Raw genomic sequence first — 72,089 nt, 5'->3', positions numbered from 1 at the left:
ATAACTTCTCTTGCAATGTCCAGTGTCTGCAACCACGCATACATCAAGACAGAGGTAACATCTGTGGCGGATGCACACCCATACTCATGCTTAACATTTTTTAGTCTACATGCTAGCATTTCTAAAGTTATAATGATAATTGCTTCTCTTTCACTTTATTATTATTTTCTAAAGTGAGAAGGAAGATGATAATAAAGTGATATACTGAACTTACGATACATGTTAAAGCATTATAATCATCATCATGTTTAAACCCAAGGACAGAAAAAAAAATATCTGTACATTTTCTTTTCCTGCCCTTTGGTTTAAACATCATTATGATGATGATGATCATCATCATAATGATTTTTCTTTATTTTCACAGAATATCCGTATCTACAGTTAGGTCCATAAATATTTGGACAGTGACCGAATCTTCATGATTTGGGCTCTGTGTGCTACTATTTTGGATTTTAACTGAGATGCAATTGAAGTCCAGACTTTTAGGTTTTGGAATTACAACCATTTTTCTACAAAGCCTCCTCATTTCCTGCTCTTAAAAGTAATTGGACAAATTAACTTTATCATACATAAAATGTTAATTTTAATACTTTGTAGAGAATCCTTTGCAGGCAATGACTGTCACCAAATGCTGGGTTTCCTCCTTTGTGATGCTTTGTCAGGACATTTTTTTGCAGCTGACATCAGTTGCTACTTGTTTTTGGGTCTTTCTGCATTACGTTTTGTCTTAAGCATGTGAAAAGCATGCTCAATGGGGTTAAGATCTGGTAATTGACTTGGCCATTGCAGAATATTCCACTTCTTTACCTTAAAAAACTCCTGGGTTGTTTTCTCAGTATGTTTTGGATCATTGTCCATCTATACTGTGAAGCATTGTCCAATCAACATTGCTGCATTTTGTTGAATCTGAGCAGAAAGTATAGCCCTGAATACTTCAGAATTCATCGAGTGCAATTGGCAGCCATGCATACCCATACCATCACACTGTCTTCGCCAAGTTTTACAGAGGATGTGGCGTGCTTTATATAATGCGTAGTGATGAACAAGCACTAAAATGCTTGGGTGCTCGATGCTCGGGTTGAGCACATTGGAATATTCGGGTGCTTGACCCGAGCAACGATCCCAATGTAAGTCTATGGGAAACTTGAGCATTTTTCAGGCGGCTTCCCCCGGCGGTCTGCAGAGGGCCTAAAAATTGCCCAAATCGATGGGAACAGTGCTCAAATGACATGGGGACAGCATGGGGAAGACCCCTGGAAGCATTTCTGACTCCCAGGTCACTTCTATCAACAACGTTGTCAGAGGTATTACGCCACTTTTACGGACTCACAATAAAACATACCAAAACTATACCAAAATGGATTTTCCTGGGGAATATGTTAAGGGACATCCTTTCCAGGGTAATGACTGGTATTTAAGGCAAAATAAATAACCAAAAACAAAAATGGTCCTCCACACCTTGGGCTATGTTCAAACGTAGCGATTTTGATACGTTTTTTCACTTTTGCATTGCTTTCAACCGGGACAAATGCATTCACCATGAAATGTCATTTTAACATTTTACAACCTTATCTTGCCATGTGGTGTGTGAGATATCATCAGACACATCATGTTTCATTTATGAAGGAGGGACTCTGAAAGTCACAAAGCCTATTTTTGTAGGGCCATCAGGTGGCCTTTACCATTTTTAAAGGGCCAGCAGTTGGCCCTCACTATTCTTAGAGAGCCATCAGCCGGCTATGTTTAATTGTTCCCATTACTAAAGAGTGGGTTTCCTATACTGTTATTATGAAGTGAGAGGCAGGGCTGCCCAACATTTGGATGCACCCCAATACCACTTTGAAAATTTGGATGCACCCCAATACCCCTTTGAAGATACTTAGAGGAGGGCCTCCTAAAAACAATGTTCCCATTATTAGGAAGTAGGTCTCCCATTGTGTTTGCCTATGCAGTGAATGTAAGGCTGCCAAAAATTGGGAGGCACTCCAATGCCCCTTGGAAGAGACGTGGAGGAGGGCCTCATAAAAAACGTTCCCATTATTCGGAAGTGGGTCTCATATTGTGTTTGCCTATGCAGTGAATGCAAGGGTTACCAAAAATTTGGAGGCACTCCAATGCCCCTTGGTAGAGACGTGAAGGTCAGAGGGCCTCCTGAAAACAATTTTCCCATTATTAGGAAGTGGGTCTCCCATTGTGTTTGCTTATGCAGTGAATGCAAGGGCTGAAAAAAATTGGGAGGCACTCCAATGCCCTTTGGAAGGGACGTGGAGGAGGACCTCATAAAAAAATGTTCCCATTAGAAAGGAGCGGGCCTCCTATACTTGCAATGCCCATGCACTAAGTGTATGGGCTGACAAACATTTACCCCTGGGGGGATACATTAACATACTGTGTAAAAAAAATTTTTTACAGGCGTCATAAACACCCTTTAGAAAAATTATGTGGGTGTTGCATCACGGACCATGGTCACCCTGGTGATATGGTGGTGGAGGATGAGGAGAAGGATGAGGACAAGAGCAAATAGCCAAAATCAGGAAGTGTATACCCATGTCTGGGTGTGAAACTGTGCATGGGAATACACCTCCCAAGAAAAGACACTGGATTTGAGTTTATGTTACGCTGCTATCTTTCGGTGGTGTTGACAAGTCTGGCCTAATCCAGCCCTTGTTCATTTTTTAAGAGTCATCCTGTCAGCATTTTCAGATGACAGGCAGATGCGCTTATCAGTTATAATTCCACCAGCGGCACTAAAAACCCGCTCTGATAAAATTCTGGCGGCAGGGCAGGCCAGGACCTCCAAGGCATAGAGAGCCAGTTCATTCCACGTATCCAGCTTGGATACCCAATAACTATAAGGCACAGAGGAATCATGGAGGACGTTGGTACGGTCGGCAAGGTAATCCCTCAGCATCTTTACAAACTTTGCACACTTTGTGAGAATACCCCGCGCCCCAGCGCTTGTGCGTTGGGAGGGTGTCTCGCCGGTACTCCTTGGTTGTCCAACGAAGTGTGATCACTGCCGCCTGCATTTTCAGATGGGAATTTTTTTAATAGTTCCGCAACAAGGGCCTTCTGGTACAGCCCCATTTTTGTAGACCTGTCCACCTCAGGAATAAGAGATATAAAGTTCTCCTTGTAGCGTGGATCTAGAAGTGTCACCAACCAGTAATGTCTGTCACCCAAAATTTTGAGAATACGAGTGTCATGGGAAAGGCAGCGTAACATAAACTCAGTCATGCGTGCCAGACTACTAACAGGCAAGACTTCCGTGTCCTCACCAAGAAGATGACTGACCATGCTCTACTCCTCCTCCTCCTCTCTGTCCTCTGGCCATCCACGCTGAACAGATGGTATGACAGCTGTGCAAGTTGTACCGTCTATTGCGTATGAAACTAGCTCCTGTTCTTCCTCCTCCTCCACTTCCTCATTGTCCCCCAATCCACTTTGGGATGAGATGAGGCTGGGCTGTGTGTAATCACCCTGTATGATTCCTTGTTCCATCTCATCATGCTCCGCCTGCAATGCATCCTCTTTGATTGTGAGCAGAGAGCATTTCAGAAGACAGAGAAGCGGGATGGTGACGCTAATTATGGCGTCATCGCCGCTCACCATCTTGGTGGAGTCCTCAAAGTTTTGGAGGAGGGTACATATGTCTGACATCCATGTCCACTCCTGAGGTCTTATGTGTGGAGTCTGAACTGAATACCGACGGCCTTGTTGATGCTGGTACTCAACAACTGCCCTCTTCTGCTCACAAATCCTTCCCAACATCTGCAATGTAGAGTACCAACGCGTGGGAGCATCACACACCAGTCTGTGAGCCGGAAGCTGCAAACACTGCTGAAACACGGAAAGGGGGACGGAATCTGTAGGTGACTTTCTAAAATGGGCACACAGGTGGCGTACTTCAACAAGCAGATACGGCAGCTCCTTGTAAGATTTGAGAAACCGCTGAACTACTAGGTTAAGCACATGGGCCAGGCATGGTACGGCATGGTACGTGTGTGAGCTCGCCTCGGCTCAGAGCCGCCAACAGGTTCCGGCCATTGTCACACATAACCATGCCTGGCTGTAGGTTCAGCGGTGTGAGCCACAGATCTGCCTGGTCTTTCAGAGCAGTCCACAACTGCAATGTGTGGTTTGTCACCTAAGCATATTAGCTTCAGCACAGCCTGTTGCCACTTGGCCGAGACAGTGCTGCAGTGCTTCCAGCTTGTGACTGATGCAGTCATTTCGGAGATGGAGGCTGAGGAGGATGAGGAGGCTGAGGAGGATGAGGTGCAGGAGCTGTAGACCATGGGGGCAACCCTGATTGACCTAGGGCCCTCAATCCTTGGTGTCGGAAGGATGTGTTCTGTCCCAAGGTCCATCTGGGTCCCGGCTTCCACTATGTTAACTCAGTGTGCCGTCAGCGAGATGTACCATCCCTGCCCACAAGCACTTGTCCATGTGTCAGTGGTTAGGTGGACTTTCCCGGTAACTGCGTTGTTGAGGGCATGGCTAATGTTTTGGGACACATGCTTGTGTAATGTGTGGACGGCACACCGGGAAAAATGGTGGCGGCTGGGGACCGAGTACCGAGGGATGGCCGCTGCAATCAGGTTGCGGAATGCTTCCGTCTCCACGAGCCTAAAAGGCAACATTTCGAGCGCAAGCAGTCTTGAAATGTGAGAATTTTGAAGTGTGGCCTGTGGGGCATTGGCTTCGTATTTGCGCTTGCGTTCCAAGGACTGGGGTATGGACAACTGAACGCTGTGCTGGGACAAGGACATGGACATGCTTCCTGATGCTGCTACTTGAGAGTGTGAAACGACAGGTGTAGGGCAGGAGGCATCTTCGCATGCACCATGGACAGGGGATTGGCTTGCATGCACAACAGCGGAAGAAGCAATGGTGCCACCTGCAGACACTGTTCCTGGACCCTGGGGTTAGGCCCACAAACTCGGATGCTTTGCCGCCATGTGCCTGATCATGCTGGTGGTGGTCAGGCTGCTAGTTTTGCCACCCCTGCTGATGCTGGCCTGGCAGGTGGTGCAAATGGCCTTTTTGGGGTTATTGGCAGAGTCTTTAAAAAACAACCAGACTCGGGAAGACCTAACAGTTGTACTGGCAACTTCCTTCGTGTTGGTGTTACGGGGAATGGTTGCCTGCCTTCTGTCTGTGGCCACCACACTGCAACTTCCTGCCTGTTGGGGTGCTTTGCCTCCCTTCCCCTGTGTGCTGCTGTCCTCGCTCTGCGTGTCCTCCTGCCAGGTTGGGACAGTTACTATATCATCCACCACCTCATCTTCCACTTCAGCACCCTGGTCCTCCTACTGACTTTCTGGCAATTATTTCTCATCATCATCCTCCTCTTGTGACAATTTACCACCGTCGCCTTCGCGTGACCGTGGCTGCTCAAATATTTGGGCATCGCTACATGCGATCTCCTCTTGCCTCGCTTCAAGTGGACCGGGCGACAGGCCCGAATCTATAAATGGAAAAGTGAACAGCTCTTTAGAGTGTCCAAGTGTGGGATCATTTGTCTCGGGGCACTCGGCATGGTGGGAGGAAGGTGGATCAGTGTGTGGAATATGCAGTCCAGACTCTTGGCTACTCAGACTTTTCCGTGTGGAAGACAGGGTGGTGGTGGTGGCAAAGCGACTGGAAGCATTATCCGCTATCCAACCAACAACCTTTTGACACCGCTCTGGGTTCAATAGTGGTGTGCTGTGGTCCCCTAGGAATCGGGACAGGAAGGTCGGGCGAGAAGATGTGCATGTTTGTTGTGGCACAATTTCAGCTTGCCCACTGCCTTGGCCTCGGCCTCTGCATGCACCATCATCATCACGTCCAGTTCCCCGACCCTTGCCACGTGCCTTGCCCATTTTAAATTGAGGACAATATCTTCCATGCTCACTACAAATGACGGAATTTGGAGCGAACTTATACGCAGTTTTAAATACCTGGTCTGTTAGTAACTATTTTGAACAGCAATCTGGTGTCAATTGCTTCACTGACACAATTAAACAAATTTTTAATGGAGGCCAAAAATGGCAGTATTTGCTGAAAACATATATGTGACCCGTGTGATGGAGAAAACACAGTTTTAAATTCCTGGCCTGTAGATAACTATTTTGAACAGCAATCTGGTGTCAATTGCTTCAATGACACACTGAAACAAATTTTTAATGGAGGTCAGAAATGGCAGTATTTTTTGAAAATGTATATGTGATCCGTGTGATGGAGAAAACACAGTTTTAAATACCTGGCCTGTAGGTAACTATTTTGAACAGCAATCTGTTGTTAATTGCTTCACTGACACACTGCAACAAATTTTTAATGGAGGCCAAAAATGGCAGTAATTTCAGAAAACGTGTATGTGATCCGTGTGATGGAGAAAACACAGTTTTACATAGCTGGATTTTTAGCGCTGTAATATGAAAAGGACCTGGCTGTATTCTGCAATGCCAACAAGCAAATGGCACAGAAAAATGGTGTTCTATGGATTGCTTTTTAAGCAAATAATGAGTAGTGTTGAGCCACCCCCGTAGTGTTCGGGTTCGGTTCGGTTCGTCGAACACCGGGATGTTCGAGGAACTGTTCGTCGAACTGTTCGTCGAACACCTTAGAACACCGTCGAACACCGTTAAAACCAATGGCAGGCAAACAAAAACACATAGAAACACATAGAAAACACCTGCAAAGGTGTCCAAAAGCTGACAAACTGCTCAGAAGACACTCTCTTTAAAAAAGCCGGCCGGCAAATTCAGCAGCGGCATACACCGGTACCCGACAATTTAGACAAGAAGGAATAGAGCATCACACATAGATTAGATAGATAGAAACATGTCAGTCACACATATAAGAAGCACAGTGACAGTGTTGGTTACTGCACTTGTCATTTAGTGTAAAGGATTTATTAAAAAAAATATTAGTGTTTTCATGCACCGTCTCTTTAAAAAAGCCGGCCGGCAATTCAGCATCTGTACCCGACAATTTAGAACAGAAAGAATAGAGCTTCACACATAGATTAGATAGATAGAAACATGTCAGTCACATATATAATAAGTACAGTGATAGTGTTGCTTACTGTACTTGTCATTTAGTGTAAAGGATTTATTTAAAAAAATAATAGTGTTTTCATGCACTGTCTCTTTAAAAAAGCCGGCCGGCAATTCAGCAGCGGTACCCGACAATTTAGAACAGAAAGATAGAGCATCACACATAGATTAGATAGATAGAAACATGTCAGTCACATATATATGAAGTACAGTGATAGTGTTGGTTACTGTACTTGTCATTTAGTATTAAAATAAAGGATTTATTATTAAAAAAATTGGCGTGGGGTTCCCCTTAATTTTAGGCTCTAGCGGAGGTTAAGCAGACGGCTGGGGCAGATGTTTGAAGCCTGGGAAGGGGGTAATACCCACGGAGCTTCCCAGGCTACTAATATCAGCCCCCAGCTGAATACATAGCCTTTACTAGCTATTAAAATGGGGGACTCCCCAAAAAAAATGACGTGGGGTCCCCCCTAATTTAATAGCTAGCAAAGGCTAGGCAGACAGCTGGGGGCTGATATTAATAGCCCAGGAAGGGAGCCATGAATATTGGCCCCCTCCCAGGCTAGAAACACCAGCCGTCAGCCGCCCCAGAAATGGCGCATTCATAGGATGCGCCAATTCTGGCACTTAGCCTCGCTCTTCCACGCTGCCCTGGTGCGGTGGCAGGGGGTAATAGGGTTGGGGTTGATGTCAGCTTATAATGCCAGCTGACATCAAGCCCAGGTTAGTAATGGAGAGGCGTCTATAAGACACCCCCATTACTAACCCCATAGTCAAAGTTAAAAAAAACACAAACACCCAGAATAAAGTCCTTTAATTGAAATAAAGACACAATCCTTTATTGTTCTAAATTAAACCATACTTACCATCACGCCCATTCCAGCTGAAGCCAACGATCTCCTGCAATAAAAGAAAAATAATAAAGCAACCTCATCCTTACCTTTCCATGGTTCCCACGACAGCTTCAGCTCTGCTACATCGAGATGACAGGCTGGACCGCAGCAGAACGCTGCCATCCAGCCTGTCATCCCGCAGACACTGAGAAGCGCAGGCTTGCTTGCGCTGCTCAGCGTCTCTCTGTGACGACATCCAGATGAGCCGAGTTCATGTCCAATGAACTCGGCTCACCTCATGCACGTCACTGACAGCGTGGGAAAATTCTCACGCTGAAGCGCTGATTGCAGGAGAATTTTCCCACGCTGTCAGTGACGTGCAGGAGGTGAGCTGAGTTCATTGGACATGAGCTCACCTCATGCACATCACTGACCGCGTGGGAGAATTCTCCTGCACTCAGCACTTCAGCATGAGAATTTTCCCACGCTGTCAGTGACGTGCATGAGGTGAGCCGAGTTCATTGGACATGACCTCGGCTCATCTGGATGCAGTCACAGCGAGACAGTGAGGAGCGCAAGCATGCCTGCGCTTCTCAGTGTCTGCGGGATGACAGACTGGATGGCAGCGTTCTGCTGCGGTCCAGCCAGTCATCTCGATGTAGCAGAGCTGAAGCTGTCGTGGGAGCCATGGAAAGGTAAGGATGAGGTTGCTTTATTATTTTACTTTTATTGCAGGAGATCGTTGGCTTCAGCTGGAATGGGTGTGATGGTAAGTATGGTTTAATTTAGAACAATAAAGAATTGTGTCTTTATTTCAATTAAAGGACTTTATTCTGGGTGTTGTGTTTTTTTTAAATACTTTACTAGAAATTCATGGCGGTCATGTCTAATACTGGCGTGACCCCATGAATTTTGGGCTTGGGGCCAGCTGATAATACCAAGCTGGCCCTAACCCCTTTATTACCCAGTGAGCCACCGCACCAGGGCCCTGGATGAGTTGGGTACAGCGCCAGAAGATGGCGCTTCTATGAACGCGCCATTTTCCGGGGTGGCTGCGGACTGCAATTTGTAGCGGGGGGGGCCCAGAAAGCTTGGTTCTCCCTGCGCTGCAGATTCCAGCCCCCAGCTGCCTAGTTGTACCTGGCTGGACACAAAAATAGGGCGAAGCCCCACGTACTTTTTTTTTAATTATTTCATGAAATTCATGAAATAATTAAGAAAAAAAGGCCTTCCCTATATTGTTGTGTCCGGCCAGGTACAAATAGGCAGCTGGTGGTTGGGGGCAGCCCGTTCCTGCCTGCTGTACCTGGCTGGACACAAATATAGTGCGAAGCCCCACTTCAATTTTTTTTAATTATTTCATGAAATTCATGAAATAATTAAGAAAAAAAGGGCTTCCCTATATTGTTGTGTCCGGCCAGGTACAAATAGGCAGCTGGTGGATGGGGGCAGCCCGTTCCTGCCTGCTGTACCTGGCTGGACACAAATATAGTGCGAAGCCCCACTTCAATTTTTTTAAATTATTTCAGGAAATTCATGAAATAATTTTAAAAAAATTGACGTGGGGCTTCGCACTATATTTGTGTCCAGCCAGGTACAGCAGGCAGGAACGGGCTGCCCCCATCCACCAGCTGCCTATTTGTACCTGGCCGGACACAACAATATAGGGAAGCCCTTTTTTTCTTAATTATTTCATGAAATAATTTAAAGAAAATTGACGTGGGGCTTCGCCCTGTTTTTGTGTCCAGCCAGGTACAACTAGGCAGCTGGGGGCTGGAATCCGCAGCGCAGGGAGGCCCAAGCTTTCTGGGCCACCCCCGCTGCAAATTGCAGTCCGCAGCCACCCCGGAAAATGGCGCGTTCATAGAAGCGCCATCTTCTGGCGCTGTACCCAACTCATCCAGGGCCCTGATGCGGTGGCTCACTGGGTAATAAAGGGGTTAGGGCCAGCTTGGCATTATCAGCTGGCCCTAAGCCCGAAATTCATGGGGTCACGCCAATATTAGACATGACCACCATGAATGTCTAGTAAAGTATTTAAAAAAAACACAACACCCAGAAAAAAGTCCTTTAATTGAAATAAACACACAATTCTTTATTGTTCTAAATTAAACCATACTTACCATCACGCCCATTCCAGCTGAAGCCAACGATCTCCTGAAATAAAAGAAAAATAATAAAGCAACATCATCCTTACCTTTCCATGGTTCCCATGACAGCTTCAGCTCTGCTACATCGAGATGACAGGCTGGACCGCAGCAGAACGCTGCCATCCAGCCTCTCATCCCGCAGACACTGAGAAGCGCAGGCTTGCTTGCGCTCCACAGTGTCTCTCTGTGAGGGCATCCAGATGAGCCGAGTTAATGTCCAATGAACTCGGCTCACCTCATGCACGTCACTGACAGCGTGGGAAAATTCTCCTGCACTCAGCGCTTCAGCGTGGGAGAATTCTCACACTGAAGCGCTGAGTGCAGGAGAATTCTCCCACGCTGTCAGTGACGTGGAGGAGGTGAGCTGAGTTCATTGGACATGAGCTCACCTTATGCACGTCACTGACAGCGTGGGAAAATTCTCCTGCACTCAGCGCTTCAGCGTGGGAGAATTCTCACGCTGAAGCGCTGAGTGCAGGAGAATTCTCCCATGCTGTCAGTGACGTGCAGGAGGTGAGCTGAGTTCATTGGACATGAGCTCACCTTATGCACGTCACTGACAGCGTGGGAGAATTCTCCTGCACTCACCGCTTCAGCGTGAGAATTTTCCCACGCTGTCAGTGACGTGCATGAGGTGAGCCGAGTTCATTGGACATGAACTCGGCTCATCTGGATGTCGTCACAGAGAGACGCTGAGCAGCGCAAGCAAGCCTGCGCTTCTCAGTGTCTGCGGGATGAGAGGCTGGATGGCAGCGTTCTGCTGCGGTCCAGCCTGTCATCTCGATGTAGCAGAGCTGAAGCTGTCGTGGGAACCATGGAAAGGTAAGGATGAGGTTGCTTTATTATTTTTCTTTTATTGCAGGAGATCGTTGGCTTCAGCTGGAATGGGCGTGACAGTAAGTATGGTTTAATTTAGAACAATAAAGGATTGTGTCTTTATTTCAATTAAAGGACTTTATTCTGGGTGTTTGTGTTTTTTTTAACTTTGACTATGGGGTTAGTAATGGGGGTGTCTTATAGACTCCTCTCCATTACTAACCTGGGCTTGATGTCAGCTGGCATTATAAGCTGACATCAACCCCAACCCTATTACCCCCTGCCACCGCACCAGGGCAGCGTGGAAGAGCGAGGCTAAGTGCCAGAATTGGCGCATCCTATGAATGCGCCATTTCTGGGGCGGCTGACGGCTGGTGTTTCTAGCCTGGGAGGGGGCCAATATTCATGGCTCCCTTCCTGGGCTATTAATATCAGCCCCCAGCTGTCTGCCTAGCCTTTGCTAGCTATTAAATTAGGGGGGACCCCACGTCATTTTTTTTGGGGTGTCCCCCATTTTATTAGCTAGTAAAGGCTATGTATTCAGCTGGGGGCTGATATTAGTAGTCTGGGAAGCTCCGTGGGTATTACCCCCTTCCCAGGCTTCAAACATCTGCCCCAGCCGTCTGCTTAACCTCCGCTAGAGCCTAAAATTAAGGGAAACCCCACGCCAATTTTTTTAATAATAAATCCTTTATTTTAATACTAAATGACAAGTACAGTAACCAACACTATCACTGTACTTCATATATATGTGACTGACATGTTTCTATCTATCTAATCTATGTGTGAAGCTCTATTCTGTCTGTTATAAATTGTCGGGTACCGCTGCTGAATTGCCGGCCGGCTTTTTTAAAGAGACAGTGCATGAAAACACTATTATTTTTTTTGATAAATCCTTTACGCTAAATGACAAGTACAGTAAGCAACACTGTCACTGTACTTCGTATATATGTGGCTGACATGTTTCTATCTATCTAATCTATGTGTGAAGCTCTATTCTGTCTGTTCTAAATTGTCGGGTACCGCTGCTGAATTGCCGGCCGGCTTTTTTAAAGAGACGGTGCATGAAAACACTATTATTTTTTTTTATAAATCCTTTACGCTAAATGACAAGTACAGTAAGCAGCACTTTCACTGTACTTCGTATATATGTGGCTGACATGTTTATATCTATCTAATCTATGTGTGAAGCTCTATTCTTTCAGTTCTAAATTGTCGGGTACAGGTGTATGCCGCTGCTGAATTGCCGGCTTTTCATGTTTCATTGTTGGCACTGTTCCCATCGATTTGGGCAATCACTGTAATGCCACAACCACCATGGCTGTGGCATTACAGTGAGTGGCAGACAATCCCTGCATGATTGGTGCTCTAAATAGCGCCAGACATGCAGGACACGCTTTTGGTGCACGAACAGTTATCGAACATAACCTCGAACAGCCGAATTTTTTGCAAATCGTTCGGGTTCGTCGAACAACTCGAACACCGCCCAAAACAGCTCGAATTTGAGATTGGCGAACAGTTCTAGTCGAACACCGCTCATCTCTAATAATGAGAATTAAGATCCAAAAAAAATTATTCTTGGCCCCTGAGAGCTGGGCCTTTGTCTAGAAATTACTAACAGCATCAGAAGGCAGAACTGGAATGGAGCCTCATGTGCTATATGCACTGCAGTCTGCTATATACACTGCCTGCCTGCCTATATACACTGCATGCCTGATATCTCTGCAGATGGATTAGTCCTCAGAAGGACTGTTTGTTGAGATGGATATGTGTAATGTACTTGTACTACCTAATACACAACCAAATCTCTCCCTAGCTCAGCAGCACCTCTCCCTACACTGCCTGATTCCGGAGTGACTGTAACGAGCATGGCGGCGCCAGGTCTGATATAGACCTGATGATGCTATGTGGCCAGCCAATCACTGTAATGCCACAACCAACATGGCATTACAATGAGTGGCAGGCAATCCCTGCATGTTGATTGGCGCTCTAAATAGCGCCAAACATGCAGGGAGGGGACCGAAGCTTCCGCCCGAGCATCTCGCAAGTACTCGGCGAGTTCCGAGCATCTCGAATATAGGGATGCTCGGGGGAGTACCGAGTACTTGCGATTATGCTTTCTCATCACTAATCATGAGCCATTTCAAGCCTTCATATTTACTTCTGCCCTTCATTCTGGGACAGGTTGATCTTAATTTTATCTGTCCAAAGAATGATTTTCCAGAACTGGGCTGACTTTTTAGATATTTTTTGGCAAAGTCTAATCTGGCCTTTCTATTTTTAAGGTTGATTAATGGTTTACCCTTTGAGGTGAATGCTCTATATTTGCTCTTATGAAGTTTTCTCTTTATGATAGACTTAGATACTAAAACACCTACTTACTGGAGAGTGTTCTTCACTTGGGTGGACGTTCAGAAGGGGTTTTTCTTCAGCATGAAAAGGATTCTGCACTCATCCACCACTGTTGTTTTCTGTGGACGTCCAGGCATTTTTAAGTTCCAGAGCTCACCACTGCACTCTACTTTTGCAGAATGAACCAAACTGTTGATTTGGCCACTCCTAATATTTCTATTATCTGACTGATAGATTTCTTCTTTTTTTTCAGCCTAATGATGATTTATTTCACTTCCTTTGAGAGTTCCTTTGACGGCATGACATGGGTTCACAGCAACATATTTGAATCAGCTCCAGACCTCTTACCTGCCTAATTGATTAATTTGATTAAAAAAGCAGTAGCCCACTAAAGATCTTTTGAGATAATTGTTCAATTACCTTTGGTCCCTCGAAAATGAGGCAGCTACATTTTAACCCTTTTCCGACCTTGTCAGTAATAGAACGTAGCTGCGCCCTGGGCCTATATGGCCAGCTACGTACTATTACGCGAGCTGCGATCGCACCCACACACAAGCGGTGCAGGGCGATCGTCAGCTGATTGTCACCGTTGACACCTGGTGCTATGTGCAGGGAGCGGTCCTGCACCGCTCCCTGCACAATAACCCCCCGCAATGCTGCGATCAAAGTCGATCGCAGCATTGTGGTGGCAAGGGGGAAGGTGATCATTATACTCACCTCTTCTGCCGGCGTTCTGAGATGTCTGCGGCGACTTCCGGATGTTGCCATGACGACCCGATGTCGTCATGACAACATCCGGGTCACCAGGAGGCAGGACGTTACTTTGATCATGCACAGTGCATGACCAAAGTAATGTCTCCTCTGTGTGCAGAGCTGACAGGCTGCATGGCACAGGGAGCTGCTGCTCTCTATGCCATGCAGCCGATTAGGCTGCAAAAAGTGAAAGTACCATAGTGGGACAATGTGTAAGAGTAAAAAAACAGTAGAAAAGTGAAAAAAAAATTAAAAAAATAGTAAAAATATTTAAAAAAAGAAAGAAAAAAATAATCTCCAAAAAATATAAATATATTGAACTCATAATATTTATTCATTATGAAAAAAAAACAAAACAATAAAAGTACACATATTTGGTATCGCCGCGTCCGGAACAACATGACCTATAAAAGTGGCCCACTAGTTAACCCCTTTCGTGAACACGGTAAAAAAAAAAAAAAAAAAAAAAACCAAGCAAAAAACAATGCTTTATAATCATACAAAAAATGTAATAACACGCGATCAAAAAGACGAATGTAAATAAAAATGATACGGCTGAAAACATCATCTTGTCCCGCAAAAAACAAACCACCATACAGCTCCATCAGCCGAAAAATATAAAAGTTATATCTCTCAGAACAAATCAATACAAAAAAATTCTTTTTTCTAGAAAATAGTTTTTATTGTGTAAGGCTATGTGCCCACGAAGCAGAAATGCTCCGGATTTTTTCCTGAGCGTTTCTGCATCTCCCTGGCAGAAAAAACGCGTGCGGATTGTACATGCATTTTTTCTGCCAGGGACAAGCGGATGTGAAGCGTTCTTCACATGCATTTTCGCATGCGAGTTGTCAAGCGCTTTCAAAGCGATTTTAGCATCACTTGGAAAGTGCTTGACAACTTGGTCACACTATATAAATCCATGCAAACGGCATGGATTTATATAGAGTCCGAAAGAATGTTAAAAAATAAAAAAACAAATATATACTTACCTTCTGATGGCCCCCAGAATCTTGATTCGATGCGTCTTGGCTTGCCGGCAGCTCGCGGTACACTAAAGGACCTGCCAACGTCAGCGTTGCATGACCCGTCACATGACTAAATGAAGTCAGCGCAGGTCCTTCAGTCCACTGCGATCTGCCGGCAAGCGAAGACAAGGAGACCAGGGGCCATCAGAAGGTAAATATAATATTTATTTTTTATTTTATTATTTTTTTTACATGTTCTATGGTACCCAGGTCTGGAGGAGAGTCTCCTCTCCTACATACCCGGGTAACATCCACACATTGAAATGCTTGGATTCCGCATGTACAGATGCAGTGATGCAGAATCCAAGCATTCCAATGCAATTCAATGGTGGCGAAAACGCAGCGCTTCTGCAAAATAATTGGTAGTGCTGCGTTTTTTTCCGAAATGAAAACCCGCAGCGGAAATTTCCGCAGCATGTGCACAGCACATGCGGATTATCATCGGGGAGCATGGCAGGCCTTCTACCAAGCGTTTTCAAAGAATTTCTGCAGCGGAATTGCCGCTGCAAAAGCGCTTAAAAAACACATCGCGGGCACACTGCCTGAAAGCGCCAAAACATAAAAAAGTTATAAATGCGGTACCGCAGTAAACGTACTGACCCAAAGAATAAAGCTGCCCTATCAATTTTACCTCACACGGAACGGCATCAAAGAAAACCCTAAAAAAATTCCTGAATTGCTGGTTTTTGTTTTTTCTGCCTCCCAAAAATCAGAATAGAAAGCGATCAAAAAATGTCACATGCCTGAAAATGGTACCAGTAAAAACGTCAACTTGTCCCACAAAAAACAAGCTGTCACATGACTCTGTCGGCCAAAATATGTAAAAATTATAGCTCTCAAAATATGGTGATGCAAAAACTAGTCTTTGCAAAAAAAGCGTCTTTTAATGTGTGACAGCTGTCAATCATAAAAACCCAATATGAATCTGGCATCGCTGTAATCGCACCGACCCGAAGCATAAAGTCGTCTAATCAATTATACCACACAAGGAATGGTGTAAAAAAATAAACTCTAGAGTGAGGGTTGTGCTAGAGTTAGGGTTGGGGTTAAGGTTGGGCTAGGGTTAGAGTTGGGGTATGGCTAGGGTTAGGGTTAGCATTGGGGCTAGGGCTATGGCTAAGGTTTGGGTTGGGGTAGGGCTAGGGTTAGGGTTGGGGTTGTGTTACAGTGTGGTTAGGATTGGGATTTTTTCAAAAGTAAAGAAAAAAAAATATGATGACAATATGGCGACCAGTGTTGTGTGCAAGTACTCGCTACTTGAGTTTGCATCTGGTGCTCGCTTATGCACTGAGTATCGCGGGTGTTCGAGTGACATGCTCGAGTCTCTGCCCCATATGCTTCGTGGACAAAAAAAACCATTGCTGGAATCGCCTGCCATGCACAAGCAGGGACTCGAGCATGTAACTCGAGCACCCGTGATAAATGGTGCATACCCGAGTACCCGATGCAAACTCAAGTATCGAGCACTTGCGCTCAAGACTAATGAGAACTTATTCAATATGATGACCTAATGTTTTCAAATTCTGTCGTACCTCTGGGTTCAAAATGTTCACTATACCCTTTGATAAAATCCTTGAGGGGTGTAATTTCCAAAATGGAGTAAATTGTGGGTGGTTTCCACTATTTAAGCACATTAGGGGCTCCCGAAATGCGACATGGCATCTGCTCTTGATTCCAGCCAATTTTGCGTTCAAAAAGTCACACGGTGCTCTTTGCCTTCTGAACCATGACGTGCGCCCAAACAGTGTATTTTCCCCACATATGGGGTATTGGCGTACTCAGGAGAAATTGCACAAAAGTTTATGGGGTTCATTTTCTCCTCTTACCCTTGTGAAAATAAAAAAAATTGGGGCTAAAACATCATTTTTGTTGAAAAAGATTGATTCTTTTATTTTCACGGCTCCATGTTATAAACTTCTGTGAAGCACCTGGGGGTTCAAGGTGCTCACCACACATCTAGATAAGTTCCCTGAGGGGTCTAGTTTCTAAAATGGTGTCACTTGTGGGGGGTTTCCACTATTTATGCACATCAGGGGCTCTCCAAACGCAAATGGCATCCGCTAATTATTCAAGCAAATTTTACATTCAAAAAGTCAAATGGCGCTCCTTCCCTTCCAAACCCTGACATGCACCATATGGGGTATCTGCATGCTCAGGGGAAATTGAACAACAAATTTTTGGGTCCATTTTTTCCTGTTACCCCTGCGAAAATAAAAAAAATTGGGTCTAGAATAACATTTTTGTGAAAAAAGTTAAATGTTAATTTTTTTCTTCCACATTCCAAAAATTCCTGTGAAGCACCTGAAGGGTTAATAAGGTTCTTGAATGTGGTTTTGAGCACCTTGAGGGGTGCAGTTTTTAGAATGGTGTCACTTTTGGGTATTTTCTGTCATAAAGACCCCTCAAAGTGACTTCAAATGTGATGTGGTCCCTAAAAAAATGGTTTTGTAAATTTTGTTGGAAAAATGAGAAATTGCTGGTTAAATTTTAACCCTTATTTCTCTCTAATAAAAAAAAAATTTGGTTCCAAAATTGTGCTGATGTAAAGTAGACATGTGGGAAATGTTATTTATTAACTATTTTGTGTGACATATCTCTCTGATTTAAGGGTATAAAAATAAAAATTTTGAAAATTGCAAAATTTCCCCCAAATTTCCATTTTTTTCACAAATAAATGCAAGTCATATCGAAGAAATTTTACCACAATCATGAAGTAAAATATGTCATGAAAAAACATTCTCAGAATCAGGGGGATCCGTTGAATCATTCCAGAGTAATTACCTCATAAATTGACAGTGGTCAGAATTGTAAAAATTGGCCTGGTCATTAACGTGCAAACCACCCTGGGGAGTAAAGGCGTTAAAGAGCTGTAATTCCTAAAGTGTTACTCCAATTAGGATGTGAATATGCTCAAATTAAAGTTAAGAGTCTGCAATTGAAGTCAATAATGATTATATAACTGTATCTTTAATATGTTTTGGGACACAGCTAAAATGCGTTAATGTTCAAATATTTCTGAATCTAACTGTTTCTATAATTTATCATTATTACTGTTATTGTTCTTATTATTTATTTTTAAAGTACCATTGAATCCATGGTACTGCACATGAGAAGGGGTTACATACAAAATAAAAATATAATGTTGTGCACGTAAATTACTCATACATGGGTAACGGGAATAATAAGCCTACAACACAGAGTAGCAACCCCCCCTGCGCCCAACTGGTCCATGTACAGACTAGACAATCCCTAAACGGAAAGCTATGAAAAACAACTCCCCTGACCTGGCTCCCTAAAAGTTCAAGAGGTTTCTCATACCTCCTGAGGAACCAGAGGGGAGGCCACCACGCACAGCTAACCAGGAGAAGGATAGAGTGCAGAGGTATACGAAGTCCCAGAGTGAGGAAACTTAAAGCACATGCACAGAGGGGAAAAAATGGAAATAATAAATTAAACAAGTATAACTTCCCACCAACCTAAGTGAGGAGAAGTAGGTTGGGGGGTTGCAACTAATCTGGTAATAATGAGGTGGCAGTGGGGTCATCACATGCTGTAATCTTTCTTAAAGAAATGGGATTTCAAGTTCCGTCTGAAATTTCCGAAAATGGAGAAGGAGAAGTTTTGAAGATGATTGGGTGAGGAACATAAGTGTGAAGGAGATGAAGAGGTCTTGTGAGGACTGGAGATTACATATGGGAAGGTATCGGAAAATTAGTTCAAAGATATATGGAGGATACAGATTATGGGTGACCTTGTAGGTCAATGTTAGTCAATGTTATGGATGACCTTGTAGATCAACGTTAGTTGTTCGAATTGGATACATTGGGGAATTGGTAACCAATGAAGGGGTTTGTAAAGATAAGGAGTAGCAAGGAGAGATGTCAATTAGTTGGGCAGCAGAGTTGTGAGAGAGGTGTGAGAGTGTAAGCAGGGAGGTCACAGAGGAGGATATTGCAGTTGTCGAGGAGGGAGATTATGAGTGCATGCAATAACATTTTAGTAGATTCATGGTTGAGGAAAGAAAGGATTCTGTAAATATTTTTTTTGGAGGCAGCAGGAGATGGTAAGAGCTTGGATGTGAAGTCTGAATGACAGGGCAGACTTGATGGTTACTCTTCTGAAGAGATGAGAGAGGTCAGACAAGACAGGATTGGTCGAAGGAGGGAGTTTAAAGTGTTGAAAAACTGTTCGAGGTTGGAGGATAAAGAATATATGAGGCTTGTGAAGTAGTCCGGTTTAGCAGAGGTGAGGGCCAACTGGAATGGGAAAGTTGCTTGTTAGAATATGATGAAGTCAACTTGTGAGTGTGTTTTCTTCCAGGCCATTTCCGCAACACTGGACACTTGCCAAAGCATTTTCGTGAATGTTGTTGTGTCAGGGCTGTCTATTGATTTGTGAAACTCTGAAATGCATGAGAGGGGCGTCCGAGTCAATAGCTAATGCAAGTGTGGCACTGTAGTAAAAACGGTGGCACAGTCTGTGTCGTGGAGTTAAGACATGAAGGACAGTGATAGAAGAGAGTCAGAGAGTGTATGAATGTCTAGGTGTGCAAGATTTCTGTGGGGGTGTGCTAGTTGCTGGAAATGGGGGGCAGGTGAGGAGAACAGGGATGAGAAAGTAAGTAAATAGTGATCAGATATGTGGAGACATGAGGATTTGAGGCTAGATAGGGAGTAGATGCGGGTGATGATAAGGTTTAATGTATGTCCATCTGTGTGGGTGTCTGTGGAGGGTCATTGAGTAAGACTCAAGGATGAATCAAGTGAAAAGAGTTTGGAGGCTGCCGACTGACGAGTGTCAGTGAGGATAATGAAGTAACCCTTGATGATGGTTTGAATGTCAGCAAAAAGAAAGTGTAGATGCCAGGTGGAGAAGTGGTCAATAAAGGCAGTGGCCAGGCCCATAGGTTGGTATATAACAGCCTCTTTGAGGTTGGAGGGAGAGTTAATCTGGACAGAGGGCACTTCAAAGAGGGGAGGATAAGGGAGGGTAGAGGTTAGGTTTTATGAAGGTTCAGTTGTTAGGCATGGAGTATTGTTGTCAAGGCAAGGAGTGTGGGTGAAGTGAAAGTCACCGTAACACAGCGCAGCAGGGGAAGCTGTGTCGGAAAGTGTCATCGGTGAGGTCATGTTTCGGTGAGGTCCAAGAAAGATAGGTTGTGAGACTTAAAGAGGTCGTGAATGACATGGAGCTTATTTCAGATGAAACTGGCATTCAAAAGCTCTCAAGAGAAAGGGAGCAGCGGAGTGGGTATCAAGGGAATGGGTCTTATGTTGGGAAGATTGCTGTAGTGTCTAGTAGGTAGGGAGTAATAGGATGAAGAATTAATGGGGAGTATCAGCTGTGGAGGTCCAGGATTGGGAGATACATCGCCAACAGTGAGGAGAAGCAAAGATAGGGCAAACAAGTGGAAGAATGAAAGTGGTCAGCTTGTTTTGTGTTTTATTAGGAGGGATGTAAGATTGAGGAGCAGGTCTGCAGATGACATCAGATGGGGGGTAAGAGGGAAGGTGAGAAAATGATTTGATTGGCAAGGCACTGGGGTTTGGTATGGCAATGGAGAGTAAGGATTAGTGGAGCAAAAACTGTAAGGGCAAATGTAAGCATGATGAAAGTGTTTGTGGTAAATGTAAGAGGTAAGGGTCAGTCAGTAAACATACCATTTAAGGTATATATATATATATATATATATATATATATATATATATATATATATATATATACACTGCTCAAAAAATAAAGGGAACACTCAAATAACACATCCTAGATCTGAATGAATGAAATATTCTCATTGAATACTTTGTTCTGTACAAAGTTGAATGTGCTGACAACAAAATCACACAAAAAGCATCAATGGAAATCAAATTTATTAACCAATGGAGGCCTAGATTTGGAGTCACCCCCAAAATTAAAGTAGAAAAACACACTACAGGATGATCCAACTTTGATGTAATGTCCTTAAAACAAGTCAAAATGAGGCTCAGTATTGTGTGTGGCCTCCACGTGCCTGTATTGTGTGTGGCCTCCACGTGCCTGTATGACCTCCCTACAATGCCTGGGCATGCTCCTGATGAGGTTGCGGATGGTCTCCTGTGGGATCTCCTCCCAGACCTGGACTAAAGCATCCGCCAACTCCTGGACTGTCTGTGGTGCAACGTGACGTTGGTGGATGGAGCGAGACATGATGTCTCAGATTTGCTCAATCGGATTCAGGTCTGGGGAATGGGCGGGCCAGTCCATAGCTTCAATCCCTTCATCTTGTAGGAACTGCTGACACACTCCAGCCAAATGAGGTCTGGCATTGTCCTGCATTAGGAGGAACACACGGCCAACCGCACCAGCATATGGACTCACAAGGGGTCTGAGGATCTCATCTCGGTACCTAATGGCTGTCAGGCTACCTCTGGCGAGCACATGGAGGGCTGTGCGGCCCTCCAAAGAAATGCCACCCCACACTATTATTGACCCACTGCCAAACCGGTCATGCTGAAGGATGTTGCAGGCAGCAGATCGCTCTCCACGGCGTCTCCAGACTCTGTTACATCTGTCTCATGTGCTCAATGTGAACCTGCTTTCATCAGTGAAGAACACAGGGCGCCAGTGGTGACTTTGCCAATCCTGGTGTTCTGTGGCAAATGCAAAGCGTCCTGCATGGTGTTGGTCTGTGAGCATAACCCCCATCTGTGGACGTCGGGCCCTCATATCACCCTCATGGAGTCGGTTTCTTACCGTTTGTCCAGACACATGCACATTTGTGGCTTGCGGAAGGTCATTTTGCAAGGCTCTTGCAGTGCTCCTCCTGTTCCTCCTTGCACAAAGGCGGAGGTAGCGGTCCTGCTGCTGAGTTGTTGCCCACCTACGGCCCCCTGCATGTCTCATGCCTGTCTCCTGGTAGCGCTTCCAGCCTCTGGACACTATACTGACAGACACAGCAAACAGCTCGCATTGATGTACCATCCTGGATGAGCTGCACTACCTAAGCAACTTCTGTGGGTTGTAGAGTCCATCTCATGCTACCACGAGTGTGAAAGCACAACCAACACTCAAAAGTGACCAAACATCAGCCAGAAAGCATTGGTACTGAGATGTGGTCTGTCGTCCCCACCTTTAGAACTACTCCTTTATTGAGTGTGTCTTGATAATTGCCAATAATTTCCATCTATTGTCTATTCCATTTGCACAACAGGATGTGAAATTGCTTGTCAATCAGTGTTGCTTCCTAAGTGGACAGTTTGATCTCACAGAAGTTTGATTTACTTGTAGTTATATTCTGTTTAAGTGTTCCCTTTATTTTTTTGAGCAGTGTATATAATGTGCACTTAATAAGCTGCATTTAAATGGAGCAGCACGCATAGACCACGGTCAGCATAGACCTATGTTTCCAAAATCATACACTCTTCATTGCACATAAATGATACCAGGTGTGAACAGAAGGATGGAGCCATGGGGAGACAAGTCAGAGTATCAAAGTGAGTGTATAAATTAAGAAACAGGAGCTAATATGAAACAGTTAGCTAGTTCCACAGCAGAGAATGGAAACAGGAGACATACCAAAAACAGACAGATAGGGGCAGCATGGTGGCTCAGTAGTTAGCACTGCAGCCTTGCAGCGCTGGGATCCTGGGTTCAAATCCCACCAAAGACACCATCTGCAAGGAGTTTTGTATGTTCTCCCCAAGTTTCCTCCTGGTACTCTGGTTTTTTCCACACTCCAAAAACATACTGATAGGGAATTTAGATTGTGAGCCCCAATGGGGACAGTGGCCTTAATGTCAGTAAAGCACTGTAGAATTAATGGTGCTATGTAAGTGAATAAAATAAATAAAAATAAATAAATATACAGGTATACTCTAATCAATCAGGAAACAGGAGACATACCGAAAATAGACAGATATAGAGGGATGTACTGGAATCAATTAATTTGAGGGGAAATTCTAATCAATCAGGAAACAGGAGACATACCTGTGAATGAGACAGAGCGATAGTCAGATCGAGGGTGGTGGTAACATTGAAGGATATATACCATGGGATCACATTTAATCTCTTTTTGATAAATCATTCACAGTTAGTAAACAACAGCACCTTTGACAAGTGACAGATTCCTGAATTCTGTGCTTCAGCCTCTATCTCCTGCTGTCTTCAGATTAGATAGCAAAAATCTGCTGACAGATTGTGTTTAAATGTAGTTGCACATATAGACCACGGTCAGCATAGACCTATGCTTCCAAATTTTAGATCTATTATATATCCATTTATCTATTTATCTATCTATTTTTCTATGTGTCCGCCACTGCAATCTCCTGAAGCAAATATTTGTAGTACAGTTGGTCATGGTAAAGAGAATAGGGACTTATTATGACTACTGATATAAGATTATCCTTTAAAAAAAAATACCTTGTTTGAATTATAATTTTTTTCAATGATGAGTTTGATAGCTTATCAATTTTTGCTTTTGTTTTTCATCAAGCATCATGATGATTCAGAAACCTGCAGATTGTACTAGCAACAGAATTAGGCAGTATACATGTTCCTTAAATTTGAAATAAAGACCAACATAGATAATAATTGCAAATTATAGTACCTTGACCAAAACTAGGGTAAAGCTGTTCAAAAAAAAAGTTTAAGCTAAGATTTCAATAAATCCAATAAATAAAATTTACTATTTAAAGATTTCTGTTATAAGGGCTGCCTGATTATCCTAAAGGATATGGGCACCTTCAGGGGCAATTTTTCTGTTACTTTAATGCATACATTTATGGCTAAATATTATCATTGCCTTTCAATAAAAGTTTGCACAATTTACTACAGCCGCTGTGTTGCACTGTCTATTTATTGCTGCAGAATGAATCTATATGCTTTATAGTAAAGTAATCTATATTATCCTGTTCATGGCAGTACCAGTTTGTCGCACTGGCAAGGCTTACATGCATCAGTGATGTTAAAAGCTATGGTGTTGGCAGTGTATTTTGCCAGCAAGGACACCCAAGGCGGACTAGTTTCAAATGAGATGCCAGAGTAAGCGTACTGCCCAGCATTGGCAGCAGGACGTTGAGTGATGAGGCGGATTGTATTGACAACATACAGCACAAATTCAGTGTAGCTCCTTCACTGTGCCACTTTACTATATGAAATAAATGCCTGGAAATCTACTTCTGTATTATGCAAAGAAAACTTAATGAAGAGTAAAACTAAAGGAATTCAGTATAATGCTGGAAAATGTGCCCCTCAAGATTCTAAGTCATTCTTACAGGACAATGAACGTCATAAAAGCAAAACCTAAAAACAATTGTGGAATGTCATTTTTTACGCAATTTCAACCATGTTGTCTGGTTTTCCATTATATTGAATGGTAAAATTAAGAGTTCCATTCAACATTATAACTTGTCCCACAGAAAAAACACAAGAATTCATATGTAGCTATGGGCGAGCACTAAAATGATCGGGTGCTCGATGCTCGGGTCGAGCACACTGGAATACTCGGGTGCTCGACCCAAGCAACGAGCCCAATGTAAGTCTATGGGAAACTCGAGCATTTTCCCAGCGGCTCCCCCCGGCGGTCTGCAGAGGGCTTAAAAATTGCCCAAATCGATGGGAACAGTGCTCTAATGACATGGAAACAGCATGGGGAAGACCCCTGGAAGCATTTCTGTCTCCCAGGTCACTGCTGTCAACAACGTTGTCAGAGGTATTACGCCACTTTTACGGACTCACAATAAAACATTCAAAAATGAAAATAAAATGGATTTTCCAGGGAAATATGTAAAGGAACATCCTTTCCAGGGTAATGACTTGTATATAAGGCAAAATAAAAAAACAAAAACAAAAATACTCCTCCACACCTTGGACTATGTTCACACATAGCGTTTTGATGCGTTTTTGCACTTTTGCATTGCTTTCAACCAAGACATATGCATTCACTGGGAAATGTCATTTTAACATTTTACAACCTTATCTGGCCATGTGGTGTGTGACACATCATCAGACACATGCATACAGTGCTGAAGTGACATGGGAACAGCATGGGGAAGACCCCTGGAAGCATCTTTGACTCCCAGGTCACTGCCTAAAAGTGTGCCCATTATAAGTAATACTTGGCGCATGCAAAGATGCATCTCGCCATGCACCTGTCTTTGCAGACTTGCAACAATCACCGTCCACATCCTTGTCCCAGTGCAGCGTTCAGTTGTCCCTACCCCATTCCTTGGAATGCAAGCGCAAGTCTGCAGCCAGCCACGCACCCACCCAAAGGCTACAATACTATACTGCCAAATTTTTGACATCTGCTTGCACTTGAAATGTCGCCTTTTAGGCTCCTGGAAGCGGAAGCTGTCCACAACCTTATGGCGGCAGTGACTGGGTATCCATACTCAGTCCCCAGCCGCCACAATTTGTCCCAATGTCGTCTCCGCCTTCCACAAGCACGGGTCCTACAACATTACCCATGCCCTCCCCAGGGCACTTACTGGGAAGGACCACCTAACCACAAACACGTGGTCAAGTGAATGTGGGCTGGGATGGTACGGAGCCAGTCCACTGCTTTTTTTGCTGAGAGTTGTTTTTCATCACAGCCATATTCTTTAGCTTAGTGAAAGGACTTGGGAAACCATAACTACCCAGCTGTCATTTTTCCCAGGAAGTCCTCTAAAGCTGCTTGCACTTGAAATGTCGCCTTTTAGGCTCATGGAGGTGGAAGCTTTTCACAACCTCATGTCGGCAGCGGCCGGGTGTACATGCTCGGTCCCCAGCAGCCACTATTTCTCCCGGTATTGTCTCTGCCTTCCACAAGCATGGGTTCCACAACATTACCTGTGCCCTCCCCAGTGCACTTACTGGAAAGGACCGCCTAACCACAAACATGTGGACAGGTGAATGTGGCCAGGGATGGTACGGAGCCAGTACACATTAAAAATGCAGCTATAGAGTGTCCAGGAACCTTCCCATACACTTTTCTTAGCCAGGGCTGCTTCTCACCAGGGTTGGACGGCCCACCATAGAATCCTCAGGTGGGCCCTGGCTTTTCCATCAAGAGAGTTCATGATAGGCGCAATCTTTGGAGCTGCTATGGGGCTCTTGAGTGGGGGAGAAAGGTGGGCCCTGAGAATCAAATCATCTGGTGGGCCCAATGTTTTCCAGTCTGACACTGCTTCTCAGAGAGAGTTGTATTTCACCACAGCCATATTCTTTAGCTTGGTGAAAGGACTGGCATAGAGGGAAACCATATCTACTGTGACATTTCTCCCAGGAAGTCCTCTAATGCAGCTTGTTGCAAAAGCAATGGCAGAACGTCCAACATCAGCTCGCACATGGTGGTGCATCGACACACAAACATCTTTCTTTGCGCCTGTAATTTCATGACTACAGAGTTGGGCAATGGCCTGATCTGCAATGCAGTTTGAGAACTAACATGCATAAGCATGTCCCATGCACATTTAAAAAGAAGCCATAGAGTGTCCGGGAACCTTCACACACACTTTTCTTAGCCAGGACTGCTTCTCGGCAGGGTTGGACGGGCCCACCAGAGAACCGGAGACACCTCCGGTGGGCCCTGGCTTCTCCTTCAGGAGAGTTCATATTGCCGAGGTGAGGCCATGATGAAGATAGAGGCCACCATCTGCTTAGTTTTCTGTTACTTGGAATGCAAGAGCAAGTATGCAGCCAGCCACCCACCCACCCACAAGCCGCAAAACTAAACTGCCAGATTTCTGGTCAGCTGCTTGCACTTGAAATGTGGCCTTTTAGGCTCATGGAGGTGGAAGCTGTCCACAACCTCATGGTGGCAGCGGCCGGGTGTCCATACTGGGTCCCTAGCCGCCAATATTTCTCCCGGTGTTGTCTCCACCTTCTACAATTGCGGGATCCTGAACATTACTGCTGGTACTTTTCTGTTGGAATCTGCTTACCTCCAACTAGCCTGGAATATTTCCAGCAAACGATGGTACAATGCCATGGTATTAGCACTGCCTCCAGTACCAGTAGCAAAGCCATCCCCAATTTCCTTCTCAGGAATTTTATTTGGTAGACTACAACAGGAGAGTTCATGATAGTGCTAACTTTGCAGCTGCTATGGGGCTCTTGAGCGGGGGAGAAAGGTGAGCCCTCAGAATCAATTCCTCTGGTGGGTCCAATGTTTTTCAATCTGAAACAGCTTCTCAGTGGGAGTTGCATTTCACCACAGCCATATTCTTTAGCTCGGTGAAAGGACTGGCATAGAGGGAAACCGTATCTACTCCAGCTGTCATTTTTCCATCACCAGGTTCCCCCCATTGTCACACACGACCATGCCTAGCTGTATGTTCAGCGGTGAGAGCCACAGATCAGCTGTGTTACAGCTTTCAACAACTCTGCAGTGCTGTGTGGTTTGTCACCTAAGCATTAAGCAGGTTATCTTCAGCACAGCCTGTTCCCGCTTGGCCAAGGCATTGCTGCAGTGCTTTCAGCTTGTGACTGATGTGGTCATTTCGAAGATGGAGGAGGAGGTGCAGGAACCGAATAATGTGATTACATAGAGGTTACATTGGCGACTTTATTTTTTATACTAAAGAAAGATCCTGTTTTTTTTTTTATATGTTATTTTTTAAGACAAATGCATTCACCGGGAAATGTAATTTTAACATTTTACAACCTTATCTGGCCTTGTGGGATGTGACACATCATCAGACACATCCTGTTTCTTTTATGATGGAAGGACTCTGAAAGTCATAAAGCCTATTTTTATAGGGCTATCAGGCTGCCCTTACTATTCTTAAAAGGCCATCAGTTGGCCCTCGCTATTGTTAGAGAGCCATCAGCTGGCTATGCTTTGTTGTTCCCATTATTAACAAGTGGGTTTCCTATACTGTTATTGCGTATGCAGTGACTGCAAGGGCTTCCAAAAATTTGGACACAACCCAACACCCCTTTGAAGATACATAGAGGAGGGTCTCAGTAAAAAGAATGTTCCCAATATAAAGGCGCGGGTCTCCTATAGTGATAAGGCCCATGGTGTGACTGCAAGGACTGCCAAAATTTGGGAAAAACAATTTAAAGACACACAGAGCAGAGCCACAGTAATGACATGTTTCCATTACAAAGGAACGGGTGTGCTATACAGCTATAGGGTATGCAGTGAGTCCAATGGCTGACAAAATTTAGGAAAAAACACACTAACAATGTAAAGACACATAGAGCAGGGCCACAGTAACGACAAATTCCCATTAGAAAAGAGAGGGTCTCCTATAGTGGTAATGCCCATGCTGTGACTGCAAGGGTTGCCAAAATTTGGGAAAAACCCCACTAACAATTTACAGACACACAGAGCAGGGCCTCAGTATTGACATGTTTCCATTACAAAGGAACGGGTGTGCTATACAGTTATAGGGTATGCAGTGAGTCCAATGGCTGACAAAATTTAGGAAAAACCACACTAACAATTTAAAGACAAATAGAGCAGGGCCACAGTAACGACAAATTCCCATTAGAAAAAAGAGGGTCTCCTATAGTGGTAATGCCCATGCTGTGACTGCAAGGGTTGCCAAAATTTGGGAAAAACCCCACTAACAATTTAAAGACACATAGAGCAGGGCCACAGTAACGACAAATTCCCATTAGAAAGGAGAGGATCTCACATACTGTTTGCCTATGCAGTGAAGCAACGGCTGCCAAAAATTTGGAGGAACTCCAATGCCGCTTGCAAGAGATGTAAAGGATGGAGAGCCTCCTAAACACAATGTTCCCATTATTAGGAAGTGAGTCTCCCATAGTGTTTGCCTATGGAGTGAATTCAAAACCTGTCAAAAATTGGGAGGTACCCCAATGTCCTTTGAAAGAGATGTAGAGGGCCTCATGAAAATATGTTCCCATTAATAGGAAGTGGGTCTCCCATATTGTTGGCCTATGAAGTGAATGCAAGGGCTGCCAAAAATTCTGAGGCACTCCAATGTCCCTTGGAAGAGACGTGGAGGCGGGCCCCATAAAAAATGTTCCCATTAGAAAGTAGCGAGTACCCTATACTTGTAATGCCAATGCACTAAGTGTTTGGGCTGACAAACATTTAACCCTGGTGGGTATACATGAACATACTGTATAATTTTTTTTTTTACGGGCATCATAAAGGCCCTTTAAAAAATTATGTGGGTGTTGCATCACGGACCATGGTCATCCTGGTGATATGGTGGTGGAGGATGATGGCGAGGAGAAGGAGGAGGACAAGATCAAATAGCCAAAATCAGGAAGCATATACCCATGTGTGGTTGTGAAAAGGTGCATGGGAATACACCTCCCAAAAAAAGACACTGGATTTGAGTTTATGTTACGCTGCTAGTTCATTCCACATATCCAGCTTGGATACGCAATTATTATAAGGAATCACGGAGGATGTTGGTACGATAGGCAAGGTACTCTCTCAGCAACTTCCCAAACGTTGCACTCCTTGTGAGAGTACCCAGCGCCTCAGGGCCTGTGCGATGGGAAGGGATGAGAAAATTCTCCCAGAACATTGACAGTGCTCCCCTGCCTCTGCTGGATCGGAGTTGTGTCTTTCTCGCTTGTAGACCTTGGTTGTCCAACGAACTATGACCTCTGCTACCAGCGGTTTCAGATGGGAATTTTTTTAATAGTTCCGCAACAAGGGCCTTCAGGTACAGCCCCATTTTTGTCGACCTGTCCGCCTCAGGAATAAGAGATATAAAATTCTCCTTGTAGCGTGCATTTGGAAGTGTCACCAACCAGTAATGACTGTCACCCAAAATTTTGAGAACGCGAGTGTCATGGGAAAGGCAGCGTAACAAACTCAGCCATACGTGCCAGACTGCTACCAGGCAAGACTTCCATGTCCTCACCAAGAGGATGACTGACCATGCTCTCCTCCTCCTCCTCCTCTCTGTCCTCAGACCATCCACACTGAACAGATGGGGTGACAGTTGTGCACGTAGTACCGTCTATAGCGCATGACAATAGCTCCTGTACTTCCTCCTTCTCCCCTTCCTCATTTTCACCCAATCCACATTGGGATGAGATGAGGCTGGGTTGTGTGTAATCACCCTATATGGTTCCTTGTTCCATCTCATCGTGCTTTGCCTGCAATGCATCCTCTTTGATTGAGAGCACAGAGCGTTTCAGAAGACAGAAAAGCGGGATGGTGATGCTAATTATGGCATCCTCACCGCACACCATCTTCATGGAGATCTCAAAGTTTTGGAGGATGGTATATATGTCTGACATCCATGTCCACTCCTGAGGTCTTATGTGTGGAGTCTGAACTGAATACCGACGGCCTTGTTGATGCTGGTACTCAACAACTGCCCTCTTCTGCTGACAAATCCTTCCCAACATCTGCAGAGTAGAGTTCCAACGTGTGGGGACATCAAACACCAGTCTGTGAGCTGGAAGCTGCAAATGCTGTTGAAGCACAGCAAGTGCAGCGGAAGCTGTAGCTGACTTTCTAAAAAGGGCACACAGGTGGCATACTTTGACAAGCAGATCCGGCAGCTCCGGGTAGGATTTGAGAAATTTCTGAACCACGAGGTTAAGAACATATGCAAGGCATGGTATGTGTGTGAGCCACAAATCTGCCTGCTCTGTCAGAGCTGTCCACAACTCTTCAGCATTGTGCGGTTTGTCACCTAAGCATATTAGCTTCAGCACAGCCTGTTGCCACTTGGCCGAGTCAGTGCTGCAGTGCTTCCAGCTTGTGACTGATGTGGCCATTTTGTAGATGGATGCTGAAGAGGAGGAGGAGGCTGAGGAGGATGAGGTGCAGGAGCTGTAGACTGTGGGGGCAATCCTGATTTACCTAGGGCCTGCAATCCTTGGCTTTGGGAGGATGTGTTCCGTCCCAAGGTCGGTCTGGATCCCGGCTTCCAATATGTTAACCCAGTGTGCCATCAGCGAGATGTACCGTCCCTGCTCACAAGCACTTGTCCACGTGTCCATGGTTAGGTGGACTTTCCTGGTAACTGCGTTGTTGAGGGCACGGTTAATGTTATGGGACACCTGCTTGTGTAATGCGGGGACGGCACACAGGGAGAAATAGTTGTGGCTTGGGACTGATTACCAAGAAACGGCTGCCACCATCAGGTTTCCGAATGCTTCCATCTCCACGAGCCTAAAAGGCAACATTTCGAGCACAAGCAGTCGCGAAATGTGGGAATTTAGTAGTGTGGCCTGTGGGGCGTTGGCTGCGTATTTGCACTTGCGTTCCAAGGACTGGGGTATGGACAACTGAACGCTGCTCTAGGACAAGGACATGAATGTGCTTGCTGATTGTGCTAGTTGAGATTGTGTAACGAAAGGTGCAGGGCGGGAGACATCTTTGCATGCTCCATGGTAAGGGGATTAGCTTGCATGCACAACAGCGGAAGAAGCAGTGGTGCCACCCGCAAACACTGTTCCTGGACCCTGGGGTTCGTCCCACAAAGTCGGATGCTTTGCTGCTATGTGCCTGATCATGCTGGTGGTGGTCAGGCTGGTCGTTTTAACTCCCTTGCTGATGCTGGCCAGGCAGGTGGTGCAAATGGGGCTTTCAGCTGAGTCTTTAAAAAACAACCAAAGTGAAGAAATCCCAGCACTCACATGTATTCGATCAATTCATTTATTCCACATGTAGGAAAACTACAACAAGACGTTTCAGCCCCTTGCAGGCTTTTTTCAATTGAAACGTCTTGTTGTAGTTTTCCTACATGTGGAATAAATGAATTGATCGAATACACGTGAGTGCCGGGATTTCTTCACTTTGCTTGTAATCTCTCCACGTGCACCACTATTACTAACGAGGACTACGGAGTGCCGACTATTTCTTTGTATTTAAAAAACAACCAGACTCGGGAAGACCTAACAGTTATACTGGCAACTTCCTTTGTGTTGGTGTTACGGGAAACGGTTGCCTTCCTTCTGTCTGCAGCCATCACACTGCTTCTTTTTGCCTTTTGGGAAGCTCTGCCTCCCTTTCTCTGTGTGCTGCTCTCCTCGCTCTGCATGTCATCCTGCCAGTTTGAGTCAGTTACTATTAGAGTTGAGCGTTGTTCTACTCGAACTGTTCGCCAATCTCAAATTCGAGCTGTTTTGGGCGGTGTTCGAGCCGTTCGGCGAACACGAACGATTTGAGAAAAATTCGGCTGTTCGAGGTTATGTTCGATAACTGTTCGTGCACCAAAATCATAACTGGATTTTTTCTCAGTAATGATGAAAATTAATGTTAATACGCAGTTTGAGTGTACAGCGGGGTGGGGGGAGGGGCAGGAGATGGATCTCTGCAGGAATAATGAAGATCTCCATTTTTTTTTCTCTTTCCCGCATTTGCAGTGGGGAGGTGCAGTCTGTCAGCCTATCAGCAGCGCACACACGGAGCGAACTGCTGTTTTTCACACAAGCAAGGGCATGTGTCATTGGCAGTGTATGTCACATGTCCTTGCCCTATAAGACCAAGCCATTTTCCCCGTCGCCACCATTTTCTCACTGCTGCAGCTGCATGTTAGACGGCACCGCTGTTGCTGTGTGCGCTATACCTTGTTAATTTCAAGCCAATTTTCGCACAAATCTACAGATAGCTTGGGAGTAGGGAATAGTTGTGATTGCAGTCCTTTTAAGGACTAGGTTACAGCATTTCCTACGACTTTTATCAGGCAGGTCTGTGCTCTTAAATAGATAGATTGTGGGAGTAAAGACTAATTGTAATTGCAGTCCTTTTCAGGACTAGGTTACATCAGTTCCTATCAGTTTTTGCCAGGCAGGTCTGTGCCAGTGCTATGCAAGTTTTTTTCACAGCATTTGGCTGAATCTAGCAAAGCTAATCCTTTTTGGCCTATTGCAGAGTGTGTTAGTCAGTGGAGTAGCCTATCTGTGTTGCAAGATATACCACCTGTGTATAGAATACCAATTTTTTTACTGCACCTAGTGAAGTAAAATCTTTTGGGCATAGCATCATTCTATTAGTCCATCTATACTGACCTCCATCAGGTTGCAAACTGAATATATTTTTTTTCTGCATCTACCTCTGAAAAAATATTGGGCTTCTAGCTGTGTGTGGGACTTGTTCTATTCATCCATCTATACAGACCTCCATCAGGTTGCAAACTGAATATAATTTTTTTCTGCATCTAGCTCTGAAAAAATAGTTGGCCTTCTAGCAGTGTGTGGGACTTTCTCTATTAGTCCATCTATACTGACCTCCATCAGGTTGCAAATTAAAAATAATTTTTATCTGCATCTAGCTCTGAAAAAATATTTGGCCTTCTAGCAGTGTGTGGGACTTTCTCTATTAGTCCATCTATACTGACCTCCATCAGGTTGCAAATTAAAAATATTTTTTATCTGCATCTAGCTCTGAAAAAATATTTGGCCTTCTAGCAGTGTGTGGGACTTTCTCTATTAGTCCATCTATACTGACCTCCATCAGGTTGCAAATTAAAAATAATTTTTATCTGAATCTAGCTCTGAAAAAATATTTGGCCTTCTAGCAGTGTGTGGGACTTTCTCTATTAGTCCATCTATACTGACCTCCATCAGGTTGCAAATTAAAAAATTTTTTTATCTGCATCTAGCTCTGAAAAAATATTTGGCCTTCTAGCAGTGTGTGGGACTTTCTCTATTAGTCCATCTATACTGACCTCCATCAGGTTGCAAATTAAAAATAATTTTTATCTGCATCTACCTCTGAAAAAATATTTGGGCTTCTAGCTGTGTGTGAGACTTGTTCTATTAGTCCATCTATACTGACCTCCATCAGGTTGCAAACTGAATATAATTTTTTTCTGCATCTAGCTCTGAAAAAATATTTGGGCTTCTAGCAGTGTGTGGGACTTTCTCTATTAGTCCATCTATACTGACCTCCATCAGGTTGCAAATTAAAAATAATTTTTATCTGCATCTAGCTCTGAAAAAATATTTGGCCTTCTAGCAGTGTGTGGGACTTTCTCTATTAGTCCATCTATACTGACCTCCATCAGGTTGCAAATTAAAAATAATTTTTATCTGCATCTAGCTCTGAAAAAATATTTGGCCTTCTAGCACTGTGTGGGACTTTCTCTATTAGTCCATCTATACTGACCTCCATCACGTTGCAAATTAAAAATAATTTTTATCTGCATCTACCTCTGAAAAAATATTTGGGCTTCTAGCTGTGTGTGGGACTTGTTATATTAGTCAATCTATACTGACCTCCATCAGGTTGCAAATTCAAAATAATTTTTTGTCTGCATCTAGCTCTGAAAAAATATTTGACCTTCTAGCAGTGTGTGGGACTTTCTCTATTAGTCCATCTATACTGACCTCCATCAGGTTGCAAACTGAATATATTTTTTTTCTGCATCTACCTCTGAAAAAATATTTGGGCTTCTAGCTGTGTGTGGGACTTGTTCTATTAGTCCATCTATACTGACCTCCATCAGGTTGCAAATCGAATATAATTTTTTTCTGCATCTAACCCAGCCAATAGTTTTGGCCTAATACCACAGTTTGGCCACTCAGCTCTGCTCGGTTCCCATCCATTGTTTTTTTGTGAAAACAACTCCAGAGTTGTGAATTAGTTAACCACCAAAATGAGTGGAAAAAGGCCTGCTGCTGGTGGAAAGGGGAATAGGCGTGTTGGGAAGGGGAAAAAAGGTTGTGTCCCTGGGGTAGATGTTAAAGCAACAGTAACATCTGCAGAAGAAAGACCATCTTACAGCCAAATTAAAATGTCTACTTCTTTTATCGGACAATGTGATAAGATCCCTTTCTTACGGCCACGCCAATCGCTACAAATTCAAGATGAGGCACAAAAACAGCAGGTGCTTCAACGGATATCAAGTGCTCCTTTAAGTGGGTTCTCCTCCACATCAACTTCAACATCACAAATACTCCAGTCCTCAAAGGTGTCACCCCAATCGCACTTGCTTTCTCACAGCTCCCAAATCTCCAGCTGCCCGTCTGAGTATGAGGTAGAACAGATGGTTGAGTCTGCAGAGCTGTTTACTCATACTATAGCCTGGGAATCAGAGGTCGACTCCAGCGCTTCTGTGAATCCAGACGAGGAAATGATCTGCACTGATGCCCAGAATCTTTATGAGTCAGATCCAGGACCAGACGCAGAAGGTTCTGACCATAATGTAGACCCTCATTCCCAAACTGTAACTCCTGTTGGTGGAGACAATGAGGAAGACGATGATGAGACTCAAATACCTGATTGGAGCGACAACTTTAGTTTTTTGTCAGGGCAGGAACAGGTTGGCTCTGAGGACGATGGGTGTGATAACGCACAGGGTGATGATGATGAGGTTGGAGATCGTACTTACTGTCAACCCACAGTCAGCACAGAGATGAGGTCAGCAGAGGAGGTGGAGGAAGATGCTAGTGACGACGAGGTCAGGTTGCGCCTTCCTGGACAGAGACGTAGTACTGGAAGCACGTCAACAACTGCATCCTCAAACACAACTCTGCCTCTCACCACAAGTCGTGGTGGCTCTTCAGGTCGCATGGGTGCTAAGCCTTGCATAGCCTGGGCATTTTTTCAGATCGATAAAGATGACCCAACTCGTGTTATCTGTAACATTTGTCAGCAAAAGCTAAGTAGAGGCCAAAAAATACGTAGTTTGAGTACTTCATGCATGAACCGGCACATGGACATGAAGCATAAGTTGCAGTGGGAAGCTCAGTGTGCTACAATGCGGCCTAGCCGGCCGGGCCATCCACCGTCTGCCATATCTTGTGCATCCGCGGCCTCTTCATCCTCTGTGACTGGGGGGACAGCAGTCACACCTGTTTTGGGGCGCAGACCTGCCACCTCTTTACCCGCAACAGCCAGCGTGATTGGCAGGTCATCACTTTCTTTGGAGGTGGTAACACCAGCTGGTGTTGAGCGCTGTCCGACATCGATAGCACCACCTTTGGATCAAGGCAACCTAACATGTCCGCCTGCATCTTCCTCACAGACCGGCAGTTTGCCGGGGACACCCTTATCAACCCCGTCTAAGCACAATAGCCAGCCCTCGGTCCCTCAGATGTGGACAAGTAAAAGACCATTTCCTCCTAGCCATGAGAAAGCTAAGAGGTTGAATTTCACCATCTGCAAGCTCTTGGCTACAGAAATGCTGCCTTTCCGCCTGGTGGACACAGAGGATTTTCGAGACCTTATGTCCGTCGCAGTGCCCCAGTACCAGATGCCCAGTCGGCACTACTTCTCAAAGAAAGGTGTGCCTGCGCTCCACCAGGATGTCGCACACAACATCACCGCTTCTTTGAGAAACTCTGTGTGTGACAGGGTGCATTTCACCACAGACACTTGGACGAGTAGGCATGGACAGGGGCGTTACATGTCGCTGACTGGGCACTGGGTAACTATGGTGACAGCAGGACAAGGGGCTGCTGTCCAAGTCTTGCCGTCCCCACGAGTTGTGCGTCAATCCTCTTTATGTCAAAGTTCCTCCACTGCTTCTGCCTCCTCAACCTCCTCTCGGTCTTCCACCTGCACCCAAAGCCTGTCTGGTCATGCTTCAAGCTCTCTAACTGCGCAAAAGGGATCCTGCACACCTCCTTACTATGCTGGCAGTAGGGCTCAACGTCATCAGGCGGTTTTTACTTTGAAATGTCTGGGAAATGTGAGTCACACAGCTGAGTAGTTGTGGTCAGCTCTGGAGAACCAATTTCATGAATGGTTGTCTCCACTGGACCTGAAACCTGGGAAGGCCGTGTGCGACAATGCTGCAAACCTGGGTGCGGCCCTTCACCGGGGCAATGTCGCATACGTGCCTTGTATGGCTCACGTGTTGAACCTGGTTGTCCAGCAATTTTTAGCCCACTATCCCAGACTAGATGGCCTTCTGCAGAGGGCATGGTCGCTGTGTGCTTACTTCAGCCATTCGCATCCCGCTGCTCAGCGACTTACATCTCTACAGAAGTCGTTGGGCCTGCCACTTCACCGGCTAAAATGCGATGTGCCTACCCGGTGAAATTCAACTCTGCACTTGTTGCAGCGACTGTGGCAGCACCGACAAGCCCTGGTGCAATACGATCTGACGTATAGCCTGGGCCAACGAGATCCAGAGGTGGGGCAAATCATGCTGGAGGAGTGGTCTCAGATCAGGGACCTATGCACCCTTCTGCACAGTTTTGAAATGGCGACGAAGATGTTTAGTGCTGACGATGCCATTATCAGCATGACTATTCCGGTGATTTACATGCTGGAGCACATGTTAAACAGAATTCGGAGTCAGGTGGTGGCACAAGAGGAGGTGGAGGAAGTAGAGGAGGAGGAGTTGTATGCGGAAGGGCTAACATCTGCAAGGTCCAGACGGTCGGCAGCACCAAGGCGGCAGGCATGTGAGGGTGGGGGAGATGGTTTTACCAGGGCGCATGGTAGCAGCCAAACTAGTGAGGAAGGTGCAGGAGCCCAGGAAGAAGTGGAGGACGAACTGATGGAAGACTCATCAGATGAGGGAGACCTTGATCACATTTCTGTTGTGCGAGGTTGGGGGGAGAGGACAGAGGAAGGAAGCATGATTGTTACCTCGCCACCAACACAACAGGGACTTGGTGCTCCTGGATGTGCAACACACATGAGTGCCTTCTTGCTGCACTACCTGCAACATGACCCTCGAATTGTGAGAATTAGAAATAATCCTGACTACTGGGTTGCCACACTGTTAGATCCCCGGTACAAAAGTAAATTTGCCGAAATTATTCCTGCCATAGAAAGGGATGCACGCATGCAGGAGTATCAGCAGAGACTGTTGCAGAATCTTACATGTGCTTTTCCACAAAACACCAGTGGTGCACGTAGTGAATCTCACAGTTCCAACTTGCCAACCGTGGGACCGTCAAGTGTTCAGCACTCAAACCGTAACAGAACCACAGTATCTGCTGGTAACATCAATTTTGCGGAATCATTTCACCACTTTTTTAGCCCATCCTTTGCAAGGCCACAGGAGACAAGAAGTCTGACACATAGTCAACGCCTAGAGACGATGGTACAGGAGTATCTCCAAGTAAACATTGAAGCCATGACTATGTCACTGGACCCTTGCTCTTTTTGGGCTTCCAATCTGGATAAATGGCCGGAGCTAGCCACTTACGCCTTGGAGATCTTGTCATGCCCCGCAGCCAGCGTTCTGTCTGAACGTGTGTTCAGCGCTGCTGGTGGTGTGCTGACAGATAAGCGCACGCGGCTCTCCACTGATAATGTAGACAGACTCACGTTCATAAAGATGAACAAATCATGGATCCGAAACGACTTTTCTACCCCTGTGTCATCCTGGGGAGAGTAAAAGCTTGATGATTGGTTAAAATCACCCTACCAACCGTTTTAAGCTTTCAAATAACTAATCATGTTTATCTGTATCTTGGCTGGAAAATAATTTGGGCTTTGTAGCAGTGTGCAGCACTGATTCTATTAGGCCATCTATAATAAGCTCCACCAGAATTAAAATTACTAATCATGTTTATCTGTATCTTGGCTGGAAAATAATTTGGGCTTTGTAGCAGTGTGCAGCACTGATCCTATTAGGCCATCTATACTAAGCTCCACCAGATTTAAAATTAATAATAATTTTTAGCTGCATCTAGCCCGGAAAATAATTTTGGGGCTCCGAGATGCGCAAGACACATAAGTGCCTTCTTGCTGCACTACCTGCAACATGACCCTCATATTGTCAGAATTCGAAGTAATCATGACTACTGGGTTGCCACACTCTTAGTTCCCCCAAACTTTTCGATCAACCTTTTCATTTTAATAAAGACCAAAAAAATGGTCATTTTTGAAATTATAAGCATTAGCAGGTTATTAGAAACTGAAATCAAACAGTTTTCAAATCAAAACTTTATTCTAGGTGATGTTACATTTTCACATAGGACCCCTTGTTCGAAAGGAGCTTCTGAACTCTCTCGTCCATTGAATTTGTCAGGTTTTGGATGGTTTCTGCTTCAATTGTTTTGCATGAGGACAGAATACCCTCCCAGAGGTGTTGCTTAGATGTGAACTGCCTCCCGCCATCATAGACACTACTTTTGAAGATGTTCCAGAGGTTCTGAATGGGGTAGAGGTCAGGGGAGCATGGGGGTCACACCATAAGTTTGTCCCCTTTTATGCCCATATCAGCCAGAGATGCAGATGTTTTATGTGCAGCATGAGATGGTGCATTTTCAAGCAAAAAAATTGATCTTGCTCTGAAATACACGGTTCTTCTTCTTGAACCATGGCAGGAAGTGCTGTTTGAGAAAATCCACATACATTATGGAGTTCATCTTTAGCGCCTTCAGGGATCCTAAAGGGGCCGACAATCTCTCTCCCCATGATTCCAGCCCAAAACATTACTCCACCTCCTCCTTGTTGGCGCTGTAGCCATGTTTGCGTGGGGTGTCCATCAACCAGCCATCCTCCACTCCATCCATCTGGACCATCGAGCGCTGCACGGCACTCAACCGTGAACAAAACAGTTTTGAAATCAGTCTTCATGTAATGTTTAGCCCACTGGAGCCGTTTCTGCTTGTGTGAAGTGGATAGAGGAGGTCGACTGGATGGCGTATGCACAGCTGCAAACCTCTGAAGGACCCTGCATCTTGTTGTTCGGGGGACGTTGGAGGCACCAGCAGCTTCAAAAACTTGTCTGCTGCTATGACAAGGCTTTTTTGCCGATGCTCTTTTAACCTGACGTAATTGCCTGTAGGAAAGAGTCCTCAATTTGCCCTTATCAGCACGCACACGTGTGTACTGTGAATCAGCTACATACTTCTTGATTGCCAAGACACTTCATCCTGATCATCGCACAATGTTGATTGTAGTCATGCCTTGACCTAAACACTCCACAATTTGTTGCTTCTCAGCAGCCGACACATCCTTTTTCTTTCCCATTTTGGCAGAAAATGTAGGCTGCTTAATAATGTGAGACAGCCTTCTTAAGTAGTCTTGCCTTTCATTGGACACACCTTCCAAACTAATTAGCACAGGTGTCTGCAATTGCTTACAGTGATATAAAGAGCCCTGACACACATCACCATCAATGAGTTTAACTGACAAACAAACAAATACTTCCCTTATCACTCCTAAACACTTTTTGCATAGTAATTTGGAACACAGTGTACATGTGCTTTTCCACAAAACACCAGCGGTTCACGTAGTGAATCTTACAGTTCTAACTTGCCAACCGTGGTCTGTATGGAGTTGTTCAATAAAGGGCCCAAAATTAAGATAACATAGATGGGAGAGGTCTCTATGAATAGCAATTCCTAAGTATTTTATACCCTGTGAAGGCCAGGCAAAGGGAAAGTTGGACTGGATGGAATCCTATATGGATTTGGGGAGGGAGACATCGAGGGCCTCAGACTTCGCTGCATTGATTTTAAAATTTGACCATGTAACAAAGTGATCTATTTCAGCCATAACAGCATGGATGGATATATGTGATTGAGTGATATATACTAGGACATCATCAGCAAATAGAGAGCACTTGTACTCGGTGCCTCCCACCTCAATCCACCTAATATTGGGGTTATGGCGAATTGATGAGAGCAGGTGCTCCGTCACTAGGATGTATAAGAGAGGGGACAGAGGACATCCCTGCCTTGTCCCATTGGTGATTGTGAAAGGTGATGAAAATGTTCTGATGGACCCCCTGGGCCTTGGGACACCCGGAGCCGGACCCTTTTTGGTGGATGCTGGTGGTTGTAGTCTTTGTGGCGGCGACCCTGTTCCGTGGCTCAGGGTGGTCAAACCAGTGGCGGAACTATTTATGTGGTTTTGATGTTTAAATGTCCGACTACGCCACCCGTGGATTGCAGTCAGAGTGAACCGCTGCTGCAGGGCAGACCGCTGAGGCTGGTGTTGTGGGTGCAGCAGAGCGTAGCATAACTCCCCACGGGAGGAGTATAGCCTCAGGGCAGTGTATGGGGAGGATGGGGGTGATGGTGCAGGGCAGCAGCAGTAACGACACGGAGTCAGTGATGCAGTCCAGGGCCTTTACTCACAGTTCTTATTATCCAGACCACGTCTGCAGGTAACGGCTGCCCACGTCGTACTGTGCTCACCAGGTGAGGGGCTCAGACAACTCCCAGATAACTTTGGAGCGCTTCACAGGACCCCCTTTGTGTGCCCTTTGTCTGGCCTTTCTTACCAACCCTTCTCTCCGGCTGCCTCGGGCCTCCTCTTGGTAAACTTGGCGCCAGTTTCCCTGACCCTATGTGGTGCCTTCCTAGCGGGTGTAGCGAGGGGCTGCGCCACATAAAATGTCAGAGCCTCCGGTTTCTAGCTGAGGGTCGTTTCCTGCCTCCACTAGTTTCGGGGACCGGTCTCCCCCTTTGGCCTGACCCCTCCACGCAGGTGGATTCGGGCGTGCGGTGGCGACTCGCCCGTCCGCACCCCTGGGATCCCTTCATTCCTCGTTCCTGGAGCCTTCTCCGCTCCTCTTCCTTCCTTCTCCCTCTTCCAGGCCTGGGCCTCTGTTACTAGGCCCGCCTCTGGAGCAGAGCTCATGCAGAGCCCCTGCTCCCTGCCACTTCTGCTCAGACTTCTCTGCACTGAACTAAGATGGTGCCCACCTTTTATACTTCCTTCTCAATGCACCCAGGAACTGCTTCCTCCCTGCTCCTGTACTACAGGGTTCCCCTTCCTCAGTGTTCCCTCCCCCCACTCCAGCCAGGGACAGGGACTGTCGTGCCCATCTCAGAGGCATATTGGTCGCCCTGCCCCACGGCAATGTGGTGTAATGCATGCAGGTGTTGGGTCCTGATCCACACTCCATCCTTACCTGAGAGTGAGATATCACACCTCTGGGTGAGGTGCAATACCTCTGTAGCAACCGAGCCCTCAGGGTGCTACAGTTCCATTTATCTTCAGCCTAGGTGACGTATTGTGATACAGGGCCGTGATTTTGGCTATAAAAGGGTCCCCTAGACACCTACCCCAAGCTTTTTAAGAGAATCATATATGGCGTGCCAGGAGACTCTATGGAATGCTTTCTCAGCATCCAACGAGAGTATCTAATTACAAATTTTTAACTGCATCTAGCCCAGGAAATACTTTGTGCCTAGTAGCAGTGTCTGCTAGTCAGCGGATTATCCTGGCTGTTAAGCAAGCTACACCATCTGTAGTTTGGACACTTAATTTTTTCAAAGGAAATGCTTCGGGACCATGGGATACTCAGTGAAGAGCATCAGGAGGCACCGCAAGGCATAGGGGCTGGGACTGGCAGTAGGATGCCTTGCGGTGGACAGCCGAGCTCGATCCTTATAAAAGCTTTTTAACTGCAGCAGCTTTAGTGGACGCTACTGGAGCTGGAATTATGCGGCAGATGGCATGAGACTTGCCCTCCAATAGATCCTTGTAAATGGATTTAAAGTGTATTCATTCAAATTAGAGAGACAATTTAAATTAAAAAGCTTAGAGCTGCCTCCACCACAGGGGGGCTCGCTCGACCCACCAGCGGACAGGCACCAGTATTGGGAGAGGGGGGCTGGCCGTCAGGGTTCACCGCGGCTCTGGCACAAACCCGGCGACACGGAGGTGGCACGGGCAGGAGCGGACTGAACGTGTCGGCTTCTCACTTTTTGGATTTTAGAAGGGCATGACATGCCTATATTTGTGTCTCCCCCTCATTTTACTCCTCCACCTCTTTTCTTTTCGCATGACTATATGTACTTGTCACTTTTCCATGTGTTAGTTGTGTCTTCTGAGCAGTTTGTCAGCTTTTGGACACCTTTGAAGGTGTTTTCTATGTGTTTCTATGTGTTTTTGTTTGCCTGCCATTGGTTTTAACGGTGTTCGAAGGTGTTCGACGAACAGTTCGACGAACCGTTCGGCGAACACACGGGTGTTCGACGAACCGAACCGAACTCGAACACTACGGGGGTGGCTCAACACTAGTTACTATATCATCCTCCACCTCATCTTCCACATCCGCACCCTGGTCCTCCTCCTGACTTTCTGGCAATTGTGTCTCATCATCGTCCACCTCTTGTGACACTTTCCCAAGGTCACTTTCGTGTGAATGTAGCTGCTCAAATATTTGGACATCGCTACATGCGATCTCCCCTGCCCCGCTTCAAGTGGACCAGGCGAGAGGCCCGAATCTTTAAATGGAAAAGTGAACAGCTCTTCACAGTTTCCAAATGTGGGATCAGTTGTCTCTGGGTTCTTGGCATAGTGGGAGAAAGGAGGTTCAGGGTGAGGAATATGCGGTCCAGACTCACAGCTACTGAGACTTGACCATGTGGAAGAGAAGGTGGTGGTGGTGGTGGCTAAATGACAGAAAGCATTATCTCCTATCCAACCAATAACCTTTTCACACTTTTCTGTGTTCAATATTGGTGTTCTGTGGTCTCCTATAAATTGGGACAGGAAGGTCAAGCGAGAAGATGTGGGTGTTTGTTGTGGCACAATTTCAGCTTGCCCACTGCCTCGGCCTCTGCATGCACCATCACTATCACGTCCAGTTCCCTGTCCCTTGCCACGTACCTTGCCCATTTTAAATGGGGGACAATATCTTCCATGCTCACTACAAATGGCTAAATTTGGAGCGTACTTATATGTGATCCATGTGACGGAAAAACCTCAGTTTTAAATACCTGGCCTGTAGGTAACTATTTTGAACAGCAAACTGGTGTCAATAGCTTCACTGACACACTGAAACAAATGTTTAATGGAGGCCAGAAATGGCAGTATTTTCTGAAAATGTATATGTGATCCGTGTGACGGAGAAAACACAGTTTTAAGTACCAGGCCTGTAGGTAACTCTTTTGAACAGCAAACTGGTGTCAATTGCTTCCCTGACACACTGAAACAAATTTTTAATGGAGGCCAGAAATGGCAGTGTTTCCTGAAAATGTATATGTGATCCGTGTGACAGAGAAAACACAGTTTTACATGCCGGTCCTGAAGGTAACTATTTTGAACCGCAAACTGGTTGACTGACACACTGAAACAAATGTGTAATGGAGGCCAGAAATGGCAGTATTTTCTGAAAACGTATATGTGATCCATGTGACGGAGAAAACACAGTTTGAAATACCTGGCCTGTAGGTATCTATTTTGAACAGCAAACTGTTGTCAATAGCCTCACTGACAAACTGAAACAAATGTTTAAATAAGGCCAGAATTGGCAGTATTTTCTGAAAACGTATACGTGATTCGTGTGATGGAGAAAACACAGTTTTAAATACCAGGCCTGCAGGTAACTATTTTGAACAGCAAACTGGTGTCAATAGCGTCACTGACACACTGAAACAAATGTTTGATGGAGGCCAGAAATGGCAGTATTTTCTGAAAATTTATACGTGATCTGTGTGACGCCGAGAACACAGTTTTAAATACCTAGCCTGTAGGTAACTATTTTGATCAGCAAACTGGTGTCAATAGCTTCACTGACACACTGAAACAAATGTTTAATGGAGGCCAGAAATGGCAGTATTTTCTGAAAACATATATGTGATCCGTGTGATGGAGAAAACACAATTTTAGATACCTGGCCTGTACGTAACTATTTTGAACAACAAACTGGTGTCAATAGCTTCACTGACACACAGAAACACATTTTTAATGGAGTCCAGAAATGGAACTATTTTCAGCGCAATTATATGTGATCTGTGTGACGGAGAAACCAGAGTTTTAAATAGCTGGATTTTAAGCGCAGTAATATGGAAAGGACCTGGCTGTATTCTGCAGTGCCAACAAGCAAATGGTGCAGAAACCAGTGTTCTCTGGATTGCATTCAAGCAAATAATGAAGATTAAGATCCAAAAAAAAGTATTCCTGGCCCCTGAGACCTGGGCCTTTGTATAGCAATATCTAACAGCAGCAGAAGGCAGAATTGGAATGGAGCCTCTTGTGCTATATGCATTGCAGTCTGCTATATACCCTGCCTGCCTATGTACACTGCCTGGATTAGTCCTCAGAAGGAATTTTTGTTGAGATGGATATGTTACTCTAATATAGTTTGGTACACTCACACTAACTATAAACAAGCAAATATCTCCTTAGCTCAGCAGCATCTCTCCCTACATTTTCTGATTCTGGAGTGATTGTGATGAGCATGGCGGCGCCAGGTCTGATATTGACCTGATGATGCTGTGCTGCCAGCCAATCACTGTAATGCCACAACCAACATGGCTGCGTCAGTACAGTGAGTGGCAGACAATCCCTGCATGTTCATTGGCTCTGTAAAGAGCGCCAAACATGCAGGGAGGGGACCCGAGCTCCCGCCGAGCAACCCCGGAAATACTCGGCGAGCGCCGAGCATCTCGAGCAGTGAGATGCTCTGGCGAGCACCGAGCAGTAGCGAGCATGCTCGCTGATCACTTTTTATATGTTTATGTGGATGGAAAAATAAAACAAAAGTTATGCTTCTTGGAAGAAGTGGAGACTTCTTGTGAAAACAAAAAATTAAAAATGGAAAACCGCCATGTCAGGAAGGGGTTAAATATCTTTGCTTTTCCTATTTTTCCACACTAAAATTTCAGATGTTCATCACCAAGTACTAGATACTTAGTACATATCATTTCTTAATCTAATACAAATACAACAATGCGGTCACATACTATATCTTGATGCAGAAATCTGTAATTGTACCCCTAACGACATGTTCAAATCCAGGTCTCAAGTTACAGTTTTCTGTATTAAGATTTTTTTTCTATAATGGTATTTGTGAAGAATATTGAAAACACAATCCCATATCAATCATTGTGTCCTGTTTGGCGGGGGATTCTACAGATCACAGTATTCAGCTGTTACCGGACACTCTGCAAGGGAGGGGGCTGAGAGACACAGTGAGTGACAAAACCCCTCACCAGCAGCTGTGAGCTGCCACAGGAAGACCCCCTGTGGCTTCCAAGCCATGCGGCATGTTCTTTGTATCAGACAATTATAATTAAACTCTGAGTTATGGGAATACGATACATCTCAGTGATATACCAAATAGATTTTTAGAAACACACGAACAGGATGAATGTCACCCTTGCTTTTAGCACAGTCCAGCACGTAGGGAAAGGGAGATACATGGCACAACCTTGCGGAAGCCCCTAGGGGGCCCCTTTGCTTGGTATCTATTCATATCAGGGGCCCGGCTGAATCCAATGACACCAGAACCGGCTCCCTAGGACCGTCCATTAAGAAAGTATAGCCCATTCTAGTTTTTGGAGTTTTTAGCTGAGAGAGGTAAGAGGTGGAGACTTAGGTTCAGCCAGGAGGCAGGAGGGGGGAGTGATCCAGAGGGCTTAAGAGATCCAGAGCCCTAGCTCTACTGTCTTTTTCCCTGGGAGGTCGTGACAACACATTGTGTGGGAGAAGCCGTGCAACAAAGAGAGAGGGCCCCACAAGCCTCCCACGTGGCAGCCCCTCCCCCACAAGCCAGGCCTTTCATCTGACTGGTAAATGACTCTTAAAAACTGCTTTATATATTTTGTACCACTGCTATTATGTTTGTATCTCTGACCATTATATTTTTATAACCCTTGTGTATATAGTGTAATTTCTAGTGTGCCCTTAAGGCGATTAAATATATAATTTAACCTTGAGCTGCTCTTTTAGCCCAATCGACGGACCCACACGTCCGTTGTTCAGCTTAATCCCCATGCTACCGGGGCGGGTTTCTGGCCCGATATAGTTCCCGTTAACAGACCGGGGACTTATATCTAATAGAAATTGGTGGCAGCTCTGCCAGGCCGACAAGGTTTTGCTACACTGGAGCTAGTGAAGGGGCCTCTCAGCCTGTCAGGGGTGTGAGCGAGTGTGGTGCCACGTCAGTGACCGAGTGCGCCACCTCTTCTCACTCCCAGTGCCTTCCTGTACAGGGGGTGTCTGTGTAGAACTGTACCAATCTGACATGTTCCGCAAGTGTGACGTCAGGCAGGTGGCGAGGTGTGGATCCTTCACAAGTGGTGGCAGCGGTAGGAATCTGCGGGATTTCTCTGCTGCCATTTATCACAGTATTGTTTAAAACATTGTATATTAAAATACTCAATCATGAACTTGTAATGTAAGATGTCCAGGGGATTGTGAAATAAGCCATGCCACTGCTTTATCAAGGAATATGTGTTTTTGTTAACTGAAGGCCCAGACATATTTTACTGCCACTTTAGATCCTTGCTCAAAAAACTGTATTAAAAACAGCATGTGCGCAATCAATTGGCATCACCTAGAGATACTACAGACTTTTCATCTGTCTAGTTTACTTTGAAGAATAGATTCAGAAAATATTTGCATTTTTTAAGTTTTTTTTTAATTTATTTCTACTGTAGCTTCAATTTTTAAATCTCATAATAACATTTGTTTCTTCAACTCTATATGTTGGGTAAATCTGTTCAATATCGATTTCTTATTAATGTGTGCCTAGTTCATCTTTTGCCTAGTAGGGCAATTGTTAGGAACAAAAGCACAACAAAAGTCTTTAAATCCTTCATTATTTTGTTCAGTGAGGGGTATAAATTAACTGTGCACTTGTTTAGAACAGTCACTCTTGTTTATCATCCGCATGCTATAGATATGCATTGCTCATAGAAATAATGCAAGAAGCTGAGAATAACTCTGATTTCAACTGTAGTGTGTTTTATCACCTTGAAAGAAATAGGATGGTTAACTCTAAAAACAGATGATTTTCATTAGCTTTCCAGTAATAAATTACACAGATAGTAAATGGGTGAGAATGGCTCTGCATGCAAAATAAAAGAGCTCAAGTCCAAACCATTTTAAGGTAAATTATGTTCACATTAGCTTATTAGGTTATGTATAAAATTGAATCCTGGGACCTTTCTGTAGCTAAAAATCTCTACTTTTGTTTCCTTTCTATGTTATGGTTGATTTTCTATTCCCTTAAGAGATGGAAGTGTTTTTCACATTAACATAAGAAAACCATTTCTCACCACACCTGTAATGCCTTCATCCAGGGTGCTCCACAGCTTGAACAGAGCAGGTCAATACAATACAAGTAAGAGAAAAGCCAGCCCTTTGTCCTTCTTGAGAAGACGTCTTCTTTATTGAAACTTTATACATGCTAAAACCACTGAACATAGATCCTCAAACTAGTGTCATCAGATGTTTGAGGTAGTGTTGAGCAAATTTGTTCGGCATTTCAAATTCGGGTTTGTGTTCGGGGTTTCGGCTTGTTGGCGCCAAAAAATTGTCTCCGCCCATGAACAAGCCGGAACCCCGAACAAAAACCCGAATTTGAAATGCCGAACAAATTCGCTCAACACTACCTCAAACATTTGATGCGTTTAGGAAATAAACATCCTTATTCATTGCTTAATATGAATAAGGAACTTTAAAAACAAATCAGATGTTTCAAGATCTAAGTTCAGTGGTTTTAGAATGTATGGTATAAAGTTACAATAAACAAGGAGTTTTCTCAAGAAGGACAGAGTGCTAGCTGTTCTTTTACTTGTTTTTAACATTATGTTGGGTGGGACAATTAGCATTTTCATATGCTTTTTAATAATATTTAGTTGCCTAGGTCTCTTGGAAAATGTTTAATAGCATTTGGCGGAACAGCTTATACAAATTTCTTAATCTTGGTTTCTTGGTTTATAAAAAGTGTAAAAACAATGCCATTTTACTAGAATATTTTACAGCTTATGTTGATTTCACATTCAAATCTCCAGTGATTCTACAAAACTGAACTTAAATAGGAATTCAGCATTATGGGGTCTCAGCTTTTATCTGCGAAAACACAGGGTTCTATGAGTAATAGTATGAATTATTTTTTTATGTATTTTTGTGCAGAATAAGGTAATAAAAAATATAAAAATTGTAAGTGTTTATTAAAGAGGTTGTTCACTACCTTTTGATTCACAACCTATCCTTAGGATCGTTCAATGTCTGATCGGCCAGGTTTAAACACTTGGCAACCCTGCTGATCAGCTGTTATCAGCGTTGGTGGTGGCCACTGGCCAGAAATGCTTACTTGCAGAGCTAGCCATCTTCTGATAGTGGCTGCTGCAGGGTACTACACATCCATCTCCTATTGATTTGAATAGGAGGTGGATGTGCAGTACCATGTGGCAATCAGACATTGATGACCTATCCTAATTATAGGTCATCAGCCAAAAACTAGTGGACAACCTTTTTAAGCATGCTTGCTTGTTTCTGTAGCTAATGTAGCAGTGAAAAGAAAGGGCTACATACAGTACAGACCAAAACTTTGGACACACCTTCTCATTTATAGATTTTTCTGTATTTTCATGACTATGAAAATTGTGCATTCACATTGAAGGCATCAAAACTATGAACTAACACATGTGGATTTATATACTTAACAAAAAAGTGTGAAACAATGGAAAATATGTCTTATTTTCTAGATTCTTCAAAGTAGCCACCTTTTGCTTTGATGACTGCTTTGCACACTCTTGGCATTCTCTTGATGAGCTTCAAGAGGTAGTCACTAGAGATGAATGGTGTTCGACTAGAACTGTTCGCCAATCTCAAATTCGAGCTGTTTTGGGTGGTGTTCAAGTTGTTCAACGAACCCGAACGATTTGCAAAAAATTTGGCTGTTCGAGGTTATGTTCGATAACTGTTCGTGCACCAAAAGCGTGTCCTGCATGTCTGGCGCTATTTAGAGCACCAATCATGCAGGGATTGTCTGCCACTCACTGTAATGCCACAGCCATGGTGGTTGTGGCATTACAGTGATTGCCCAAATCGATGGGAACAGTGCTCACAGTGAAACATGAAAAGCCGGCAATTCAGCAGCGGCATACACCGGTACCCGACAATTTAGAACAGAAAGAATAGAGAATCACACATAGATTAGATAGATAGAAACATGTCAGTCACATATATATGAAGTACAGTGACAGTGTTACTTACTGTACTTGTCATTTAGTGTAAAGGATTTATTTAAAAAAATAGTAGTGTTTTCATGCACCGTCTCTTTAAAAAAGCCGGCCGGCATTTCAGCAGCGGTACCCGACAATTTAGAATACAAGGAATAGAGAATCACACATAGATTAGATAGATAGAAACATGTCAGTCACATATATATGAAGTACAGTGACAGTGTTGATTACTGTACTTGTCATTTAGTGTTAAAATAAAGGATTTATTTAAAAAAAAATTGGCGTGGGGTTCCCCGTAATTTTAGTCTCTAGCGGAGGTTAAGCAGACGGCTGGGGCAGATGTCTGAAGCCTGGGAAGGGAGTAATACCCACGGAGTTTCCCAGGCTACTAATATCAGCCCTCAGCTGAATACCTAGCCTTTACTAGCTATTAAAATGGGGGACCCCCCCAAAAAAATGACGTGGGGTCCCCCCAATTTTAATACCTAGCAAAGGCTAGGCAGACAGCTGGGGGCTGATATTAATAGCCCAGGAAGGGTGCCATGAATATTGGCCCCCTCCCAGGCTAGAAACACCAGCCGTCAGCCGCCCCAGAAATGACGCATCCATAGGATGCGCCAATTCTGGCACTTAACCTCGCTCTTCCCACTGCCCTGAAATAATTAAAAAAAAATACATGGGGCTTCGCCCTATTTTTGTGTCCGGCCAGGTACAACTAGGCAGCTGGGGGCTGGAATCTGCAGCGCAGGGAGGCCCAAGCTCTCTGGGCCCCACCCGCTGCAAATTGCAGTCCGCAGCCACCCCGGAAAATGGCGCGTTCTTAGAAGCGCCATCTTCTGGCGCTGTACCCAACTCATCCAGGGCCCTGGTGCGGTGGCTCACTGGGTAATAAAGGGGTTATGGCCAGCTTGGCATTATCAGCTGGCCCTAAGCCCGAAATTCATGGGGTCACGCCAATATTAGACATGACCGCCATGAATTTCTAGTAAAGTATTTAAAAAAAAACACAACACCCAGAATAAAGTCCTTTAATTGAAATAAACACACAATTATTTATTGTTCAAAATTAAACCATACTTACCATCACGCCCATTCCAGCTGAAGCCAACGATCTCCTGCAATAAAAGAAAAATAATAAAGCAACATCATCCTTACCTTTCGATGGTTCCCAGGACAGCTCCAGCTCTGCTACATCGAGATGACAGGCTGGACCGCAGCAGAAAGCTGCCATCCAGCCTGTCATCCCGAAGACACTGAGAAGCGCAGGCATGCTTGCGCTCCTCAGTGTCTCGCTGTGACGGCAAACGAACAGTTCCTCGAACATCCCGGTGTTCGACAAACCAAACCGAACCCGAACACTACGGGGGTGGCTCAACACTAGTAGTCACCAGAAATGGTCTTCCAACAATCTTGAAGGAGTTCCCAGAGATGCTTAGCACTTGTTGGCCCTTTTGCCTTCACTCTGCGGTCCAGCTCACCCCAAACCATCTCGATTGGGTTCAGGTCTGGTGACTGTGGAGGCCAGGTCATCTGGTGTAGCACCCCATCACTCTCCCTCTTGGTCAAATAGCCCTTACACAGCCTGGAGGTGTGCTTGGGGTCATTGTGCTGACCAATGATGGTCCAACTAAATGCAAACTGGATGAAATAGCATGCCACTGCAAGATGCTGTGGTAGCCATGATGGTTCAGTATGCCTTCAATTTTGAATAAATCCCCAAAAGTGTCACCAGCAAAGCACCCCCACACCATTATACCTCCTCCTCCATGCTTCACGGTGGGAACCAGGCATGTAGAGTCCATCCGTTCACCTTTTCTGCATCACACAAAGACACGGTGGTTGGAACCAGAGATCTCAAACTTGGACTCATCAGACCAAAGCACAGATTTCCACTGGTCTAATGTCCATTCCTTGTGTTCTTTAGCCCAAACAAGTCTCTTCTGCTTGTTGCCTGTCCTTAGCAGTGGTTTCCTAGCAGCTATTTTACCATGAAGGCCTGCTGCACAAAGTCTGCTCTTAACAGTTGTTGTAGAGATGTGTCTGCTGCTAGAACTCTGTGTGGCATTGACCTGGTCTCTAATCTGAGCTGCTGTTAACCTGCGATTTGTGAGGCTGTTAACTCGCATAAACTTATCCTCAGAAGCAGAGGTGACTCTTGGTCTTCCTTTCCTGGGGCGGTCCTCATGTGAGCCAGTTTCTTTGTAGCGCTTGACGGTTTTTGCAACTGCACTTGGGGACACTTTCAAAGTTTGCCCAATTTATCAGACTGACTGACCTTAATTTCTTAAAGTAATGATGGCCACTCATTTTTATTTATGTAGCTACTTTATTCTTGCCATAATACAAATTCTAACAGTCTATTCAGTAGATTATCCACCTGACTTCTGCACAACACAACTGATGGTCCCAACCCCATTCATAAGGCAAGAAATCCCACTTATTAAACCAGACAGGGCACACTTGTGAAGTGAAAACCATTTCCGGTGACTACCTCTTGAAGCTCATCAAGAGAATGCCAAGAGTGTGCAAAGCAGTCATCAAAGCAAAAGGTGACTACTTTGAAGAACCTAGAATATAAGACATATTTTCAGTTGTTTCACACTTTTTTGTTAAGTATGTAATTCCACATGTGTTAATTCATAGCTTTGATGCCTTCAGTGTGAATGTACAATTTTCATGAAAATACAGAAAAATCTTTAAATGAGAAGGTGTGTCCAAACTTTTGGTCTGTACTGTACATGCACAACAACCTCTCCATCCATACTCTCCTTGGATGCGGCATCCAGTGGTCACCTCAGTGGTCAAGGTTAAGGTTGAGCTACCCTTTTTTGGCACCCAATTCTAACAGTATAGCTGAGTTGAAAATATCCCTTAACATCATGTACGTTTTGAGGTGGGACATCTATAAATCAGACATACTGTATATTTCCAGCATATCCGATGGATGCTTATTCGAAATGGGCTCTTGTGAATTTTTACATAGTTATAAAGGTTGAATAAAGACCTAGGTCCATCAAGTTCAACCTTCCTTCCCCATTTATACATTTTGTCTAATTTAACAATGTTATGTGTATGAAGGAAATCATCCATCCCTTTTATAAAAGTTATTATAGTGTCAGCCATACTACCTCTTGTGGTTCCACAGTCTGACTGCTCTGACTGTAAAGAACCCTTTCCTGTTAAGCTGCCGGAATTGCCTTTCTTGAGTGCCTCCTGGTCTTTTGTATGGTCTTTGGAATGAATAAGTCATGTGCTAGTCCTTTGTATTGACCACACATATACTGTATTTCTAGATGTAAATGAGATCCCCTCTGAGGTGTAGCATCGGTGTCTCTGCCTCCTGCCCCTCACCACCGTGGTCCCGGTCTGGCGTCTTCCTGCTCCCCTCCTGCTGCTGCTGTGGTGCACTCTGCGCCCAGCTTCCCGGGCACTGTGCTTACGGAGTGCGCGCTCCCTCCATCTTAAAGGGGCTGCGCGCGCCGTCCTAAAGAGTCTCCGACCAATGGCCGGAGGACTTCCCCTTTATAAGGCACCTCCTCCAAAATAGAGGTGCCTGTGCAAGGTTGCTGTTCCGTGCTAACACTTTCTTCAGCCCTCAGGTCCCACTACCTGTCAGTCCTGCCTGACAGTCTGTCTACAGTCCAGCCCGCCAGTCTGTCTAATAGTTCTGCCCGCCAGTCTCCCAGTTACCTGCCGTGTCTGACAGCCTGTCAACCCAGAGCACCTGTCATGCCTGCCAGCCTGCCTACCTGGAGCACCTGCCAGTTACCTGCCATGTCTCCCAGCCTGCCAACCCGAAGCACCTGCCAAGTAACCTGTGGTGATCGCCAGCATGCCTACCCGGAGCACCTGCCAAGTTACCTGTCGTGCCCGCCTGCTTGCCTAACCGGAGTGCCTGTCTGGCTATAATCCGTACCTGCCTGCTTATCTGGACCACCCGCCAGCCTGCCTGCCATGCTCCTCCGCTGTACAGGTCATCTCCTGTCATCTGACACGTGGGAGTCGCCTGCTCTCACACAAGGTCTGTCCAGAGTTGCACCTGGTTCACCTGCCCTGTCCCTCCCTGGTTCAGGGAGTTGACTAAGCCTCCGAGTGGCCTGGGTCAGGCCGAGTAGACACTTAGTCACTCCCCTCTGGTCACTACTTGCACTGAAGCACAGAGGTTCCACCACCTGGACCCGTAACAGTTTAAACAGGCCATGGAACCCAGTGGCCCCTAGGCTCCTTTGCTCTCTGACCTGTACCAGGAGATCTCACGTCAGAGATCCCAACAGGAAACTATCCTGTCCTATCTGCGGACTGTCAGCTCCCGCCTGGAAATGCTGTCCACCCCATCTGTGTCTGTCTCTAGCCGAGCGACATCCGCTCCGTCGGCACCTCAACCCAGTGGCAATGTGGCATCCGGCTTTGGACCCCAGCTCTCTGCGCCTCCACATTTTGGTGGTGACCCTGTCTTATGTTGGGGCTTCATAAATCAGTGCACGCTGCACTTTTAACTCCCGGCACACCAGTTCACTTCCGACCGGGCCAAGGTGGCATTCATCATGTCTCACCTTACCGGGAAGGCATTGGCATGGCTAAACCCTCTATGGGAAAGAGAGGATCCCCTGGTGTCCGATCTTCTGGCTTTCCTCGCTGCCTTCTGGAAGGTCTACGATGAGCCGGGACGAAAATCTTCTACTGCCTCCTCACTTCTCCGTCTCCGCCAAGGGAGTCTCACTGTGGGCCAGTATGCCTTACGTTTCCGAACCCTCGCATCTGAACTTGCCTGGAACAACGAGGCTCTGGTGTCTACCTTTTGCGAGGGTCTTTCCGGAGGGATCAAGGATGAGCTAGCCGGTCGTGACATCCCTTCCACCCTGGATGACCTGGTGTTATTAGCTACCCGGATTGACATCCATTTTCTGGTACGTGCTAAGGAGACTACCCGGGAGAGAAGATTTCTGTGTCTCGCTCCAACATCCCAAAGGCAAACCTCTCATCCAGCAATTCCTCGGACGTGTTCGCCTGAGCCTATGAAAATTGACCAAACCAAGATGGTCAAGTCTTGCCTGGAGACGCGTTGAGCCCAGGGGAGTTGCTTCTACTGTGACAGTATAGAGCATCCGATCCGTTACTGCCCGGTGAGGCCGGGAAACTCCAGTGTCTAGGACCACTCGGAGAGGTCGTTCTAGGCAAGAGTAAATCCTCTCCATCCTTGACTCTGTCTGTTCCTATTTCCAGTGGTAAGACCCGCTTCTTTGAGACTGCCCATCTGGATTCCAGAGCCGCTGGAAATCTCATTCAACAGGCTGTTGTGGAGTGGTACCAGATTCCCACCGAATGTCTGGCTGAACCGTTGGCGGTTGCCTCCATGGATGGGAGGCTTCTTCCGAAGACCATCTTGCTCGTCACAGAGCCTGTAACCCTTCAGGTGGGAATGCTGCACTCGGAGAAGATCTCCTTTCATGTGCTCTCCGGTCTCTCTCATCCCATCTTGCTTGGTCTACCCTGGTTACAAAGACATGAGCCCGTACTGAATTTGAGATCTGGTGAAGTGCTCCGTTGGGGTCAGGAATGCCATGAATCCTGTCTGGTTCCGGTTCGTGATGCTTGACCCCCGTCTACTTCAGCTAATCTTCCTGGTCTGCCGACACCCTACTGATCCTATGCGGATGTCTTTGACAAAAAGGAAGCGAAGACACTACAACCTCATAGGCCCTATGCTTGCCCCATCGACCTGGTACCTGGTGCTTCTCTTCCCTGTGGGCGAATCTACCCCTTGTCGCTGGCTGAGACCAGGGCCATGTCTGAGTACATAGAAGAAAATCTTGCTAGGAGATTTATCCAGAAATCCACCTCTCCGGCTGGTGCAGGATTCTTCTACGTCAAGAAGAAAGACGGCTCCCTACGTCCCTGTATTGATTACAGGGGCCTTAACCAGATTACTATCAAAAATAAATACCCCCTGCCTCTCATCTCGGAGCTGTTCAACCGCCTTAAAGGCGTGAAGATCTTCACAAAGCTCGACCTTCGTGGGGCATATAATTTCGTCCGGATCCACCAGGGAGAGAAGTGGAAGACGGCATTCAACACCCGGGACAGTCACTACGAATACTGCGTGATGCCCTTTGGTCTCTGCAATGCTCTAGCCATCTTGCAGGAGCTGGTTAATGACATTTCTGTGATCTCCTGTATTCTTGCGTGGTGGTGTACTTGGACGATATCTTGGTTTTCTCTCCAGATCAGCCCTCACACTGGAGGGATGTTCGTCAGGTTCTGCTAAGACTCCGGAAGAATCGTCTACACGCTAAATTGGAGAAATGCCTCTTTGAGCAGACCTCCCTACCGTTCCTGGGCTATATTATCTCCAAGACTGGTCTGCGGATGGACCCCGAGAAGGTGTCTGCCATCTTAAAGTGGCCCCGACAGGAGGGGTGGAAGGCAATTCAGCGATTCCTGGGCTTCGCAAACTATTAACGCCTCTTCATTCGTCTTTTCTCCTCCCGGACTGCTCCCATCTCCGCGCTCACTCGTAAAAGAGCAAATGCCAGGAAATGGACTTCCGAAGTGGAGAAGGCCTTTGTCTCCCTTAAACAAGACTTCTCTTCCACTTCGGTGCTGCACTGTCCGGATTGCAACAAGCAGTTTTTCCTGGAGGTTGATGCATCCGCCTCCGGAGCTGGAGCAGTGCTCACCCAGAAATCCAGGTCCGGGAGGATGGTAACCTGTGGCTTCTTCTCCAAGCTCTTCTTCTCGTGTGAGCGCAACTACTCCATAGGAGATCGTGAGCTGCTGGCCATCAAATTAGCGCTGGAGGGGTCTCTACTCCCAGTGATCATCTACACTGACCACAAAAACCTCGCTTATTTGCAGAACGCCCAAAGACTAAATCCGCGTCATGCCAGGTGGTCTCTATTCTTTGCACTATTCTGCTTCACTCTGCATTACCACCCAGCGGACAAGAACATTAAAGCTGATGCTCTATCCCGCTCATTCCTGTCTTCCGACCAAGAGGAGGAGCCTCTATATAAAATTGACCCCTCTTCACTGTGTTCCAAATTATTATGCAAATAATATTTTCTCAGATTTTACCAAATTACCTATATGAATTGCAGTCATTGTAATTTTCCAGTCAAATAACTATTAGAGTACAATTGAAAGGTTTTTGTACAAACTGCCTATGATAACAGTATATTTTTAAAAAAATAAAAAACTCAAACTGCACTCAAAATGCATGTTCCAAATTATTATGCACAGCAGAGTTTTCAACCTTTTCATTTTAATAAAGAACAAAAAAATGGTCATTTTTGAAATTATAAGCATTAGCAGGTTATTACAAACTGAAATCAAACAGTTTTCAACTCAAAACTTTATTCTAGGTGATATTACATTTGCACATAGGACCGCTTGTTCGAAAGGAGCTTCTCAACTCTCTCATCCATTGAATTTGTCAGGTTTTGGATGGTTTCTGCTTCAATTGTTTTGCATGAGGACAGAATACCCTCCCAGAGCTGTTGCATAGATGTGAACTGCCTCCCGCCATCATAGACACTTCTTTTGATGATGCTCCAGATGTTCTCAATGGGGTTGAGGTCAGGGGAGCCTGGGTGCCACACCATAAGTTTGTCCCCTTTTATGCCAATAGCAGCCAGAGATGCAGATGTGTTATGTGCAGCATGAGACGGGACATTATCATGCATGAAATGATCTCGATGGTCCAGATGGATGGAGTGGAGGATGTCTGGTTGATGGACACCCCATGCAAACACGGCTACGGCGCTAACAAGGAGGAGGTGGAGTAATGTTTTGGGCTGGAATCATGGGGAGAGAGATTGTCGGCCCTTTTAGGATCCCTGAAGGGGTAAAGATGAACTCCATAATGTATGTTGAGTTTCTCAAACAGCACTTCCTTCCATGGTTCAAGAAGAAGAACCGTGCATTCCGCAGCAAGATCATTTTCATGCATGATAATGCCCCGTCTCATGCTGCACATAACACATCTGCATCTCTGGCTGCTATGGGCATAAAAGGGTACAAACTTATGGTGTGGCACCCATGCTCCCCTGACCTCAACCCCATTGAGAACCTCTGGAGCATCATCAAAAGGAGTGTCTATGATCAATTGTACTCTAATAGTTATTTGACTGGAAAATTACAATGACTGCAATTCATATAGGTAATTTGGGAAAATCTGAGAAAATATTATTTGCATAATAATTTGGAACACAGTGTAAAGTGATGACTGTTGCTCCGTTGGACCTGTCTCATCTTCCACCCGGTAAAACCTTTGTAGCGGTTCCGGATCGAAAGAAGGTTCTACTCTGGGGCCATTCTTCAAAACTAGCCGGTCATGCTGGCCAGAGGAAGACCTTTCTGCTCATCGCCTGACATTACTGGTGGGCTTCTCTGCACACGGATGTTACAAGGTTCCCAGGCACCATCCAGCTGGCCGTCTCTTTCCTCTTCCCGTGCCTTCCGCTCCGTGGCAACACATTGCAATGGACTTCATCACAGACCTCCCTGTTTCTGCCAGTTGTACTGTCATTTGGGTGGTCACTGACCGCTTTTCTAAAATGGCCCACTTCATCCCTTTGCCTGGTCTTCCATCTGCATCTGTGCAGGGGCATTTATGCATATAGCATTTATGCATACTTTATCGAAGTGCCATAATTTATCAAAGTGCCCCGGCAGTTAGAAAATGGCATTGCTAATATTCATCTTTCTTCTCTTCTTACAGGTATATATTTTTCACTCCTTGTGTGATCTATCCTGAAAACTGCCTTGTATTTCCATGCAATGCTCTGCAGCCTATCACTGGTATATATTTTTCACTCCTTGTGTGATCTATCCTGAAAACTGCCTTGTATTTCCATGTAATGCTCTGCTGCATATCACTGGTATATATTTTTCACTCCTTGTGTGATCTATCCTGAAAACTGCCTTGTATTTCCATGCAATGCTCTGCAGCCTATCACTGGTATATATTTTTCACTCCTTGTGTGATCTATCCTGAAAACTGCCTTGTATTTCCATGCAATGCTCTGCAGCCTATCACTGGTATATATTTTTTCACTCCTCTACATTGTTCAATCCATGATACTTTAAGGTCATCACACTTACTTTAAGAGTTTATGATCCATGTTCAGTTGCCAGTCTGTTTTTTTTTTCTGCAGTTTTATTGTCTCCTGTTGTCTTAAGCTAGTGATTGCGAACAAGTTAAATCTGTGTAGATCTAAGCAGATACGTCCCTATATATTGAGACATAGTCAAGGGGCAGCATTTATGCGGGGGCATTTATGCATATAGCATTTATGCATACTTTATCGAAGTGCCATAATTTATCAAAGTGCCCCGGCAGTTAGAAAATGGCAGTTCGACAGGGCAGGAGACAGGTAAGACATGCAAGACAATTAAACAAACTTGCTTCCAAGTCATGTTTTTGCCAAACAGTATTCACCATTTGTATCTGTGCCATTTATATTCTGACTGCTACAATCATCCACATTCACCGTTCTCCCACTGATTCGGCACACTTCATCCATATTAACCCCTCTCTCCTCTCTTCTCCTATGTACAGTTGTCATGCTCTCTTCACAATGTTATACCACGCAGATCCATTCATTCCCACCATACAACACAGGAAACGCTCTCACAAATCACTCAACCATCTGCTCACTCTCTGTATCTTCCTTCTATTAATCGCAGGTGATATTTATCCCAACCCCGGACCCTCCAGTAATAATAACACTAACTGTTTCCCTGTTACATTCAGAAACCCTGCTAATCTCATTAATATTCCCTGCATATCTTCTGTCTCATTCAACTGTGCCATTTGGAATGCGCGCTCAGCATGTAATAAACTCTTTTACATCCATGACTTTTTCCTCTCTAATTTCCTCAACCTTCTGGCTCTCACTGAAATCTGGATCCAGCAGTCGGACACCACTGCCGCTGCAGCTCTCTCCTATGGTGGCCTACATTTCTCTCATACCCCGCGACCTGACAACAGATCAGGTGGAGGTGTTGGTCTGCTTCTTTCAACAAAATGTACTTTTCAGGTTATCCCCCCTGTACCCTCCCTTATCTTCCCGTCTTTTGAGGCCCATACAGTCAGACTCTACCGACCCTTCTCCCTGTGAGTGGCAGTTGTCTATCGCCCTCCAGGTCCCCCCCGTCAATTCCTGGATCACTTTGCTGCCTGGCTTCCAAATTTTCTATCCTGCGACATCCCCACGATAATCATGGGAGATTTTAACATCCCAATTGGCGATCCTCTTTCCCCATCTGCCACGCATCTTTTATCACTAACCTCCTCCTTTGGCCTTTCACAGCTTGCTAATTCTCCTACACATGAGGACGGGAACACATTGCACCTGATCTTCTCCCGGCTTTGCTCAGTACATGACTTTACTAACTCTCCCCTTCCACTCTCTGACCATAATCTTCTTTCATTCTCTGTCAAGAACTGTGGCTCTACTCAAGACACTCCCAATGTCCACACTTATAGAAATTTACGTGCCATTAACACTCAGAAATTTATAAAAAGGTTGCAATCATCATTGGCCCCAATCTCCTCCCTCTCGTGTCCCGACTCTGCATTGAAGCATTATAACGAAATAATGCTATGCGCCCTGGATGAAGCCGTAACTTCTACACAAAGAACAATTCGGCATAGACGGCGACAACCCTGGCACACACCTCAAACACGTTTCCTCCAGCGGTGCTCCAGGTGCGCTGAACGGCTGTGGAGAAAATCAAATCTGCCCGATGATTTCCTCCATTATAAATTTATGCTGAAAACATATAACTCTGCCCTTCACCTCTCCAAACAAACCTACTTTAACAACCTCATCATCTCACTTTCCAATAATCCTAAACGACTCTTTGACACATTTCATTCTCTCCTCAATCAAACAACACAGGCCCCGACCACCGACCTCAGCGCTGACGATCTGGCCAATTATTTAAAAGAAAAAATTGACCATATCCGACAGGAAATTTTCTCCCAATCCCCAAATGTTATGCATGCTCTCCCCCGCCACATTGTATCTTGCTCACTTTCTGATTTCGAACCAGTCACGGAAGATGAAGTGATCGGGCTCCTTGCATCTTCTCGCCCTACCCCCTGCACCAGTGACCCTATTCCCTCACATCTCCTTCAGTCCCATTCTCCAGCTGTCACCACTCACCAAAATAAAATTTTCAGCCTTTCCCTCTCATCTGGTGTCTTTCAATCTTCTTTTAAACACGCCAACATACAACCATTACTTAAAAAACCATCCCTTGACCAGAACTGCACGGCAAACTACAGACCAGTTTCCAATCTTCCCTTTATCTCTAAACTCCTGGAACGCCTGGTCCACTCCCATCTCATCTGCTATCTCTCAGACAACTCTCTTCTTGACCCTTTACAATCTGGTTTCCGCTCTTTACATTCTACTGAAACTGCCCTCACTAAAGTCTCTAATGATCTACTAACAGCTAAATCCAATGGTCACTACTCCCTGCTGATTCTCCTGGATCTCTCTGCAGCATTCGACACTGTGGATCACCAGCTCCTCCTCACTATGCTCTGCACTATTGGCCTCAAGGACACTGTTCTCTCCTGGTTCTCCTCCTATCTCTCTGACTGCTCCTTCTCTGTGTCTTTTGCCGGCTCCTCCTCCTCTCTCCTTCCCCTTACTGTCGGGGTTCCTCAAGAATCAGTCCTAGGCCCCCTTCTTTTCTCCTTATACACCGCTCCTATTGGACAAACAATCAGTAGATTCGGTTTTCAGTACCATCTCTATGCTGATGACACCCAATTATACACCTCTGCTCCGGACATCACCCCTGCATTACTTCAAAAAAACAGTGATTGCCTTTCTGCCATGTCTAACATTATGTCCTCCCTCTACCTAAAACTGAATATGTCAAAAACTGAACTACTCCTCATTCCTCCCTCCACTAATCTACCTGTGCCCGATATTGCCATTTCCGTTTGAGGCTCAACCATTACTCCCCAGCAACAAGCCCGCTGTCTTGGGGTCATTTTTGATTCAGTTCTTTCCTTCACTCCTCACATCAAATCACTCGGTCGTTCATGTCATCTACACCTCAAAAACATCTCAAGAATCAGGACTTTTCTCACCTTTGACTCAGCAAAAACTCTTACTGTAGCTCTTATTCATTCTCGTCTTGACTATTGCAACGCTCTACTAATCGGTCTCCCTCTTAATAAACTCTCCCCTCTAAAAATCCATCCTTAACGCAGCTGCCAGGATCATATTCCTCGCTACACCGATGCCTCTTCCCTGTGCCAGTCATTGCATTGGTTGCCCATCCAATATAGAGTTCAATTTAAACTTATCACGCTTACCCACAAAGCACTCCATGCTTCAGTACCCCCCTACATCTCCTCCCTTGTCTCAGTCTACCACCCTACACGTGCCGTCCATTCTGCAAATGACTTAAAACTAAAATCCTCCATAATCCGAACTTCCCACTCCCGTCTCCAAGATTTCTCGCGTGCTGCGCCGATTCTTTGGAATGCACTACCCAGGACAGTTTGATTAATTCCCAATACCCACAGTTTCAAGCGAATCATAAAAACACATTTCTTTTTGACTGGCGTATTGCCTAAACACACTCTGTCCGTCCCAGTTTTCCCCCATATTAAAATCTTCTTCAACTTCAGGTTCATACCAACCATGCACTCAATAGCCTCTGTCAGGACGGTACACATACTGGCAGGCGACCAGTCCATGTATTATTTATCCTATTTAGTATATCAAGGCTGCATTATACAATATATGTACTTTTTACCTTTTGTGTCTCCCCCATTTCCTCATAGACTGTGAGCTTGCGAGCAGGGCCCTCACTTCTTTCGATATGAGATATGTTTATTCTGTACTGTCTGTATATGTCCCCCCTAAAATTTGTAATGTGCTGCGGAATATGTTGGCGCTATAAAAATAAAAACTATTATTATTATTATTATTATTATTATTATTATTATGTGCTGGCTAAGGACTTTATGCATCCAATGGTCAAGTGGAACGCATCAACCAGATCCTTACCAGCTTTATTCATCATTTTGTCAACGTTCACCATAACGATTGGGTTGCGCTCCTGCCCAGGGCTGAGTTCTCCTATAACCACCATGAGAGCGAGTCTTCTACTAAATCCCTGTTTTTTGTGGTCTACGGTCGACACCTCCGGATTCTGTTTCCCATCTCCTCTTCAGTGGACAATCCTGCCGCGTAGTCTATTGTCAGCGAATTTTTGGCTATTTGGGAAGACACTAGATCTGCACTTCTTCATTCCTCCGAGCGGATGAAGAGACATGCTGATAAGAGACGTCTGGATCTGCCTCATTTCCGTCCGGGAGACAAGGTCTGGCCTTCCTCCAAATATGTCCATCTCAAGATACCTTCTTAGAAGTTGGGTCTGCGGTTCATCGGTCCATTCGAGGTTCTCACCCAAATTAACCCCGTGGCTTACAAGCTGAAACTCCTGGTCACCTTACGGATTCCCAACTCCTTTCATGTATCCCTCCTCAAACCAGCTGTTCTTAATACCTTCTCTGACAATCCAGGTGCCACCCCAGCTCTGGTCTCTGCTGAGGAAATCTTTGAGGTAGAAAACATTTTGGCCACCAAGAGGGTAAGAGTAAAGACTTTCTTTCTTGTGGATTGGAAGGGGTTTGGCCCGGTGAAGAAGTCTTGGGAGCCAAGGGAGAACATTCATGCACCTCATCTTCTTAAAAGGCTCCTCGCGGGCCTAATGAAGAGGGGGCGTAAAAGGGGGTACTGTAGCATCGGCGTCTCTGCCTCCTGCTGGGCAGAGATGCCATTCCCCTCACCACCGCGCAGCTTCCCAGGCACTGTGCTTAGGGCACGTGTGTGCTCCCTCCCTCTTAAAGGGACCGCGCGCGCCGTCCTAAAGAGTCCCCAGCAAATGGTCGGAGGACTACCCCTTTATAAGGCACGTCCTCCAAAATGGAGGTGCCTGTGCAAGGTTGCTGTACCGTGTGCTAACACTTGCTTCAGCCCTCAGGTCCCGCTGCTTGTCAGTCCTGCCCGCCAGTCTATCTAACAGTCCAGCCCACCAGTCTGTCTACAGTCCAGCCCACCAGTCTGTCTAATATTTCTGCCCGCCAGTCTGCCAGTTACCTGCCATGTCCGCCAGCCTGCCAACCCGGAGCACCTGTCAAGTAACCTGTCATGCCCGCCAGCCTGCTTACCTGGAGCACCTGCCAGTTACCTGCCGTGTCCGCCAGCCTGCGAACCCGGAACACCTGCCAAGTATCCTGTTGTGCCCACCAGCCTGCCTACCCAGAGCACCTGCCAAGTAACCTGTCATGCCCGCATGCTTGTGACGCGCCCCTGGGCCTGTGTCGCGCTGCGTTGCGCACGCGGGAGCCTACCCGGAGCCGGATCAGTGGAGGGTTGTAGTCTCGTGGCGGTGACCCGGTCCGTGCCCAGGGAGTCAAACTAGACGGCAGTCTATTAGTAGTAAATAGTTCATGACTACGCCACCCGTTGAGTGCAGCCAGGAAGCTGCTGCTGCAGGGCAGACCGCTGAGGCCGGTGGTAGGATTGTGCAGCGTGATAGTATAACCCCCAACGGGAGGGGTATGGCCTCAGGGCAGCCGACGTGGATGATGGGGGTAGCAGGAACCACTCAGAGACGGTACGGTGTAGTTCAGGGTCTTTACTGGTAACAACGACAGACCCTCCCGGAGTACTTGCTAGCAAACGGGGCCTGGTCAGTCTTTGAGCAGATGGGATCTCCCCTGGCCAGGCGTAGCTGTAGGCCTCCCAAACTGACTGTACTCTTCTGGCTACCTTGCTAGAAGCTGATGTAAGTAGCCCACGTCCCTGAGTGTACCGTGTGGTGCTCACCCGTATGGCCGGTGACTCGGGGCCTTCTAATGGCTTCCGCTCCACGATGGCGGTGCTGGTCCCACGCGTGTGACCGTGCCTTCGGGCTTCTGGGCCAGAGGACCTGAAATCCCCTGCCTGACGGATTCTGCTGCTGGGTAGGAGTTAGTCCCCACAGCCTCGGACTCCGGGTCCGGTAAAGAATCTTCTTAGTCAGGGCGAGCTCTGCAGCTGCCAGCCCCTGACTCCTTGTAACTCTGCTGTTTCCTATGCTGCTTCTTGTCTCCACTCTCCTTGTCTCACTCACCCTGCCTCAGCCCCGGGTTTATACAGGGGAAGTTCTTCCCCTCCCAAGACTGGGCAGGAGGTGTGGCATGCACAGGATCCCTGACCAAAGGACCTCCCACCTGATCTCAGACATAACATTACATTACTGTGGAAAACCAGACCCCTGGGGTGCCACACTTGCCTCTTGCTATCATCCGTACCTGCCTGCTTATCTACCTGGACCACCCGCCAGCCTGCCTACCATGCACGTCCGCTGTACCGGTCAGCTCCTGTCATCTGACCCATGGGAGTTGCCTGCTCTCACACAAGGTTGGTCCCAGAGTGGCACCTGGTTCACCTGCCCGGTCCCTCCCTGGTTCAAGGAGTCGACTAAGCCGCCATGTGACCTGGGTCAGGCCCAGTAGGCACTTAGTCACGCCCCTCTGGTCCCTCCTTGCACCGAAGCACAGAGGTTCCACCACCTGGACCCGTAACATGAGGCATCGTTTTTCTGAGCTAAACAAGCTCAACTTTTTCAACCTTTCATCTTGTAATAATCGAGTTGCCAGTCTTTGAACTGACTCTAACTTCTGAATATACTTTTTAAAATGTGGAGCCCAAATTGGATTCCATATTCTAGATATAGCCTCACCAGTGATTTATAAAGGGGTAACAATATGTTATCTTGTCAACATATTGAACTCTTAAGCATGTTTCTCAAACCATTCCTGAACAATTAAAACAGTGTAATACAGCAGAGTATCCTTCTAAAGAGGCAACTTCTATTAGAGAACTCTATTGCCATAAAGAGGTATGCTTGGTCTGCAACAATGTATTGATAGGTGGTACTTTGTATGTCAAAGTTAAGCACAACATTATTTGCGAGAATAATAAAACATGGCTGCATCTGCTTGCACCTCAGACCAATTAACAGAGTATTAGCCGTCATTTGAGGCTGATAAAAAATAATAATGCTTAGATTAAAACCTACCTTATGTTCTTATTAGTATACGTGCACTACACATTACTCCGTTCAAAATTAAGAATGTTTTGAAAAACAGTAAATTAGCATAGAGACATCTAGTCTATAACTAAAGGATAAGTGCTGATTTGTATCAATATGAGGACAGCATGTTCTCAGCATGCTTGAAATCCTTCAAATTGTCTATGCAAAACCGACTTCATATTTAATATGCAATATGATTTTGGTTTGGGCATGCACAAAAGTCACATGGCTGTGCCAGAGTTTTGACCTAAATACTGCACCCTTTGGAGGGAAAGCCAAAACGTTATCAATATAGTATTGCATCTCCATGCAAGATTTTATTAATCTCTTATGTTATCAATACCATTTTTATAGTTTTTAATTGGAACTTTTCTTCTAAATATTTTTTTGTTTTTTCAAATCACCTTTGAAGATTGGATTTTTGCTGGGAGTGTAAATCTCTCTATCAAGACACATGCAACTGTACACCCTTTCTCAGTCCTGATCGATGTTATCACCAGTCATGGCCTATTAACTAGAGATGAGCGGTGTTCGACAAGAACTGTTCGCCAATCTCAAATTCGAGCTGTTTTGGGCGGTGTTCGAGTCGTTCGACAAACGCGAACGATTTTCAAAAAATTCGGCTGTTCGAGGTTATGTTCGATAACTGTTCGTGCACCAAAAGCGTGTCCTGCATGTCTGGCGCTATTTAGAGCACCAATCATGCAGGGATTGTCTGCCACTCACTGTAATGCCGCAGCCATGGTGGTTGTGGCATTACAGTGATTGCCCAAATCGATGGGAACAGTGCTCACAGTGAAAAATGAAAAGCCAGCAATTCAGCAGCGGCATACACCGACAATTTAGAACAGAAAGAATAGAGTATCACACATAGATTAGATAGATAGAAACATGGCAGTCACATATATATGAAGTACAGTGACTGTGTTGGTTACTGTACTTGTCATTTAGTGTAAAGGATTTATTAAAAAAAATATTAGTGTTTTCATGCACTGTCTCTTTAAAAAAGCTGGCCGGCAGTTCAGCATCGGTACCCGACAATTTATAACAGAAAGAATAGATCATCACACATAGATTAGATAGATAGAACCATGTGAGTCACATATATAAGAAGTACAGTGATAGTGTTGATTACTGTACTTGTCATTTAGTGTTAAAATAAAGGATTTATTAAAAAAAAAATTGTCGTGGGGTTCCCCGTAATTTCAGTCTCTAGCGGAGGTTAAGCAGACAGCTGGGGCAGATGTTTGAAGCCTGGGAAGGGGGTAATACCGACGGAGCTTCCCAGGCTACTAATATCAGCCCCCAGATGAATACCTAGCCTTTACTAGCTATTAAATTGGGAAACCCCCAAAAAAATGATGTGGGGTTCCCCTATTTTAAAAGCTAGCAAAGGCTAGGCAAACAGCTGGAGGCTGATATTAATAGCCCAGGAAGGGTGCCATGAATATTGGCCCCCTCCCAGGCTAGAAACACCAGCCGTCAGCCGCCCCAGAAATGGCACATCCATTGGATGCGCCAATTCTGGCACTTAGCCTCGCTCTTCCCACTGCCCTGTAGCAGTGGCAGTGGGGTAATAGGGTTGGGGTTGATGTCAGCTTATAATGCCAGCTGACATCAAGCCCAGGTTAGTAATGTAGAGGCGTCTATTAGACACCCCCATTACAAACCCCATAGTCAAAGTTACAAAAAAACACCAACACCCAGAATAAAGTCCTTTAATTGAAATAAAGACACAATTCTTTATTGTTCTAAATTAAACCATACTTACCCTCAAGCCCATTCCAGCTGAAGCCAACAATCTCCTGCAATAAAAGTAAAATAATAAAGCAACGTCATCCTTACCTTTCCATGGTTCCCACGACAGCTTCAGCTCTGCTACATTCACATGACAGGCTGGACCGCAGCAGAACGCTGCCATCCAGCTTGCCATGCGGCAGACACTGAGAAGCGCAGGCATGCTAGCGCTCCTCAGTGTCTGGCTGTGACGGCATCCAGATGAGCCGAGTTCATGTCCAATGAACTCCGCTCACCTCATGCACGTCACTGACAGTGTGGGAAAATTCTCCTGCGCATGCGGTGAGTGCAGGTGAATTTTCCCACGCTGTCAGTGACGTGCATGAGGTGAGCTCATGTCCAATGAACTCGGCTCACCTCATGCACGTCACAGACAGCGTGGGAAAATTCTCAGCGCTCAGCGCTTGAGCAGGAGAATTCTCCCACGCTGGGATGGCATTGAGATGACAGGCTGGATCACAGCTGAGCGCTGCCATCCAACATGCCATCATTCATAGACACTGCAGAGCGCAGGCATGCTTGCGCTCTGCAGTGTCTCTGAAGGATGACAAGCTGTATGGCAGCGCTCAGCTGTGATCAAGCCGGTTATCTCAATGCCATCCCAGCGTGGGAGAATTCTCCTGCTCAAGTGCTGAGCGCTGAGAATTTTCCCATGCTGTCAGTGACGTGCATGAGGTGAGCCAAGTTCATTGGACATGAGCTCACCTCATGCACGTCACTGACAGCGTGGGAAAATTCTCCTTCACTCACCGCATGCGCAGGAGAATTTTCCCACACTGTCAGTGAATTGCATGAGGTGAGCTGAGTTCATTGGACATGAACTCGGCTCATCTGGATGCCGTTACAGCCAGACACTGAGGAGCGCAAGCATGCCTGCGCTTCTCAGTGTCTGCCGCATGGCAAGCTGGATGACAGCGTTCTGCTGCGGTCCAGCCTGTCATGTGAATGTAGCAGAGGTGAAGCTGTCGTGGGAACCATGGAAAGGTAAGGATGATGTTGCTTTATTATTTTACTTTTATTGCTGGAGATCGTGGGCTTCAGCTGGAATGGGCGTGATGGTAAGTATGGTTTAATTTAGAACAATAAAGAATTGTGTCTTTATTTCAATTAAAGGACTTTATTCTGGGTGTTTGTGTTTTTTTGTAACTTTGACTATGGGGTTAGTAATGGGGGTGTCTTATAGACGTCTCTCCATTACTAACCTAGGCTTGATGTCAGCTGGCATTATAAGCTGACATCAACCCCAACCCTATTACCCCACTGCCACCGCTACAGGGCAGTGGGAAGAGCGAGGCTAAGTGGCAGAATTGGCGCATCCTATGGATGCGCCATTTCTGGGGCGGCTGACGGCTGGTGTTTCTAGCCTGGGAGGGGGCCAATATTCATGGCTCCCTTCCTGGGCTATTAATATCAGCCCCCAGCTGTCTGCCTAGCCTTTGCTAGCTATTAAACAGGGGGGACCCCACGTCATTTTTTTGGGGGTCCCCCATTTTAATAGCTAGTAAAGGCTAGGTATTCAGCTGGGGGCTGATATTAGTAGCCTGGGAAGCTCCGTGGGTATTACCCCCTTCCCAGGCTTCAAACATCTGCCCCAGGTATCTGCTTAACCTCCGCTAGAGTCTAAAATTACGGGGAACCCCACGCCAATTATTTTTTAATAAATCCTTTATTTTAACACTAAATGACAAGTATTACTCAAATTACTCAATCAACACTATCTCTGTACTTATTATAAATGTGACTGACATGTTTCTATCTATCTAATCTATGTGTGATGCTCTATTCTTTCTGTTATAAATTGTCGGGTACTGCTGCTGAATTGCCGGCCGGCTTTTTTAAAGAGACGGTGCATGAAAACACTAATATTTATTTTAATAAATCCTTTAACACTAAATGACAAGTACAGTAACCAACACTGTCACTGTACTTCTTATATATGTGACTGACATGTTTCTATCTATCTAATCTATGTGTGATGCTCTATTCCTTCTTGTCTAAATTGTTGGGTACCGGTGTATGCCGCTGCTGAATTGCCGGCCGGCTTTTTTAAAGAGAGTGTCTTCTGAGCAGTTTGTCAGCTTTTGGACACCTTTGAAGGAGTTTTCTATGTGTTTCTATGTGTTTTTGTTTGCCTGCCATTGGTTTTAACGGTGTTCGACGGTGTTTAATGGTGTTCTAAGGTGTTCGACGAACAGTTCCTCGAACATCCCGGTGTTCGACGAACCGAACCGAACCCAAACACTACGGGGGTGGCTCAAGACTACTATTAACATCCTAGATGCAGCTGGATTTCCCGAATCTTGGCTCCTGCTTCACACAGGTTCTCATTGACACAAAAGAGATCTTACGTTTTACATTATTGGTCTACTAGATATCTGCCTACCTGCACCTACAACAGATGTTCTTGGCAAAGACCGTCAAAATATTGGACAAGATCTGTTTTCAACTCCTTGCCTGATCAAAATAAATTTACATTGCAGCAAGACCAACTGTCTCTTTTCATTTTCTTTTGTGGTGCTGAGGTTCCAACCTCAACAAGTCTGGACAAAGAATCCTTTCCTCAAGCACTCAACTCTTTCAAAAGGACGTTGTGACGGTCTTTCTACTTCTAGTTGATAGTGACAGTGGCATCTGAGTGGTTAACCCCATTGTTACCAGTGTTAAAATGGTAATCAATAGGCCAGGTAATGGCTTCGGTGTCTGCCAGCTATGGTGGCCTGTTAATCCTTGTCCAAATGCCATCCTTTCCCTGGCTGAGCCGCACAATATGCCTACACCTCAGTAAGCATCCACATGTGTGGCATTACTGTAGTTTGAAAAAAACAATTAACAATTTATGGGGTGCTTGTCTCCATAAGCACAAGCCGGGAAAAATTTGTGGCTAATATCACATTTTAGTAGAAAAAAAGTTAGTTTTTCATTTTCAAGACACAATCTTATAAAACAATCTGTGCAGCAGATATGAGTTAAAAATAATGAATTTATTGGGGAGTATTCATTATCAAAATGGTTTTGCTTATTGGTGGTTTCTGCTGTTTTGGCACCTCAGGCATTCAAAACATCTGCATCCACAATTCACAATTTGTTCCTGGTAAATTTGCACTCCCTCCCTTTCAAGCCCTGATGCGTGCCAAAACAGCAACATTTGACCACCTATGGGATATAGACGCATTTAGGAGAAATTTCTTAACAGATTATTTTAATTCTTGACTATTTATTCATTTTAAATATACATATACACGTGTGTGTATATACCGTGTTTTTCAGACTATAAGATGCACTGGACCATAAGACACACCTAGGTTATAAAGGAGGAAAATAGGGAATATAAATTTAAGCAAAAAATGTGGTCATGATGCCCTGTTATGGGGGAGGGGGTCTGCTGCTGACACTGGTATTAGGGTAATATCCCGCAATTCTGTTAATATCCTCCATCATGATATGTATGGCCCCTCCTTCCTGGTATAAGTGGCCCCCATCCCATCCTGGTATACCTGGCCTTCATCCCCATCCTGGTGTGCATGGTACCCCTTGATCCCCCATCATGGTATGCATGGCACCCCTTTATCCTCCATCCTGGTGTGCATGGCACCCCTTTATACCCCATCTTGGTATTCATGACACCCCTTTATACCCCATCTTGTTATTCATGATACCCCTTGATTCCCCATCCTGGTATAAATGGCACCACTTTATCTCCCATCCTGGTATGCATCGCACCCTCTTAGCCCCCATCCTGGTATGCATGGCACCTTCTGAGCCCCCATCCTGGTATGCATGACACCCCTTGAGCCCCCATCCTGGTATGCATGGCACCCTCTGAGCCCCCATCCTGGTACGCATGGCACCCCTTGAGCCCCCATCCTGGTATGCATGGCACACTTGGGCCCCCATCCTGGTATGCATGGCACCCTTGGGCACCATCCTGGTATGCATGGCACCCTCTGAGCCCCCATCCTGGTATGCATGGCACCCTCTGAGCCCCCAATCCTGGTTTGCATGACACCCCTTGAGCCCCCATCCTGGTATGCATGGCACCCTTGAGCCCCCATCCTGGTACGCATGGCACCCCTTGAGCCCCCATCCTGGTATGCAGAGCACCCTTGAGCCCCCATTCTGGTATGCATGGCACCCTCTGAGCCCCCATCCTGGTATGCATGGCACCCCTTGAGCCCCCATCCTGGTATGCATGGCACCCCTTGAGCCCCCATCCTGGTATGCAGTAACTGTAACAGATTATTCTATTATCTCATTCTATCACCTTTGTAAACATATAAATATTTACGGTAAAAAAAACATTTTTTGAAATTTTTCCAACTTAATGATATAAACTTTTGTGAAGCACCTGTGGGTCCAAAATGGTCACTACACCCCAAGTTAAATTCCTTGAGGGGTATAGATTCCAAAATAATGTACATTTTTAAGAATTTATGCTGTTTTGACAACTTAGAAGTTCTGCAAAGGCGACATGACAATGTATTCTAGCCAAAATTTATC

The sequence above is a fragment of the Phyllobates terribilis genome, unplaced genomic scaffold, assembly GCF_046119375.1.
Source record: "Phyllobates terribilis strain yellow unplaced genomic scaffold, ASM4611937v1 Scaffold_2__4_contigs__length_985480577, whole genome shotgun sequence".
Lineage (NCBI taxonomy): Eukaryota > Metazoa > Chordata > Amphibia > Anura > Dendrobatidae > Phyllobates > Phyllobates terribilis.
The sequence above is the reverse complement of the archived record's forward strand: the minus strand, read 5'-3'. Positions refer to the sequence as shown.